This window comes from Oncorhynchus nerka, unplaced genomic scaffold, assembly GCF_034236695.1.
Source record: "Oncorhynchus nerka isolate Pitt River unplaced genomic scaffold, Oner_Uvic_2.0 unplaced_scaffold_1646, whole genome shotgun sequence".
NCBI lineage: Eukaryota > Metazoa > Chordata > Actinopteri > Salmoniformes > Salmonidae > Oncorhynchus > Oncorhynchus nerka.
In genome coordinates, this window is record NW_027039672.1 from 35,185 (window position 1) to 86,162 (window position 50,978).

A 50,978-nucleotide genomic window follows, 5' to 3' on the forward strand; every position below is an offset into this window, starting at 1 on the left:
TTAAACGAAATGTCCTTTTCAATTAGTCGGAAGTGAGAAGGTGTCATCTATATAAAGGCACAACGGGTGAGACTTTAAACAAAATGTCCTTTTCAATTAGTCGGAAGTGAGAAGGTGTCATCCATATAAAGGCACAACGGATGAGTCTTTCTACTGGAGAACCATTTGGGGTTTAAGGATCATTTATGTATGAGTGAAGCTTTTAGCGAGAGGTTTAAAGCTTTAATATTTCATTATTTTTAGCCCACCCCCATAACTCATATTCATTATATAAATAGGCACGTTTAATTTAATCTGTAAGAGTATTATTTCTTGTTTGATTTTATAACTACAGTTAGAAACTTGATTAAAGAACATGTGCATTAGTCTAGTAGTGACACGTTAGTGATTTAAGATAAGTAGCCTAGTGGTTAGAGGCAGGTAGCTTAGTGGTTAGAGGCAGGTAGCCTAGTGGTTAGAGGCAGGTAGCCTAGTGGTTAGAGGCAGGTAGCTTAGTGGTTAGAGGCAGGTAGCTTAGTGGTTAGAGGCAGGTAGCTTAGTGGTTAGAGGCAGGTAGCCTAGTGGTTAGAGGCAGGTAGCCTAGTGGTTAGAGGCAGGTAGCCTAGTGGTTAGAGGCAGGTAGCTTAGTGGTTAGAGGCAGGTAGCTTAGTGGTTAGAGGCAGGTAGCCTAGTGGTTAGAGGCAGGTCGCCTAGTGGTTAGAGGCAGGTAGCTTAGTGCTTAGAGGCAGGTAGCTTAGTGGTTAGAGGCAGGTAGCCTAGTGGTTAGAGGCAGGTAGCCTAGTGGTTAGAGGCAGGTAGCCTAGTGGTTAGAGGCAGGTAGCCTAGTGGTTAGAGGCAGGTAGCTTAGTGGTTAGAGGCAGGTAGCTTAGTGGTTAGAGGCAGGTAGCCTAGTGGTTAGAGGCAGGTAGCCTAGTGGTTAGAGGCAGGTCGCCTAGTGGTTAGAGGCAGGTAGCTTAGTGGTTAGAGGCAGGTAGCCTAGTGGTTAGAGGCAGGTAGCTTAGTGGTTAGAGGCAGGTAGCTTAGTGGTTAGAGGCAGGTAGCCTAGTGGTTAGAGGCAGGTAGCCTAGTGGTTAGAGGCAGGTAGCCTAGTGGTTAGAGCGTTGGACTTGTAACCGAAAGGTTGCTGGATCAAATCCCCGAGCCGAGGAGGTAAATATCTGTTGTTCTGCCCCTGAACAAGGCAGTTAACCCACTGTTCCTAGGCCCTCATTGAAAATAAGAATTTGTTCTTAACGGACTTTCCGAGTTAAATAAAATAAAAATACAATTTTAAAAAGTGATTCTGAATAGGCAACCAGTACTAAATGTGTCCATGTTCAATAGTAATTCAAAAAGTTTAATGTAGGAAATGAAAAAGGATCAGGAACAACTCAGTAGTGATCAGTAGTGACACTACACAGGTAAATGGCAGTAGTGATCAGTAGTGACACTACACAGGTAAATGGCAGTAGTGATCAGTACTGACACTACACAGGTAAATGGCAGTAGTGATCAGTACTGACACTACACAGGTAAATGGCAGTAGTGATCAGTACTGACACTACACAGGTAAATGGCAGTAGTGATCAGTACTGACACTACACAGGTAAATGGCAGTAGTGATCAGTACTGACACTACACAGGTAAATGGCAGAAGGGATACAGTAGAAATATAGAGGCATTTGGTTGTAATTCGATAGTGAACACGCCAGAATTGAGTAGGAAATATCAAGTGCTCACAAGTAGTGAAACGTCCCAATTTATCACTAATTACTACATAAATCAATACTGGTTTACTATACATCTCAATAGCAATCAAGTAGTAGTAATTTAGTAGTACTGTAGTAGTAATGTATTAGTAATTTAGTAGTACTGTAGTAGTAATGTAGTAGTGATTTAGTAGTACTGTAGTAGTAATGTAGTAATAATTTAGTAGTACTGTAGTAGTAATGTAGTAGTAATTTAGTAGTACTGTAGTAGTAATGTAGTAGTAATTTAGTAGTAATGTAGTAATAATTTAGTAGTACTGTAGTAGTAATGTAGTAGTAATTTAGTAGTACTGTAGTAGTAATGTAGTAGTAATTTAGTAGTAATGTAGTAGTAATTTAGTAGTAATGTAGTAGTAATTTAGTAGTACTTTCTCATGAGGGGAAGCAGAGGGACATAAATACACTCGTGTCTTGATTGATCAGATTTAATTTGACAGACATTTAAGTGATATTGAAACGTGATGAAGTAGATAACAATATAAATGACGTCTTCACTTGAAGGCTCCAGAGAAACTACCCTTCCTTTGTCTGTAGTGGGGAAAAACAATGACTGATCAGTTCAAATCTGTCCTGCTAGGTCACACATGTCTGTTCTCTGACACGACTGTCAATCTCCCTCACCTGTCCTTCCTTCCACGCCCCCTGTCGTTGATCCGGTTCTCCCTGCTCCCCTGTTTCCTGGCTCCATGGCTAGGCCTGTCCTCCTCATCCAGAAGCTCTTTAGGGAACAGACTCCGCTGGTCAAAGGCAGCCTTCACCACTGCAGGAGGGCACAGAGACAGAATTTTTATTTAATTTTACCTTTATTTTACTAGGCAAGTCAGTTAAGAACAAATTCTTATTTTCAATGACGGACTAGGAACAATGGGTTAACTGCCTGTTCAGGGGCAGAACAACAGATTTTGTACCTTGTCAGCTCGGGGGTTTGAACTTGCAACCTTCCGGTTACTAGTCCAACACTCTAACCACTAGGCTACCCTGCCGCCCCTCCACTCTAACCACTAGGCTACCCTGCCGCCCCAATAACATCCTGAAGGTAGTCTTCTGACACAAAACAACAGACCTGTATTATCTCAAAACTATATATTATCTTAAAACGACTTATTAGTCAAACTTTGTACTGATATTTTTGTATATTCCTTTTCACACCAATAAGGGGCGTACCCTCAGTGTTGGCAGGTAGGGGTGTGAATATTGGGCTGGTTTTGGCGCTATGGTTGAAGTAGCGGTGAGGGTGTATGACGAACTCTGGTCTGGACAGCTCTCTGACAGACTGTACTTCTCCGATACGCAGCCCACTGAACGTACCTACAGAGGGGGTGGAAAACACACTGATGACTGTGGAGAAATATGTATGCGCACACACACACACACACACAAATCTGACTTCAGATGAGAGGAGAATAGAAGGCATGAGAATACAGGAAGGGAACCCATTATCTGAGTCTGGACTTACCAACATCAGTATTCAATGGTGTCTCCCTATGGCCAGGTCGGCTGTCACTCACCCTCAGGCCCTGCCTCTCCCTGTAGCTTCGCCCCAAAATACTACTCGGAGGAGGACAGTCACCGGGAGTACTACACACACACACACATCATGCACACACACACACACATTATGCACACACACACATCAGGCACACACACACACACACACACACATCAGGCACACACACACACACATCATGTAGACACGCACACACACATCAGGCACACACACACACACATCAGACACACACATTATGCACACACACATCAGACACACACACACACACACACATATTATGCACACACACACATCAGGCACACACACATCAGGCACACACACACACACACACACATACATCATGCAGACACGCACACACATCAGGCACACACACACACACACACATCAGGCACGCACACACACACACACATCATGCAACACACACACACACACACACACACACACACACACACATTATGCACACACACACATCAGGCACACACACACACACACACACACACACATTATGCACACACACACACCAGGCACGCACACACACACACATCATGCAACACACACACACATCATGCAGACACACACACACACACATTATGCACACACACACATCAGGCACACACACATCAGGCACACACACACACACACACACACAAACACACACACACACACATACATCATGCAGACACGCACACACATCATGTAGACACACACACATCAGGCACACACACACACACACACACACACACATCATGCAAACACACACACACATCATGTAGACACACACACATCAGGCACACACACACACACATCAGGCACACACACACACACATCAGGCACACACACACACACATATCATGCAAACACGTACACACATCATGTAGACACACACACACATCATGTAGACATTACATGACATCACGGTGAATTACTAAATGAAAGACAGTATGTCATGTGTTGTTGTATGGTGAATATCTAGTTAGCTACAACCACTCATCTCCCGTGGGTTTTCTAGCTGTGTACAGTATGTTCAGTCTATTTGTCTCCTGTGTACAGTATGTTCAGTCTATTTGTCTCCCGTGGGTTTTCTAGCTGTGTACAGTATGTTCAGTCTATTTGTCTCCTGTGTACAGTATGTTCAGTCCATTTGTCTCCCGTGGGTTGTATAGCTGTGTACAGTATGTTCAGTCTATTTGTCTCCCGTGGGTTGTATAGCTGTGTACAGTATGTTCAGTCCATTTATCTCCCGTGGGTTTTATAGCTGTGTACAGTACAGTCCTTTTCAGGACGAATTACCATCATAAAGTTCAGAATGTCTTGCTGTGACACAGTGGGAACTTACATTGACCCCAGCTCCTCTCTCTCCAGGCCTGTGTTGTCTCCAGCCTCCTCTGTCTCCACGACTGCCCTTCTCTCCTCCCGCATCTTGGGGGTTGGCTGTCAAACTCAGGGTCTGTACCACTGGGGCTCTGCGGTGACTCTGTCCCCTCTCTAGGCTCTCCTTCTCCCACTTGGACAGATCCAGGCCCATCCAGACACCAGTGCTCCTCCTAAAAGTGTGTGTGAGTGTGGTGGTGGTGGTGGTGGTGGGGGGGTAAACTATTTTTACAAACACACTTGTAAGGACAGTTTAGTCCGGGTTTCACTTCTGATTCATCAACTACACACCTCCCACATACTGTACACACACTCAGTCAGAGTGATAATCACTGTTTACCAGAGTGATGATCACTGCCTACCAGAGTGATGCCTACCAGAGTGATAATCACTGCCTAACAGAGTGATAATCACTGCCCACCAGAGAGATAATCACTGCCTACCTGAGTGATAAGCACTGTCTATCCGAGTGATAATCACTGTCTACCAGAGTGATAATCACTGTCTACCAGAGAGATAGCTACCAGAGTGATAATCACTGCCTTCCAGAGAGATAATCACTGTTTACCAGAGTGATAATCACAGCCTACCATAGTGATGCCTACCAGAGTGATAATCACTTTCTACCAGAGAGATAATCACTGCCTACCAGAGTGATATCACTGCCTAGCAGTGATGCCTACCAGAGTGATAATCACTGTCTACCAGAGAGATAATCACTGTCTACCAGAGTGATAATCACTGTCTACCAGAGAGATAATCACTGTCCACCAGAGTGATAATCACCGTCTACCAGAGTGATAATCACTGTCTACCAAAGTGATGCCTACCAGAGTGATAATCACTGCCTACCAAAGTGATGCCTACCAGAGTGATAATCACTGCCTACCAGAGTGATAATCACTGCCTACCAGAGTGATAATCGCTGCCTACCAAAGTGATGCCTACCAGAGTGATAATCACTGCCTACCAGAGTGATAATCACTGCCTACCAGAGTGATAATCACTGCCTAGCAGAGTGCATAGGGTTACTGGGTGTGTAAGTCAGTGGTGGTCGGTCCAGTTTTAAGGGAGGACAATATTTTTTTTCCATGAGCACGGCCTTGTTTCTATTACAGCATGTTGGATGACTCGCATTCATATTCCATTCACCCAGTTCACTGTAACAGCGATGGGTTTAGGCTGCTACATGATACTCAAATTTTCCCTATACTCATCATACGGTTGATATAACCTAACCAATGAATTAAAGTTCACAACGTCAAGAGACAAATTTGAGGCGACAAACAGTGACATTCAATACCGCCTTGCCTGCATCTAGCTGATATAGGGTGTAACCATGAGTCCAACAGTTTTAAATGAGAGTTTCTATAGGACAAATTCAGGTATGTTAAATCCCCGTTTTGTTCCGTTTGTTTCCATTTTAAGAAACGTTTTTCAACAGAAATGAATACACCCCTAATCACGCGTAAACACAGTTCACTTTCATATCAGCCACGTTGTATTCCTTCTATGTGCTCTCCTCCTCTCACATTGTCCTTTTGCTTGCAGACTTCAATGCACAAACAGTGCTGTTGAGGATACCGTAGACCATCTTTGCAAAATAGTGTGTTTTAATCAATTGTTTGGTGACGTGATTATATTTAGTATAGTTTTATCTAAAAAGGAAAACTTTTTAAATGTTTTACAATTAAAAATGTTATGAAATTCACTGAGGAGGATGGTCCTACCCTTCCTCTTCTGAGGAGCCTCCACTGACGTAGATGAGTACCTGTTACACACCTGTGGCTGAGCACACACAGAGACATAATCACAGACACACACCTGTCCGAACACGCCCACTGTGTCCCCAGGCAGGTAGCTGAGAGCTACGCTACAGTCTGCAGATGCTGAGAGGAGGAGGAGCCTGCCGCCATGGAGGCACGTCTCCAGGTGAGTTACACAGTCCATGTGTGGGCGGAGACTACCCAGCAATTCTGGAGCCTCATTGGTCACTCCGTCGCTGGGCAGGAGGCAGTATTCCTAATGGACAGGCAGACAAACAAACACACAGAACAGCACAACATATAATCACAGACCATTAAAGCAGCTAAAAGGGAAACATCTGGGCCTAGTCTCTCTCCCACCTGTATGCCCCAGGTCTTCAGGGTTCCCTCCATGTCAGCAGTGATCAAGTATCGACCACAGGCGGTCATGGTCATGATGATGGACCCTATGTCTTTATGAGCTGTGAACACAGCAACCAGACCGCTATGGACCGTGTTCCAGAACCGAACCAGACCAGAACCGCCACATGAGACCAGGTCCGCTCCACCTACAGACCAGAACAGGGCCAGTCCGTGACTAGAATAGCATAATAGAATCACGTGTCCTTTCACGGGAGTTTACCAAAGTACCATCGCTCACCAACGGTGGCAACGCCCTTACGTCCTGGCAGGAAGAAGAGTCTGGAGACGCCATCACTGCTCTCTGAATCCTGCTCGCCGTTCACATTAAACACTGAAGATATGGGGTCATTGAAAGGATGTTTGTGTTAAAGTGTTGTGCAGAGTGTGGGGGGGGGTTTAAGTAACAGTACTTGTAGTAGTTAGTTAGACAGGCGGTGTGTCCGTGTGGTTCTGACCCGTCTGAGGCCTGCTGCGTTCTCTCTCGGGATCTGGACAGAGCTTTCTCAGGGCGTTCTCTGTGCTGTTGTTCCACACCGTCAGCTCCCCGTCGTAACTTCCTGTCCACACAGAAAACAGGAACCAAACAGGATATGCACATTACGAAATCTCACACATCTCTTCTGCCAACGTTTCCAGAACCTTTCAAAAGCATTTTCTTGGAGGTGCAGTGTGCCATGTCATGAATAAATCAAATTAAATCTAAGTTTATTTGTCACGTGCGCCGAATACAACAGGTTCACCTTACAGTGAAATGCTTACTTACAGGCCCTAACCAACAGTGCAATCTTTAAGTAAAAAATAGACATTACACCCTCATAGGGCTTTATTAACAATACCACAACATAGAGTCTGTTCTGCCTGGGCCTGCTAACACTGATCTGAGTACAGCATTATACAACATGTCTCCTCTGTGTGAGGTGAGGATTCAGGAGGAGCTGATCTGAGTACAGCATTATACAACATGTCTCCTCTGTGTGAGGTGAGGATTCAGGAGGAGCTGATCTGAGCAGCATTATACAACATGTCTCCTCTGTGTGAGGTGAGGATTCAGGAGGAGCTGATCTGAGTACAGCATTATACAACATGTCTCCTCTGTGTGAGGTGAGGATTCAGGAGGAGCTGATCTGAGTACAGCATTATACAACATGTCTCCTCTGTGTGAGGTGAGGATTCAGGAGGAGCTGATCAGCAGGAGAGAGAAGGAGCATTAGGAGGAAGGAGAGAGGAGGATGAAGAGGAGGGAGAGATAAAGAGGAGGAAGATGAGGGAGAAAGAAGGAGGAGCAAGAACAGGGAGAGATAAGGAGGAGGAAGAGGAGGTGTGAGAGAAGGAGGAGGAAGAGCAGGGAGAGATGAGGAGGAAGAGGGGGAGGGAGAGAGGGAGGAGGAGGGAGAGAGGAGGAAGAGGAGGGAGAGAGAAGGAGGAGGAGGGAGAGAGAAGGAGGAGGAAGAGCAGGGAAAGATGAGGAGGAAGAGGAGGAGGGAGAGAGGAGGAAGAGAAGGGAGAGATGAGGAGGAGGAAGAGAGAAAGAAGAGTAAGAGTGTGAGAGCAGTCGGAGAAGGTTTAAATGTGTTGTCCGTTGAGGGAGCCAATTGCATTATTCATGCTGCCCAGGGGCCAGCTATATCCACTGACTGTTATCACCGCCTCTCTCAATTCAATTTCAATTAAAGGGCTTTATTGGCATGGGAAACACATGTTAACATTGCCATAGCAAGTGAACTAGATAATAAACAAAAGTGAAATAACCAATAAAAATGAAAAGTAAACATTACACTCACAAAGTTCCAAAATAATAAAGACATTACAAATGTCATATTATGTGCAAATAGCAAAACATATAAGCAGAAAAATGGGTTGTATTCGCAATGATGTTTGTTCTTCACTGGTTGCCCTTTTCTTGTGGCAACAGGTCACACATCTAGCTGCTGTGATGGCACACTGTGGTATTTCACCCAGTAGATATGGGAGTTTATTAAAATTGGGTTTGTTTTTAAATTCTTTGTGTATCTGTGTAATCTGAGGGAAATATGTGTATCTAATATGGTCATATATTTGGTAGGAGGTTAGGAAGTGCAGCTCAGTTTCATTTTGTGGGCAGTGTGCACATAGCCTGTCTTCTCTTGAGAGCCATTTCTGCCTACGGCGGCCTCTCTCAATAGCAAGGCTATGCTCACTGAATCTGTACATAGCCAAAGCTTCCTTAATTTTGGGTCAGTCACAGTGGTCAGGTATTCTGCCGCTGTGTTCTCTCTGTTTAGGACCAAATAACTGTTATGCAGATGAGTGAGGACCCAACAGCGATTCAACAGAAACAGTCTTGTAATGTCCAAACAGGGAAAACATAAATCCTCAATCGTTACAGGAGATGTCCAAACAGGGAAAACATAAATCCTCTATCTTTGCAGGAGAGTCCTCCTTCTAGTAGTAGAGGAGAATTGCAGGGCTAGCGGCAACAGACTGCAGGTCCCTCAGGGTAGGCGCGGGCCGTAGAGGACAAAGACACCTGCTCACACGTAGCATCTAATAAAGAGGCAGATTACGACAGGACGGGGCAAAGCAAACAAGAATCCGACAAGGACAGAAGCAGAAACAGAGAGAGAAATAGAGACTAAATCAGAGGGCAAAAGAGGGGACAGGTGTGAGAGAGTAAACGAGGTCGTTAGGAGAATGAGGAACAGCTGGGAGCAGGAACGGAACGATAGAGAGAGAGAGAGTAACCTAAAACGACCAGCAGGGGGAAACGAAGAGAAGAGAAAGCACAGGGACAAGACATAACATGACAGTACCCCCCCACTCACCGAGCGCCTCCTGGCGCACTCGAGGAGGAAACCTGGCGGCAACGGAGGAAATCACCGATCAGCGAACGGTCCAGCACGTCCCGAGATGGAACCCAACTCCTTTCCTCAGGACCGTACCGGAAAACGATGAAGAGGGAATCATTGTGCTATTATTATTCTTTAAATGAGACACGGGTAGAGAACTGTAAGAGTTAGAGCTATCAGGACCAAACAGGCCAGGAGAGTGACAACTTGGGGCAGACTGAGACACAGCAAGGCTAGGAGCAGGACCAGGAGAGATGCGGTGGCTGGGGACAGACTGAGACACAGCAAGGCCAGGGGTAGGGGCAGGAGGAGAGTTACCAGACCTAGTCTGCGCGCAGTCCGAACAAGCAGCCACGAACGACGCGTGTCACGCTCCTGAGTGGGCCACCAAAACGCTGGCGAATAGAAGCAAGCGTACCCCGAACGCCGGGGTGGCCGGCTAACTTGGCAGAGTGAGCCCACTGAAGAACGGCCAGACGAGTAGGAACGGGAACGAAAAGAAGGTTCCTAGGACAAGCGCGGAGACGGAGTGTGAGTGAGTGCTTGCTTTACCTGCCTCTCAATTCCCCAGACAGTCAACCCGACAACACGCCCCTCAGGGAGAATCCCCTCGGGGTCGGTGGAGGCTACTGAAGAACTGAAGAGACGGGATAAAGCATCAGGCTTGGTGTTCTTAGAGCCCGGACGATAAGAAATAACGAACTCAAACGAGCGAAAAACAGCGCCCAACGAGCCTGACGCGCATTAAGTCGTTTGGCAGAACGGATGTACTCAAGGTTCTTATGGTCAGTCCAAACGACAAAAGGAACGGTCGCCCCCTCCAACCACTGTCGCCATTCGCCTAGGGCTAAGCGGATGGCGAGCAGTTCGTGGTTTACCACATCATAGTTACGTTCCGACGGCGACAGGCGATGAGAAAAATACGCGCAAGGGTGGACCTTATCGTCAGAATGGGAGCGCTGGGACAGAATGGCTCCCACGCACACCTCTGACGCGTCAACCTCGACAATGAACTGTCTAGAGACGTCAGGTGTAACAAGGATAGGAGCGGATGTAAAACGCTTCTGAGGAGATCAATACTACAATCATACGACCGGTGAGGAGGAAGGGAGGTGGCCCTGGACCGACTGAAGACCGTGCGCAGATCATGATATTCCTCCGGCACCCTGTCAAATCACCAGGCTCCTCCTGAGAAGAGGGGGCAGAAGAAACAGGAGGGATAGCAGACATTAAACATTTCACATGACAAGAGACGTTCCAGGAGAGGATAGAATTACTAGACCAATTAATAGAAGGATTATGACACACTAGCCAGGGATGGCCCAAAACAACAGGCGTAAAGGTGAACGAAAAATCAAAAAAGAAATGGTTTTGCTATGATTACCAGAGACAGTGAGGGTTAAAGGTAGCGTTTCACGCTGAATCCTGGGGAGAGGACTACCATCCAAGGCTTAACATGGCCGTGGGCTCCCTAACTGTCTGAGAGGAATGTCATGTTCGAGCCCAGGCTTCGTCCATAAAACAGCCCTCCGCCCCAGAGTCTATCAAGGCACTGCAGGAAGCTGCCGAACCGGTCCAGCGTAGATGGACCGACAAGGTAGTACAGGATCTTGAAGGAGGGACCTGAGTAGTAGCGCTCACCAGTAGCCCTCCGCTACTGATGAGCTCTGGCCTTTTACTGGACATGAAATGACAAATGACCAGCGGAACCGCAATAGAGACAGAGGCGGTTGGTAATTCTCCGTTCCCTCTCCTTAGTCGAGATGCGAATACCCCCAGCTGCATGGGCTCAGCACCTGAGCCAGTGGAGGAAGATGGTAGTGATGCGGGAGAGGGAGGAAACGGATAACGCGAGCTCTCTTCCACGAGCTCGGTGACGAAGATCTACCCGTCGTTCTATACGAATAGCGAGTTCAATCAAGAATCCACGCTGGAAGGAACCTCCGGAGAGAATCTCATCCTTTACCTGCGTGAGACCCTCCAGAAAACGAGCGAGCAACGCCGGCTCGTTCCAGTCACTGGAGGCAGCAAGAGTGCTAAACTCTATAGAGTAGTCCGTTATGGATCGATTCCCTTGACATAGGGAAGACAAGGCCCTGGAAGCTTCTTTCCCAAAACTGAACGATCAAAACCCGTATCATCTCCTCCTTAAAGTTCTGATACTGGTTAGTACACTCAGCCCTTGCCTCCCAGATTGCCGTGCCCCACTCACGAGCCCGTCCAGTAAGGAGAGATATGACGTAGGCGATACGAGCTGTACCCCTGGAGTACGTGTTGGGCTGGAGAGAGAACACAATATCACACTGGGTGAGGAACGAGCGGCATTCAGTGGGCTCCCAGAGTAACACGGTGGGTTATTAATTCTGGGCTCCGGAGACTCGGAAGCCCTGGAAGTAGCCGGTGGATCGAGGCGGAGATTGTGAATATGTTTCGAGAGGTCGGAGACTTGGGCGGCCAGGGTCTCAACGGCATGTCGAGCAGCAGACAATTCCTGCTCGTGTCTGCCTAGCATCGCTCCCTGGATCTCGACGGCTGAGTAGAGAGGATCCGGGTCGCTGGGTCCATTCTTGGTCGGATTCTTCTGTTATGCAGATGAGTGAGGACCCAACAGCGATTCAACAGAAACAGTCTTTTAATGTCCAAACAGGGAAAACATAAATCCTCAATCGTTACAGGAGATGTCCAAACAGGGAAAACATAAATCCTCTATCTTTGCAGGAGAGTCCTCCTTCTAGTAGTAGAGGAGAATTGCAGGGCTAGCGGCAACAGACTGCAGGTCCCTCAGGGTAGGCGCGGGCCGTAGAGGACAAAGACACCTGCTCACACGTAGCATCTAATAAAGAGGCAGATTACGACAGGACGGGGCAAAGCAAACAAGAATCCGACAAGGACAGAAGCAGAAACAGAGAGAGAAATAGAGACTAAATCAGAGGGCAAAAGAGGGGACAGGTGTGAGAGAGTAAACGAGGTCGTTAGGAGAATGAGGAACAGCTGGGAGCAGGAACGGAACGATAGAGAGAGAGAGAGTAACCTAAAACGACCAGCAGGGGGAAACAAAGAGAAGAGAAAGCACAGGGACAAGACATAACATGACAATAACATTCCAGTTTGCTCAGTTTTTTTGTTAATTCTTTCCTATTTGTCAAATAATTATCTTTTTGTTTTCTCATGATTTGGTTAGATCTAATTGTTGGGTCTCTCTCTCGCTCTCTCAATTCAATTCAATTCAAGGTATTTATTGGCATGGGAAACGTGTTAACATTGCCAAAGCAAGTGAGGTAGATAATATATAAAGTGAATATATAAAGTGAAATAAACAATAAAAATTAACAGTAAACATTACACATACAGAAGTTTCAAAACAATAAAGACATTACAAATGTCATATTATATATATACAGTGTTTTAACAATGTACAAATGGTTAAAGGACACAAGATAAAATAAATAAGCATAAATATGGGTTGTATTTACAATGGTGTTTGTTCTTCACTGGTTGCCCTTTTCTCGTGGCAACAGGTCACAAATATTGCTGCTGTGATGGATGGCACACTGTGGTATTTCACCCAGTAGATATGGGAGTTTATTAAAATTGGGTTTGTTTTTAAATTCTTTGTGTATCTGTGTAATCTGAGGGAAATATGTGTATCTAATATGGTCATATATTTGGTAGGAGGTTAGGAAGTGCAGCTCAGTTTCATTTTGTGGGCAGTGTGCACATAGCCTGTCTTCTCTTGAGAGCCATTTCTGCCTACGGCGGCCTCTCTCAATAGCAAGGCTATGCTCACTGAATCTGTACATAGCCAAAGCTTCCTTAATTTTGGGTCAGTCACAGTGGTCAGGTATTCTGCCGCTGTGTTCTCTCTGTTTAGGACCAAATAACATTCCAGTTTGCTCAGTTTTTTTGTTAATTCTTTCCTATTTGTCAAATAATTATCTTTTTGTTTTCTCATGATTTGGTTAGATCTAATTGTTGGGTCTCTCTCTCGCTCTCTCAATTCAATTCAATTCAAGGTATTTATTGGCATGGGAAACGTGTTAACATTGCCAAAGCAAGTGAGGTAGATAATATATAAAGTGAATATATAAAGTGAAATAAACAATAAAAATTAACAGTAAACATTACACATACAGAAGTTTCAAAACAATAAAGACATTACAAATGTCATATTATATATATACAGTGTTTTAACAATGTACAAATGGTTAAAGGACACAAGATAAAATAAATAAGCATAAATATGGGTTGTATTTACAATGGTGTTTGTTCTTCACTGGTTGCCCTTTTCTCGTGGCAACAGGTCACAAATATTGCTGCTGTGATGGATGGCACACTGTGGAATTTCACCCAGTAGATATGGGAGTTTATCAAAATTGGATTTGTTTTCGAATTCTTTGTGGATCTGTGTAATCTGAGGGAAATATGTCTCTCTAATATGGTCATACATTGGGCAGGAGGTTAGGAAGTGCAGCTCAGTTTCCACCTTATTTTGTGGGCAGTGAGCACATAGCCTGTCTTCTCTTGAGAGCCATGTCTGCCTATGGCGGCCTTTCTCAATAGCAAGGCTATGCTCACTGAGTCTGTACATAGTCAAAGCTTTCCTTAATTGTGGGTCAGTCAAGTGGTCAGGTATTCTGCCGCTGTGTACTCACTGTGTAGAGCCAAATAGCATTCTAGTTTGCTCTGTTTTTTTGTTAATTATATCCAATGTGTCAAGTAGTTATCTTTTTGTTTTCTCATGATTTGGTTGGGTCTAATTGTGCTGCTGTCCTGGGGCTCTGTTTGACAGAACTAGTCAACCCTATGCCCATCACATCTACATGAAGACTACAGACAGAACTAGTCAACCCCATGCCCATCACATCTACATGAAGACTACAGAAATAGCTAGTCAACCCCATGTCCATCACATCTACATGAAGACTACAGACAGAACTAGTCAACCCCATGCCCATCACATCTACATGAAGACTAAAGACAGAACTAGTCAACCCCATGCCCATCACATCTACATGAAGACTACAGACATATCTAGTCAACCCCATGCCCATCACATCTACATGAAGACTACAGACAGAACTAGTCAACCCCATGCCCATCACATCTTCATGAAGACTAAAGACAGAACTAGTCAACCCCATGCCCATCACATCTACATGAAGACTAAAGACAGAACTAGTCAACCCAATGCCCATCACATCTACATGAAGACTAAAGACAGAACTAGTCAACCCCATGCCCATCACATCTACATGAAGACTACAGACAGAACTAGTCAACCCCATGCCCATCACATCTACATGAAGACTACAGACATAACTAGTCAACCCCATGCCCATCACATCTACATGAAGACTAAAGAGAACTAGTCAACCCCATGCCCATCACATCTACATGAAGACTACAGACATAACTAGTCAACCCCATGCCCATCACATCTACATGAAGACTAAAGACAGAACTAGTCAACCCCATGCCCATCACATCTACATGAAGACTAAAGACAGAACTAGTCAACCCCATGCCCATCACATCTACATGAAGACTAAAGACAGAACTAGTCAACCCCATGCCCATCACATCTACATGAAGACTAAAGACAGAACTAGTCAACCATAGAAAATACTTTGTAACACAAAACACTACGGAGGTTTAGGACTTACTGTTCCAGTATTGTCAAGGTACTTATTATGTGGAGGAAAAACGTTTCAGTGGAATTACCTTGACTTATTATGTCCTTAACCTCTTTTAGGTAAATGAGATGAGAAGATAGTGAATATAAGAGGAAGAAGAGAGAGACCTGCCTGCTTTTGGGGTGAAATAAGGGGATGGGAGGTAGAGGAACTGGGGCTGCTGTGTCAGGCTGTGATTGTCAGACAGCAGAGAGCGGCCAAGCAGAGCGCTGCACAGAGTGAATATTGATGAGGTGGGTACAGTCCCCCAACAGTTAAATGTTCTCCTGCATTCTGATTCTCATGCACACATACGCAAATGCCCACACACACACACACACACACAGAGACGTGAGCACACATGCACATGAGGACACACGCAAGCGCACACACACACACACCATACTTCAGGCCTAAGAGGCAGACTACTCAGGTCCATTTCCCTCTCTGTCACACAGGGAGAGCTAATAAACATACTTTAATCTGGGCATTAGGATAATCCAGGGAGAGAGAGGGAGGGGTGGAGGGAAGGAGGGAAGGAGGGGAGGGAGGGAGAGAAGGAGGGAGGAGGGAGAGAAGGAGGGAGGAAGGGTGGAAGGAAGGAGGGAGGGGAGGGAGAGAAGGAGGGAGGGGTGGAGGGAAGGAGGAAGGAGGAGGGAGGGAGAGAGGAGGAGGGAGGAGGGAGGGAGAGAAAGAGGAGAGGTGGAGGGAAGGAGGGAGGGGTGGGGGAAGGAGGGAGAGAGAGAGAAGGAGGGACGGAGAGAGAGAGAAAGAGGGAGGGGTGGGGGAAGGAGGGAGGGAGGGAGAGAAAGAGGGAGGGGAGGGAGGGGTGGGGGAAGGAGGGAGGGAGGGGGAGAGAAGGAGGGACAGAGAGAGAGAGAGAAAGAGGGAGGGGGGGGGGGAAGGAGGGAGGGAGGGAGGGAGGGAGGGGGAGGGAGGGGTGGAGGGAGGGAGGGAGGGAGGTGGAGGGGTGGAGGGAAGGAGGGAGGGGGGGAAGGAGGGAGGGGGAGAGAAGGAGGGACGGAGAGAGAGAAAGAGGGAGGGGTGGAGGGAAGGAGGGAGGGAGGGAGGGAGGGAGGGAGGGAGGGAGGGAGGGAGGGAGGGAGGGGAGGGAGGGAGGGAGGGAGGGAGGAGGAGGAGGGAGGGAGGGAGGGAAACAGAGTGAAAAGAGAAAGGACGGGGAAAAGGAGACTTAGATAAAGAGCACATTTAGAAACGGTTAGGTGGAGAAAGAATACAGAGTGGGTGAGAGTGCGGCAGAGAGAGAGAGAAAGTGGGAGAGAGCAATAGAAAGAGAGAGAAAGTGGCAAGGAGAGGGCGACATCGAGAGAAAGTGGGGAGAGAGCAATAGAAAGAGAGAGAAAGTGGGAAGGAGAGAGTGACAGAGAGAGAGAGAAAGTGGGAAGGAGAGAGTGACAGAGAGAGAGAGAAGTGGGAAGGAGAGAGTGACAGAGAGAGAGAGAGAAAGTGGGAAGGAGAGAGGAGGCAGAGAGAAAGTGGGGAGAGAGCAATAGAAGAGAGAGAAAGTGGGAAGGAGAGGCATCAGAGAGAGAGAGAAAGTGGGAAGGAGAGATTGACACAGAGAGAGAGAAAGTGGGAGAGAGCAATAGAAAGAGAGAGAAAGTGGGAAGAGAGAGCGACAGAGAGAGAGAAAGTGGGAAGGAGAGAGTGACAGAGAGAGAAAGTGGGAGAGAGCAATAGAAAGAGAGAGAAAGTGGGAAGGAGAGAGCGACAGAGAGAGAGAGAGATAAAGTGGGAAGGAGAGGCGATAGAAGAGAGAGAGAAAGTGGGAAGGAGAGAGCAATAGAAACAGAGAGAAAGTGGGAAGAGAGAGACAGAGAGAGAGAAAGTGGGAAGGAGAGAGCGATAGAAAGAGAGAGAAAGTGGGAAGGAGAGAGTGACAGAAAGAGAGAAAGTGGGAAGGAGAGAGCGACAGAGAGAAAGTGGGGGAGAGCAATAGAAACAGAGAGAAAGTGGGAAGGAGAGAGTGACAGAGAGAGAGAGAAAGTGGGAAGGAGAGAGCGACAGAGAGAGAGAAAGTGGGGAGAGAGCAATAGAAAGAGAGAGAAAGTGGGAAGGAGAGAGCGATAGAAAGAGAGAGAAAGTGGGAAGGAGCAAGTGACAGAAAGAGAGAGAAAGTGGGAAGGAGAGAGCGACAGAGAGGAAGGAGAGAGCGACAGAGAGGAAGGAGAGAGCGACAGAGAGAGCGATAAAGTGGGAAGGAGAGAGCGACTGAGAGAGGAAGGAGAGAAAGCGACAAGGAGAGCAGGGAAGGAGAGAGAGCGACAGAGAGAGCAGGAAGGAGAGAGCGACAGAGAGAGCAGAAAGGAGAGAGCGACAGATAGAGATAGAAAGTGGGAAGAAGAGAGCGACAGAGAGAGAGAAAGTGGGAAGGAGAGAGCAACAGAAAGTGGGAAGGAGAGAGACAGAGAGGGAAAGGAAGGATAGCGAAGAGAGAGAAAGTGGGAAGGAAGAGACGACAGAGCGAGAGAAAGTGGGAAGGAGAGAGTGAGAAAGAGAGAGAGTGGGAAGAGAGATTGACAGAAAGAGAGAGAGATGGGAAGGAGAGAGTGACAGAAAGAGAGAGAAAGTGGGAAGGAGAGAGTGACAGAAAGAGAGAGAAAGTGGACAGAGAGCGACAGAAAGAGAGAGAAAGTGGGAAGGAGAGAGAGACAGAGAGACAGAGCGAGAGAAAGTGGGAAGGAGAGAGTGACAGAAAGAGAGAGAAAGTGGGAAGGAGAGATTGACAGAAAGAGGGAGAGAAAGTGGGAAGGGGAGGAGAGAGACAGAGAGAGTGGGAACAGAAGTGACAGAAAGAGAGAGAAAGGGAAGGAGAGAGTGACAGAAAGAGAGAGAAAGTGGGAAGGAGAGAGTGACAGAGAGAAAGTGGGAAGGATAGAGCACAGAAAAGAAGAGAAAGTGGGAAGGAGAGAGTGACAGAAAGAGAGAGAAAGTGGGAAGGAGAGAGAGACAGAGAGCGACAGAGCGAGAAGAAATGGGGAGAGAGTGACAGAGAGAAAGTGGGAAGGAGAGAGAGACAGAGAGAGAGAGAAAGTGGGAAGGAGAGAGTGACAGAAAGAAAGAGAAAGTGGGAAGGAGAGAGTGACAGAAAGAAGAGAAAGTGGGAAGGAGAGAGTGACAGAAAGAGAGAAAGTGGGAAGGAGAGAGAGACAGAGAAGCGACAGAGCGAGAGAAAGTGGGAAGGAGTGAGGACAGAGACAGAGAAAGTGGGAAGGGAGAGAGACAGAAAAGAGAGAGAAAGTGGGAAGGAGAGAGTGACAGAAAGAGAGAAAGTGGGAAGGAGAGAGTGACAGAAAGAGAGAGAAAGTGGGAAGGAGAGAGTGACAGAAAGAAGAGAGAAAGTGGGAAGGAGAGAGTGACAGAAGAGAGAGAAAGTGGGAAGGAGAGAGTGACAGAGAGAGAGAGAAAGTGGGAAGGAGAGAGTGACAGAGAGAGAGAGAAAGTGGGGAAGGAGAGAGCGACAGAGAGAGAGAAAGTGGGAAGGCAATAGAAAGAGAGATAAAGTGGGAAGGAGAGAGCGATAGAAGAGAGAGAAAGTGGGAAGGAGAGCAGTGACAGAAAGAGAGATAAAGTGGGAAGGAGAAGGACAGAGAGAAAGTAGACAGAGAGAAAGTGAGGAAGAGAGAGAAAGTGGGAAGAGAGAGACAGAGAGAGAGAGAAAGTGGGAAGGAGAGAGCGACAGAGAGAAAGTGGAGAGAGCGACAGAGAGAGGAAGGAGAGGCGACAGAGAGAGAGAAAGTGGGAAGGAGAGAGCGACAGAAAGAGGAAGGACAGAGCGAGAGAGAGAAAGTGGGAAGGAAGCAATAGAGAGAGAGAAAGTGGGAAGGAGGAGAGACAGAGAGAGAGAAAGTGGGAAGGAGAGAGAGACAGAGAGAGAGAGAAAACAGGAGGAAGAGCAATAGAAAGAGAAAGAAAGTGGGAAGGAGAAGGCGACAGAGAGAGAGGAAATGGGAAGGGAGAGAGCGACAAAAAGAGAGATAAAGTGGGAAGGAGAGAGCAATAGAAAGAGCAGAAAGAGGGAAGGAGAGAGTGACAGAGAGAGAGAGAAAATGGGAAGGAGAGAGCGACAGAGAGAGAGAGAAAGTGGGAAGGAGAGAGACAGAGAGAGAGAGAAAGAGGGAAGGAGAGAGTGACAGAGAGAAGAGAAAATGGGAAGCAATAGAAAGTGGGAAGGAGAGACAGAGAGAGAGAGAAAGTGGGAAGAAGCGACAGAGAGAGAGAAAGTGGGAAGGAGAGAGCTACAGAGAGAGAAAGTGGGAAGGAAGACGACAGATGGGAAGGAGAGAGCAACAGAAAGATAGATAAAGTGGGAAGGAGAAGCGACAGAGAGAGAGAAAGTGGGAAGGAGAGCGACAGAGAGAGAGAGAAAATGGGGAGAACAAGAGAAAGAGAGAGAAAGTGGGACAGAGAGAGCGACAGAGAGAGAGAGAAAGTGGGGAGAGAGCAATAGAAAGAGAGAGTGGGAAGGAGAGGCGACAGAGAGAGAGAGAAAGTGGGAAGGAGAGAGTGACAGAGAGAGAGAAAGTGGGAAGAGCGACAGAGAGAGAGAGAGAAAGTGGGGAGAGAGCAATAGAAGAGAGATAAAGTGGGAAGGAGAGAAGAAAGAGGAGAAAGTGGGAAGGAGAGGTGACAGAAAGAGAGAGAAAGTGGGAAGGAGAGAGCGACAGAGAGAGAAAGTGGGAAGGAGAGAGCGACAGAGAGAGAGAGAAAGTGGGAAGGAGAGAGCGACAGAGAGAAAGAAAGTGGGAAGGAGAGAGCGACAGAGAGAGGAAGGAGAGAGCGACAGAGAGAGAAAGTGGGAAGGAGAGAGCGACAGAAAGAGGAAGGAGAGAGCGACAGAGAGAAAGTGGGAAGGAGAGAGCAAGAGAGAGAGAGAGAAAGTGGGAAGGAGAGAGACAGAGAGAGAGAAAGTGGGAAGGAGAGAGACAGAGCAAGAAAGAGAAAGAAAGTGGGAAGGAGAGAGACAGAGAGAGAGAGAAAGTGGGAAGGAGAGAGCGACAGAGAGAGAAAGAAAGTGGGAAGGAGAGCAACAAAAAGAGAGATAAAGTGGGAAGAGAGAGCAATAGAAAGAGAGAGAAAGTGGGAAGGAGAGAGTGACAGAGGGAAAATGGAAGGAGAGAGCGAACAGAGAGAGAGAGAAAGTGGGAAGGAGAGAGGCAGAGAGAGAGAGAGAAAGAGAGGAAGGAGAGAGTGACAGAGAGAGAGAGAAAATGGGGCGAGAGCAATAGAAAGTGGGAAGGAGAGAGCGACAGAGAGAGAGAGAAAGTGGGAAGGAGAGAGTGACAGAGAGAGAGAGAAAGTGGGAAGGAGAGAGCTACAGAGAGAGAGAAAGTGGGAAGGAGAGAGCGACAGAGAGAGAGAGAAAGTGGGAAGAGAGAGCAAGAGAAAGATAGATAAAGTGGGAAGGAGAGAGCGACAGAGAAGAGAGAGAAAGTGGGAAGGAGAGAGAGACAGAGAGAGAGAGAAAATGGGGAGAGAGCAATAGAAGAGAGAGGGGAAGGAGAACAGAGAGAGAGAGAAAGTGGGAAGGAGAGAGCGACAGAGAGAGAGAGAAAGTGGGGAGAGAGCAATAGAAAGAGAGAGAAAGTGGGAAGGAGAGAGGACAGAGAGAGAGAGAAAGTGGGAAGGAGAGAGCAATAGAAAGAGAGAGAAAGTGGGAAGGAGAGAGACAGAGAGAGAGAGAAAGTGGGAAGGAGAGAGCGACAGAGAGAAAGTGGGGGGAGAGCAATAGAAACAGAGGAAAGTGGGAAGGGAGAGAGTGACAGAGAGAGAGAGAAAGTGGGAAGGAGAGAGCAACAGAAAGATAGATAAAGTGGGAAGGAGAGAGCGACAGAGAGAGAGAGAAAGTGGGAAGGAGAGAGAGACAGAGAGAGAGAGAAAATGGGGAGAGAGCAATAGAAAGAGAGAGAAAGTGGGAAGGAGAGAGCGACAGAGAGAGAGAGAAAGTGGGAAGGAGAGCACAGAGAGAGAGAAAGGGAAGGAGAGAGCGACAGAGAGAGAGAGAAAGTGGGAAGGAGAGAGCGACAGAAAGAGAGAGAGAAAGTGGGAAGAGAGAGCAATAGAAAGACAGAGAAAGTGGGAAGGAGAGAGAGACAGAGAGAGAGAGAAAGTGGGAAGGAGAGAGAGACAGAGAGAAAGTGGGGGGGAACAAAGAAACAGAGTGAAAGGGGAAGGAGAGGGTGACAGAGAGAGAGAGAAAGTGGGAAAGAGAGCGACAGAGAGAAATGGGAGGAGAGAGCGACAGAAAGAGAGCGAAAGTGAGAAGACAGAGAGACAGAGAGAGAGAGAAATGGGAAGGAGAGTGACAGAAAGAGAGAGAAAGTGGGAAGGAGAGAGCAATGAAAGAGAGAGAAAGTGGGAAGGAGAGAGAGACAGAGAGAGAGAGAAATGGGAAGGAGAGAGCGACAGAGAGAAAGTGGGGGAGAGCAATAGAAAGAGAGAGAAAGTGGGAAGGAGAGAGAGACACAGAGAGAGAGAGAAAGTGGGAAGGGGAGAGCGACAGAGAGAAAGTGGGGGGAGAGCAATAGAAAGAGAGAGAAAGTGGGAAGGAGAGAGAGACAGAGAGAGAGAAAGTGGGAAGGAGAGAGCGACAGAGAGAGAGAGAAAGTGGGGAGGAGAGAGTGACAGAAAGAGAGAGAAAGTGGGAAGGAGAGAGCGACAGAGAGAAAGTGGGGGAGAGCAATAGAAACAGAGTGAAAGTGGGAAGGAGAGAGTGACAGAGAGAGAGAGAGAAAGTGGGGAAAGAGAGTGACAGAGAGAGAAAGTGGAAAGGAGAGAGCGACAGAAAGAGAGAGAAAGTGAGAAGGAGAGAGCGACAGAGAGAGAGAGAAAGTGGGAAGGAGAGAGTGACAGAAAAGAGAGAGAAATGTGAAGGAGAGAGCGACAGAGAGAGAGAGAAAGTGAGGAGAGAGACAGAGAGAGAGAGAAAGGGAAGGAGAGAGCGACAGAGAGAGAAAGTAGGAAGGAGAGAACGACACAGAGAAAGAAAGTGGGAAGGAGAGAGTGAGAAAGTGGAAAGGAGAGAGCGACAGAGAGAACAAGTGGGAAGGAGAGAGAGAGAAAGTGGGAAGGAGAGAGCGACAGATAGTGAGAAAGTGGAAAGGAGAGCGCGACAGAAGGAGAAAGTGAGAAGGAGCTAAATAGTTTTTGAAAGTATCTTGTGACTTCTATTCTCACTAGTCTGTTTTTCTCCCATTTCTTTTTATCTGCCCAAAGTGTTCTCTTATGTCCTATTATTTTCCTCTAAATGTTCCCTGTTCTCTCCCTCTCTCTTGTTTTCCTTCGCCTTGTACTCATCACTGCAGTGAATCTTTCACACAGAGTAGCCATTGTGCAAAGATTAGTGTAGTCTGTGCTGTACCCTCTCAACGGGAACAATGCCACAATATCTCAGAACTATAGCTCTTACAACTGCACTAGTTTAGCTTTGGATAAGAGCGTCTGCTAAATGACTTAAATGTAAATGTAAATGTGAAGACACGTCTATCTATACGGTACACAGGAGAGATCCAATTCTGTTTCATAACAGACCAACTCTTCAGCCCTCCACACAGGAGAGGCCTCTCTATAGAGATGTGTGTATTCATAAGAGTAAAAAAGTAGGGGTTTTAGGGCAGAACCCATTCTATAGGTCTAAGTAGGGTTTAGAGCAGAACCCATTCTATAGGTCTAAGTAGGGTTTAGAGCAAAACCCATTCTATAGGTCTAAGTAGGGTTTAGAGCAGAACCCATTCTATAGGTCTAAGTAGGGTTTAGAGCAAAACCCATTCTATAGGTCTAAGTAGGGGTTTAGAGCAGAACCCATTCTATAAGTCTAAGTAGGGTTTAGAGCAGAACCCATTCTATAGGTCTAAGTTGGGGTTTAGAGCAGAACCCATTCCATAGGTCTAAGTAGGGGTTTAGAGCAGAACCCATTCTATAGGTCTAAGTAGGGTTTAGAGCAGAACCCATTCTATATGTCTAAGTTGGGGTTTAGAGCAGAACCCATTCTATATGTCAAAGTAGGGTTTAGAGCAGAACCCATTATATAGGTCTAAGTAGGGTTTAGAGCAGAACCCATTCTATAGGTCTAAGTTGGGGTTTAGAGCAGAACCCATTCTATATGTCTAAGTAGGGTTTAGAGCAAAACCCATTATATAGGTCTAAGTAGGGTTTAGAGCAGAACCCATTCTATAGGTCTAAGTTGGGGTTTAGAGCAGAACCCATTATATATGTCTAAGTAGGGGTTTAGAGCAGAACTCATTATATAGCTCTAAGTAGGGGTTTAGAACAGAACCCATTCTATAGGTCTAAGTAGGGTTTAGAGCAGAACCCATTCTATAGCTCTAGGTTTAGAGCAGAACCCATTCTATAGGTCTAAGTAGGGTTTAGAGCAGAACCCATTCTATAGGTCTAAGTAGGGGTTTAGAGTAGAACCCATTCTATAGGTCTAAGTAGGGTTTAGAGCAGAACCCATTCTATAGGTCTAAGTAGGGTTTAGAGCAGAACCCATTCTATAGGTCTAAGTAGGGTTTAGAGCAGAACCCATTCTATAGCTCTAGGTTTAGAGCAGAACCCATTCTATAGGTCTAAGTAGGGTTTAGAGCAGAACCCATTCTATAGGTCTAAGTAGGGTTTAGAGCAGAACCCATTCTATAGCTCTAGGTTTAGAGCAGAACCCATTCTATAGGTCTAAGTAGGGTTTAGAGCAGAACCCATTCTATAGGTCTAAGTAGGGTTTAGAGCAGAACCCATTCTATAGCTCTAGGTTTAGAGCAGAACCCATTCTATAGGTCTAAGTAGGGTTTACAGCAGAACCCATTATATAGTGCTAAGTAGGGTTTAGAGCAGAACCCATTCTATAGGTCTAAGTAGGGTTTAGAGCAGAACCCATTCTATAGTGCTAAGTAGGGGTTTAGAGCAGAACCCATTCTATAGGTCTAAGTAGGGTTTAGAGCAAAACCCATTCTAAAGGTCTAAGTAGGGGTTTAGAGCAGAACCCATTCTATAGGTCTAAGTAGGGTTTAGAGCAGAACCCATTATATAGCTCTAAGTAGGGTTTAGAGCAGAACCCATGCTATAGGTCTCAGTAGGGTTTAGAGCAGAACCCATTATATAGGTCTAAGTAGGGTTTAGAGCAGAACCCATTCTATAGGTCTAAGTAGGGTTTAGAGCAGAACCCATTATATAGGTCTAAGTAGGGGTTTAGAGCAGAACCCATTCTATAGGTCTAAGTAGGGTTTAGAGCAGAACCCATTCTATAGCTCTAAGTAGGGGTTTAGAGCAGAACCCATTCTATAGGTCTAAGTAGGGGTTTAGAGCAGAACCCATTCTACAGGTCTAAGTAGGGTTTAGAGCAGAATCCTCCAGATAAGAACCAGCATCTCAAAGCTCCCGGTAAATCCTGAACGGATGTTAATGGAGGATTAGTGCAGTTAACATTAAGATTGATCTCCAAATCATTCTGGCGGGGTATTCTCTGAGGGTAAGCATTAGTGCTTAATGGTAGTCATGTTGCGCAGTCAGAGTTGAGCCTGAGTTCAGGCCTCCGCTGGGTGTGCCTGTGGGCCTGACAGGAAGATAACACACACACGCAGCAGAGAGAGCGTGGGAGCTCCTGCCTGATAACACACACACACACACACACACACACACACACACACACACACACACACACACACACACACACAGCAGAGAGAGCGTGGGAGCCCTGCCTGATAACACACACACACACACACACACACACACACACACACAGCAGAGAGCGTGGGAGCTCCGTGCCTGATAACACACACACACACACACACACACACACACACACACAGCAGAGAGAGCTCCGTGCCTTTGATAACTCCACCATCCACTTAAATTAACAGATATTATTTTACTTCAGTGGATTTCTTCTCTATTTCTCTCCTCCTGTTGCTTGAGTGGACAATCTTTCATTCTAACACACAGAGACACATAGTGTACACACAAATATACACACACACACACATACCTGTGACAAGGGTTTGAGGGGCAGGAATGCGGCACAGGACGTCGTCGTTATGCTGAACTCTCCCTTCCACTCAGAGGGCTGAACAAAGAACTGGGAGAACGAGGGCAGTCTGAACACTGTTAACATCCTGCAGAGAGCAGGGGGAGGTGATGGAGAGAGGGGGAACGGAGAGAGAGAGGGGGGTGACGGAGAGAGAGAGAGGGAGGTGATTTGAGAGAGAGGGGGGTGACAGGGGGAGAGAGAGAGAGGGGAGGTGATGGAGAGAGAGAGAGTGGGGGGTGATGGAGAGAGAGAGAGGGGGGGTGATGGAGAGAGAGAGGGGGGGGGTGATGGAGAGAGAGAGGGGGTGACGGAGAGAGGAGGGGGTTGATGGAGAGAGAGAGGGGGTGATGGAGAGAGAGAGGGGGTGATGGAGAGAGAGAGAGGGGGGTGGGTGATGGAGAGAGAGAGGGGGGTGACTGGAGAGAGAGGGGGGTGATGGAGAGAGAGAGGGGGGGTGATGGAGAGAGGGAGAGGGGGTGACGGAGAGAGAGGGGGGGTGATGGAAAGAGAGAGAGAGGGGTGATGGAGAGAGAGAGGGGGGGTGACGGAGAGAGAGAGGGGGTTGATGGAGAGAGAGGGGGGTGATGGAGCGAGAGAGGGGTGATGGAGAGAGAGAGGGGGGTGGGTGATGAGAGAGAGAGGGGGTAACGGAGAGAGAGGGGGGTGATGGTAAGAGAGAGAGAGGGGGTGATGGGAGAGAGAGGGGGTGATGGAGAGAGGGGAGAGGGGGTGACTGGAGAGAGGGGGGTGATGGAAAGAGAGAGAGGGGGGTGATGGAGAGAGAGAGAGGGGGTGATGGAGAGAGAGGGGGGTGATGGAGAGAGAGGGGGTGATGGAGAGAGGGGGGGGTGACGGAGAGAGAGAGAGGGGGTGATGGAGAGAGAGAGAGAGAGAGAGGGGTGATGGAGAGAGAGAGGGGGAGTTGATGGAGAGAGAGAGGGGGAGGCGGAGAGAGAGAAGGGGTGATGGAGAGAGAGAGAGAGAGAGAGAGAGGAGAGGGTGATGGAGAGAGAGAGAGAGAGAGAGAGAGAGAGAGAGAGGGGGGGTGACAGAGAGAGAGGGGGGGTGATGGAGAGAGAGGGGGGTTGATGTAGAGAGAAAGGGGGTGACGGAGAGAGAGAGAGGGTCATGGAGCGAGAGAGAGGGGTGATGGAGCGAGAAGGGGGTGACAGAGAGAGAGGGGGGGTGACAGAGAGAGGGGGGTGATGGAGAGAGAGAGAGAGAGAGAGAGAGAGAGGGGGTGATGGAGAGAGAGAGAGAGGGGGGGTGACAGAGAGAGAGGGGGTGACGGAGAGAGAAAGGTGATGGAGAGAGAAGGGGGTGACGAGAGAGAGAGAGGGGTGATGGAGCTTGAGAGAGAGGGGTGATGGAGCGCGAGAGGGGGGTGACAGAGAGAGAGAGAGAGAGAGAGGGGGTGACAGAGAGAGAGAGAGGGGGTGATGGAGAGAGAGAGAGAGAGAGAGGGGGTGACAGAGAGAGAGGGGGGTGATGGAGAGAGAGAGGGGGTTGATGTAGAGAGAAAGGGGTGACGGAGAGAGAGAGAGGGGTCATGGAGCGAGAGAGAGGGGGTGATGGAGCGAGAAGGGGGTGACAGAGAGAGAGAGAGAGAGAGAGGGGGTGACAGAGAGAGGTGATGGAGATGGAGAGAGAGAGAGAGAGAGAGAGAGGGGGGTGACAGAGAGAGAGGGGGGGGTGATGAGAGAGAGAGGGGGTTGATGTAGAGAGAAAGGGGTGATTTGAGAGAGAGAGAGGGGTCATGGAGCGAGAGAGAGGGGGTGATGGAGCGAGAAGGGGGTGACAGAGAGAGAGGGGGGGTGACAGAGAGAGGGGGTGATGGAGAGAGAGAGAGAGAGGGGGTGATGGAGAGAGAGAGAGGTGGGGGGGGTGACAGAGAGAGAGGGGGTGACGGAGAGAGAAAGGGGGGGTGATGGAGCGAGAGAGAGGTGATGGAGCTGAGAGGGGGTGACAGAGAGAGAGAGAGAGGGGGGTGACAGAGAGAGAGGGGGGTGACGAGAGAGTGAGGGGGGTGATGGAGCGAGAGGGGGTGACAGAGAGAGAGAGAGAGAGGGGGTGACGGAGAGAGAGAGGGGGAAGTGATGGAGAGAGAGAGAGAGAGGGGGGGAGTGATGGAGAGAGAGAGAGGGGGTGACAGAGGAGAGAGAGAGAAAGAGAGAGAGAGGGGGGTGATGGAGAGAGAGAGAGGGGGAGTGACAGAGTGAGAGAGAGAAAGAGAAAGAGAGAGGGGGTGATGGAGAGAGAGGGAGAGAGAGGGGGTGATGGAGGGGGAGATAGAGAAAGAGAGAGAGAGAGAGAGAGAGAGAGGGAGGGGGGGTGATGGAGAGAGAGAGAGGGGGAGTGACAGAGTGAGAGAGAAAGAGAAAGAGAGAGGGGGGTGATGGAGAGAGAGAGAGAGGGTGATGGAGGAGATAGAGAAAGAGAGAGAGAGAGAGAGAGAGAGAGAGAGAGAGAGAGAGAGGGAGAGAGGGGAGTGATGGAGAGAGAGAGGGGGAGGGTGATGGAGAGAGAGGGGGGTGACGGAGAGAGAGAGAGAGAGAGGGGGTGATGGAAAGAGAGGGGGTGACGGAGAGAGAGGGGGGTGATGGAGAGAGAGGGGGGTGACGAGAGAGAGAGAGGGGGTGATGGAGAGAGAGGGGGTGACAGAGTGAGAGAGAGAGAAAGAGAGAGAGAGGGGGGTGATGGAGGAGGGGGAGTGACAGAGTGAGAGAGAGAAAGAGAAAGAGAGAGAGGGGGGGTGATGGAGAGAGAGGGAGAGAGAGAGAGAGAGAGAGAGAGAGGAGAGAGGGGGAGTGATGGAGAGAGAGAGGGGAGGGTAACGGAGAGAGAGAGAGAGAGGAGAGGGGGTGATGGAGAGAGAGAGGGGGGTTGTGATGGAGAGAGAGGGGGGTGATGGAGAGAGTGAGAGCGAGAGATAGAGAGAGAGAGGGGGAGATGAGAGGAGAGAGAGAGAGAGGAGAGGGTGGGGTGATGGAGAGAGAGAGGGGGTGATGGGAGAGAGTGAGAGCGAGAGATAGAGAGTGAGAGCGAGTGAGGGGGGTTGTGATGGAGAGAGAGAGGGGGTGATGGAGAGAGAGAGAGGGGGGGGGGTTGTGATGGAGAGAGAGGGGGTGATGGAGAGAGAGAGGGGGTTGTGATGGAGAGAGAGATGGGGGTGATGGAGAGAGATAGAGAGAGAGATAGAGAGAGAGAGGGGGAGGGTGAGAGAGAGACAGAGAGAGAGAGGGGGAGGGTAACGGAGAGAGATAGAGAGAGATAGAGAGAGAGAGAGGGGGAGGGTAACGGAGAGAGATAGAGAGAGAGATAGAGAGAGAGAGGGGAGGGTAACGGAGAGAGAGAGAGAGAGACAGAGAGAGAGGGGGAGGGTAACGGAGAGAGATAGAGAGACAGAGAGAGAGAGGGGGAGGGTAACGGAGAGAGATAGAGAGATAGATAGAGAGAGAGAGGGGGAGGGTAACGGAGAGAGAGAGAGACAGAGAGAGAGAGGGTGGAGGGTAAACGGAGGAGAGAGAGAGACAGAGAGAGGGGGAGGGTAACGGAGAGAGATAGAGAGAGAAATAGAGAGAGAGAGGGGGAGGGTAACGGAGAGAGAGAGAGAGAGAGAGAGAGAGGGGGAGGGTAACGGAGAGAGAGAGAGAGAGAGAGAGAGAGAGAGAGAGAGAGAGAGAGAGACAGAGAGAGACTGATGTATAACTGGGATAACCGCAGACGTTCTGTACATTACCTTGGAAAGAACTACAAAGGGACCCTGCTCCGCATCATCCATTACTCACAGAACGTTAGTGTTTATACCTTACATATCACACTGTTATAACTACTGTTCCTGGGTCTGTCGTTAACACTCTGTTATAACTACTGTTCCTTGGTCTGTCGTTAACACTGTTATAACTACTGTTCCTGGGTCTGTCGTTAACACTCTGTTATAACTACTGTTCCTGGGTCATCGCCGCACACTCTGTTATAACTACTGTTCCTGGGTCTGTCGTTAACACTCTGTTATAACTACTGTTCCTGGGTCTGTCGTTAACACTCTGTTATAACTACTGTTCCTGGGTCTTTCGTTAACACTCTGTTATAACTACTGTTCCTGGGTCTGTCGTTAACACTCTGTTTAACTACTGTTCCTGGGTCTGTCGTTAACACTCTGTTATAACTACTGTTCCTGGTCTGTCGTTAACACTCTGTTATAACTACTGTTCCTGGGTCTTTCGTTAACACTCTGTTATAACTACTGTTCCTGGGTCTGTCGTTAACACTCTGTTATAACTACTGTTCCTGGAGAGAGAGCGGAGAAGCTCTGGACCGTGGACCGTCGCAGGAGGTTCCGGACCGTGGACCGTCGCAGGAGGTTCCCGGAATGTTGTGCAAGTGTGTTCTGCTCAACATTCGATCCGGCTAGTAGTCTGGTGAAACATGTACCGGCTCCACACATCTGGACTCAGTGCGCCTCCCCAGTCCGGCACGCCCTGTGTATTCTCCCAGCACTCGCCCGGAAGTGCGTGTCACCAGTCCGGTGCCACCTGTACCGGATCTACGCACTAGGCCTCCAGTGCGCATTCACGGTACAGAGCTTCCGGCAACAGTTCCCAGTCCAGAGCTTCTGGCAACAGTTCCCAGTCTAGAGCTTCTGGCAACGGTTCCCAGTCCAGAGCTTCCGGCAACAGTTCCCAGTCCAGAGCTTCCGGCGATGGTCGGAACCTCCTGCGATGGTCCACGTTCGAACCTCCTGCGACGGTCCACGGTCCAGAGCTTCCAGGAAAGGCGGCCAGTCCTGAGCAGGAGCCTTCCTCTGCGCCGGTGGCCAGTCCAGGCACAGCCCGGCACCATGGGGTCTGGGGGGAGGGGGCTACGACCCGCACCGGAGCCCCCACCTAACCCCTCCCATTTTGTTTCAGGTTGTTTCCGCACCTTGGGGGTACTGTCACGCCCTGACCATAGAGAGAGACCTTGTTTCTCTATGGTGTAGTAGGCTCAGGCGTGACTAGGGTATTCTAGTTTATAATTTCTATGCTGTGTTCTAGTTTATATTTTCTATGTTGGTGTTTTGTATGATTCCCAATTAGAGGCAGCTGGTAATCGTTCTCTCTAATTGGGGATCATATTTAAGTTAAAGCTATTTTTCCCACCTGTGTTTGTTGGATATTGTTTTGTGTTTGTGCCTGTGCACCACGTAGTCACGTTTCATTGTTTGTTTATTGATTTATTGTTTTTTTGCTTTAAGTTTCACTTTGAATTAAATATATGGAACTCAACATCCGCTGTGCCTTGGTCCCGTTCTTACGGCAACCGTGACAGACTGACTGACAGACATGACTGTTGAATGTCAGAAATTAGGTCTTAGAGGGACACACCCTCTCCCAGCCCATGACCAGCACGGTTCTCTTCAGCACTAGAACCTGGGAGATGTCCACAGCCTGGTCCCGGCCCGCATTCAGCCTGGTGACAGTGACCGTTAAAGTCCCAGATCTAGAACCACACAGTTAGAACCACACAGTTAGAACCAAGAAATACAGATCTAGAACCTAGAACAGACACCCCATCAAATTGACACCAACAGGTTAACATCCAACACCAGGAGTCAAGGGGACAGAGACATTTACCACTGAGACAGACACCTGACAAACATAAAGAGACAGAGACATTTACCACTGAGACAGACACCTGACAAACATAAAGAGACAGACACCAACTCTAGACTAACAGAAGGACAGACACCAACTCTAGACTAACAGAAGGACAGACACCAACTCTAGACTAACAGAAGGACAGACACCAACTCTAGACTAACAGAAGGACAGACACCAACTCTAGACTAACAGAAGGACAGACACCAACTCTAGACTAACAGAAGGACAGAGACCAACTCTAGACTAACAGAAGGACAGACACCAACTCCAGACTAACAGAAGGACAGACACCAACTCTAGACTAACAGAAGGACAGACACCAACTCTAGACTAACAGAAGGGCAGACACCAACTCTAGACTAACAGAAGAACAGACACCAACTCTAGACTAACAGAAGGACAGACACCAACTCTAGACTAACAGAAGGACAGACACCAACTCTAGACTAACAGAAGGACAGACACCAACTCTAGACTAACAGAAAGACAGACACCAACTCTAGACTAACAGAAAGACAGACACCAAGTCTAGACTAACAGAAGAACAGACACCAAGTCTAGACTAACAGAAGGACAGACACCAACTCTAGACTAACAGAAGGACAGACACCAAGTCTAGACTAACAGAAGGACAGACACCAACTCTAGACTAACAGAAGGACAGACACCAACTCAAATGTAGACAGACAGACACGGACGGACGGACAGACAGATAAACCACACTCCCCGGGGGTTCTAACAAACACAGAAACACAGTCGGTAGTCAGCAGACCAGAAAACTCCTGGACAACAGAAATACTAGCAGAGAAGATGAAACACGTTTCACAGAGAGTCAAGTGTCAGATAGCCTACGCTCAACACTGCTTCAGATAGCCTCCGCTCAACACTGCTTCAGATAGCCTCGGACACAACACAGATAGCCTCAGCCCAACACTGTTTCAGATAGCCTCAGCCCAACACTGCTTCAACTGCCACCGACCCAACACTGCTTCAGCTGCAGCCCAACACTGATGATAGCCTCAGCCCAACACTGCTTCACTGCCACCGTCACAGTGTCAGCTGCCACCGCCCAACACTGCTTCAACTGCCACCGCCAACACTGCTTCAGCTGCCTCCGCCCAACACTGCTTTAGCTGCCTCCGCCTAACACTGCTTCAGATAGCCTCCAGCCCAACACTGCTTTAGCTGCCTCCGCCTAACACTGCTTCAGCTAGCCTCCGCCCAACACTGCTTCAGCTGCCTCCGCATATCACTGCTTCAGATAGCCTCTGCCCAACACTGCTTCAGATAGCCTCCACCCAACACTACTTCAGATAGCCTCCGCCCAACACTACTTCAGATAGCCTCCGCCCAACACTGCTTCAGATAGCCTCCGCCAACACTACTTCAGATAGCCTCAGCCCAACACTACTTCAGATAGCCTCCGCCCAACACTACTTCAGATAGCCTCCGCCCAACACTACTTCAGATAGCCTCCGCCCAACACTGCTTCAGATAGCCTCCGCCCAACACTACTTCAGATAGCCTCCGCCCCAACACTACTTCAGATAGCCTCCGCCCAACACTGCTTCAGATAGCCTCCGCCCAACACTGCTTCAGATAGCCTCCGCCCAACACTGCTTCAGATAGCCTCCGCCCAACACTACTTCAGATAGCCTCCGCCCAACACTACTTCAGATAGCCTCCGCCCAACACTACTTCAGATAGCCTCCGCTTCAACACTACTTCAGATAGCCTCCGCCCAACACTGCTTCAGATAGCCTCCGCCCAACACTACTTCAGATAGCCTCCGCCCAACACTACTTCAGATAGCCTCCGCCCAACACTGCTTCAGATAGCCTCCGCCCAACACTGCTTCAGATAGCCTCCGCCCAACACTGCTTCAGATAGCCTCCGCCCAACACTACTTCAGATAGCCTCCGCCCAACACTACTTCAGATAGCCTCCGCCCAACACTGCTTCAGATAGCCTCCGCCCAACACTGCTTCAGATAGCCTCCGCCTAAAACTTCCACACGTCAGGGTCACACTGACTGGACTCAATCAACAAACAGTCTCATAACACAATTCTACTGTAATCTATTCTATTTCACCCAATTCTTCGATTTCAAAACAACAATATATTTAAGGTTCCTTCTATTGAAGATGGTATTATTATTGGATGTCATAAGGTGAACGCACCAATTTGTAAGTCGCTCTGGATAAGAGCGTCTGCTAAATGACTTAAATGTAAATGTAAATGTTATTGAACATGTGTAATATCTACACTACCGTTCAACAGTTTGGGGTCACTTAGAAATGTCCTCGTTTTTTTTAAAGAAAAGCGCATTTTGGTCCATTAAAATAACATCAAATTGATCAGAAATACAGTGTAGACATTGTTAATGTTGTAAATGACTATTGTAGATGGAAACGGCAGATTTTTATGTAATATCTACATAGGCGTACAGAGGCTCATTATCAGCAACCATCACTCATGTGTTCCAATGGCACGTTGTGTTAGTTAACATGCTGTGTTCCAATGGCACATTGTGTTAGTTAACATGCTGTGTTCCAATGGCACATTGTGTTAGTTAACATGCTGTGTTCCAATGGCACATTGTGTTAGTTAACATGCTGTGTTCCAATGGCACATTGTTAGTTAACATGCTGTGTTCCAATGGCACATTGTGTTAGTTAACATGCTGTGTTCCAATGGCACATTGTGTTAGTTAACATGCTGTGTTCCAATGGCACATTGTGTTAGTTAACATGCTGTGTTCCAATGGCACATTGTGTTAGTTAACATGCTGTGTTCCAATGGCACATTGTGTTAGTTAACATGCTGTGTTCCAATGGCACATTGTGTTAGTTAACATGCTGTGTTTCAATGGAACACGTTGTGTTAGTTAACATGCTGTGTTCCAATGGCACATTGTGTTAGTTAACATGCTGTGTTTCAATGGCACATTGTGTTAGTTAACATGCTGTGTTCAATGGCACATTGTGTTACGTTAACATGCTGTGTTTCAATGGCACATTGTGTTAGTTAACATGCTGTGTTCCAATGGCACATTGTGTTAGTTAACATGCTGTGTTCCAATGGCACATTGTGTTAGTTAACATGCTGTGTTCCAATGGCACATTGTGTTAGTTAACATGCTGTGTTCCAATGGCACATTGTGTTAGTTAACATGCTGTGTTCCAATGGGCACATTGTGTTAGTTAACATGCTGTGCTTCTTCCAATGGCACATTGTGTTGGGCTTTAACATGCTGTGTTCCAATGGCACGTTGTGTTAGTTAACATGCTGTGTTCCAATGGCACCATTGTGTTAGTTAACATGCTGTGTTCCAATGGCACATTGTGTTAGTTAACATGCTGTGTTCCAATGGCACATTGTGTTAGTTAACATGCTGTGCTTGCAGTTTATTAAATAGTACTCCCTTCAGGCAAAACACTAGTCTCAACGTCAACAGTGAAGAGGTGACTCCTGGATGATGGGCTTCTAGGCAGAACACCAGTCTCAACGTCAACAGTGAAGAGGTGACTCCTGGATGATGGGCTTCTAGGCAGAACACCAGTCTCAACGTCAACAGTGAAGAGGTGACTCCTGGATGATGGGCTTCTAGGCAGAACACCAGTCTCAACGTCAACAGTGAAGAGGTGACTCCTGGATGATGGGCTTCTAGGCAAAACACTAGTCTCAACGTCAACAGTGAAGAGGTGACTCCTGGATGATGGGCTTCTAGGCAGAACACCAGTCTCAACGTCAACAGTGAAGAGGTGACTCCTGGATTATGGGCTTCTAGGCAGAGTTGCAAAGAAAAAGCCATATCTCAGACTGGCCAAGAAAAGATTAAGATGGGCAAAGAACACAGACACTGGACAGAGGAACTCTGACTAGAAGGCCAGCATCCCGAGTCGCCTCTTCACTGTTGACGTTGAGACTTGTGTTTTGCGGGTACAGTACTATGTATTGAAGCCGCCAGTTGAGGACTTGTGAGGCATCAGTTGTCATCTGTGCTAACATAATTGCAAAAGGGTTTTCTAATGATCAATTAACCTTTAAAATTATAAACTTGGATTAGCTAACACAACGTGCCATTGGAACACAGGAGTGATGGTTGCTGATCATGGGCCTCTGTACGCCTATGTAGATATTCCATTAAAAATCTGCCGTTTCCAGCTACAATAGTCATTTACAACATTAACAATGTCTACACAGCATTTTGATCAATTTGATGTTATTTTAATGGACCAAAAAAATGTGCTTTTCTTTCAAAAACAAGGAAATGTCTAAGTGACCTCAAACTTTTGAACGGTAGTGTGTATGTACAGTATGTATCTGTGGATGTAACTATGGTTATTAGTTACACATACATATTCTACACAATGACCCCTGCAGATTGGAATGGAACAGTATTCACATCTTAGTGTTTATCTATTTCATGCTTATGGCGACTGCCTACGTCAATTAATGTAACGAGTGACCTTGACTACTCCGTCTGTGCCGGCGGTGAACAAGCGTGTCTGTGTCCCATCCAGCGCCATGGTGGAGATCTCAGCATCACCATGACAACGGTGGAACTGCTTGACCTTCTGACCTGTGTCCACCAGCCAACAGATCACTGAGGAGCCAGAGTCACTGCTGATCACCTGAGAGACAGAGAGAGGGGGGCGGCAGGGGGAGAGAGAGGGGGGGGCGAGGGGAGAGAGAGAGAGGGGGAGACAGGGAGAGAGAGGGGTGGAGAGAGAGGGGGCGGGGGGGAGAGAGAGGGGGTGAGGAGAGAAAAAGCATTATCGTGGTCCCTGTCTAGATGTAGGTGTGTGTACCTGTCTGAACAGCCTGTTATAGAGGACACAGGTGACAGAGTTCTCATGGCTGGTGACTCTCCTCCCCTCCTCTCTTGGCTTCCATGAGGAGGAGCAGACTGTTGAAGGAGAGGAGGAGGCGTGAGCGCTCCTCACTGAGGAACAGAAGAGTGTGACACTCCTCCTGTGTCTTGGGGAAGATGCCGGCGATACGCTGAATACACAGCTGACTAGCCACATCCCACAACCTCAGCACCTGAGAGAGAGAGAGACGGTTGTCTTAACGTCTTCAACACGCATGTAGAAATAAGTCTCATCTTCATCATTTAGATGAAGTCACATTTCATCTAATGCACGTCTTTGACACATAACAACGTCCCAATCCTACACACAGTCTCCAATTCTCTTCTCCTCCTCTCTCACCTTGTCCTTGGAGAAGCTGATCAGCTGTTTCTTGCCCACTATGAAGCGTACGGCTGTAACACTGCTCATGTGACCTCGGAGTACACCCACTGGTTTAGAGATCACATAGGGGTTCCACAGCAGCACCTTGTTGTCTATACCTGCGGTGGCTGCAACCAATCAGAGAGAAGGATGTTTAGTACCTGCATTGGATACAACCAATGAGAAGTAAGGATAGATGTTATAACTTGGTAGGACTTGTGAGTGCCTATCAAATTCATCCCAGAGTGATGGTCCAGGTCATTGGTTCCTTTCTCCGTGTGGAAGGCGGTGACTCTGAGGGGCTCGCCCTCTTTCTCCCTCCAGCCAATCACCATGCTACTCTGGGGGCTGGTGCTGCACGACAACAACGCCTCCAGAGAGCCCAGGAAACGCACTGCAGGAAACAGGAAGTACAGGTGTAAGATGAGGTGTTTTATGAGTAGAAACAGGTGAGTAAAGTGAAAAGGAGAGGGGTGAGGAGAGAGAGAGATAGAAAGAGGATGAAGGTGAGGAGAGAGGGAGAGGAGGAAGATAAACAGTGGATAACCAGCTAGATATATTGACTAAGCTGCCCTACATACAGAGAGCTTTTGTTACAGCTGACATACACACAGAGTCAGTTTTACTGTCAGGCCCAGTGTGTCATCTCAGGGACAGGATGGGCGACGAGAGTGTAAAATGAGCATCATCAAAAATAACACGAGTTCAGTTGGAGTTTGTTCTCTGTTGACTGTGAGAAGTCATGCGGCATCCATCTATCCCTCTCTCATCTCTCCCTTCCTCTCTCTCTCCCTCTTTTCCAAATGTCCTCTCTCTCTCTCTCTCTCTGTGTCTCTCTCTCTCTCTGTCTTTCTGTCTCTCTCGCTCTCTCTTTCTGTCTCTCTCTTTCTTTCTGTCTCTCTCTGTCTGTCTGTCTGTCTGTCTGTCTGTCTGTCTGTCTGTCTGTCTGTCTGTCTGTCTGTCTCTCTCTCTCTGTCTCTCTCTCTCTGTCTTTGTCTCTCTCTCTCTCTGTGTCTGTCTGTCTCTCTCTCTGTCTCTCTCTCTCTCTGTCTTTCTGTCTCTCTCTCTCTCTTTCTGTCTCTCTCTTTCTTTCTGTCTCTCTCTGTCTGTCTGTCTGTCTGTCTGTCTGTCTGTCTGTCTGTCTGTCTGTCTGTCTGTCTGTCTGTCTGTCTCTCTCTCTCTGTCTCTCTCTCTGTCTTTGTCTCTCTCTCTCTCTGTCTGTCTGTCTCTCTCTCTGTCTCTCTCTCTCTGTCTTTGTCTCTCTCTCTCTGTCTTTGTCTCTCTCTCTCTCTGTGTCTCTCTCTCTGTGTCTCTCTCTCTCAATTCAGTTCAATTCAATTCAATTCAAGGTCTTTATTGGCATGGGAAACGTGTTAACATTGCCAAAGCAAGTGAGGTAGAAAATATATAAAGTGAGTATATAAAGTGAAATAAACAATAAAAATTAACTGTAAACATTACACATACAGAAGTTTCAAAACAATAAAGACATTATATATCAAATCAAATCAAATCAAATGTTATTTGTCACATACACATGGTTAGCAGATGTTAATGCGAGTGTAGCGAAATGCTTGTGCTTCTAGTTCCGACAATGCAGTAATAACCAACAAGTAATCTAACTAACAATTCCAAAACTACTGTCTTATACACAGTGTAAGGGGATAAAGAATATGTACATAAGGATATATGAATGAGTGATGGTACAGAGCAGCATAGGCAAGATACAGTAGATGGTATCGAGTACAGTATATACATATGAGATGAGTATGTAAACAAAGTGGCATAGTTAAAGTGGCCAGTGATACATGTATTACATAAGGATGCAGTCGATGATATAGAGTACAGTATATGCGTATGCATATGAGATGAATAATGTAGGGTAAGTAACATTATATAAGGTAGCATTGTTTAAAGTGGCTAGTGATATATTTACATCATTTCCCATCAATTCCCATTATTAAAGTGGCGGGAGTTGAGTCAATGTCAGTGTCAGTGTGTTGGCAGCAGCCACTCAATGTTAGTGGTGGCTGTTTAACAGTATGATGGCCTTGAGATAGAAGCTGTTTTTCAGTCTCTCGGTCCCAGCATTGATGCACCTGTACTGACCTTGCCTTCTGGATGATAGCGGGGTGAACAGGCAGTGGCTCGGGTGGTTGATGTCCTTGATGATCTTTATGGCCTTCCTTTAACATCGGGTGGTGTAGGTGTCCTGGAGGGCAGGTAGTTTGCCCCGGTGATGCGTTGTGCAGACCCTCACTACCCTCTGGAGAGCCTTACGGTTGAGGGCGGAGCAGTTGCCGTACCAGGCGGTGATACAGCCCGCCAGGATGCTCTCGATTGTGCATCTGTAGAAGTTTGTGAGTGCTTTTGGTGACAAGCCAAATTTCTTCAGCCTCCTGAGGTTGAAGAGGCGCTGCTGCGCCTTCTTCACGATGCTGTCTGTGTGAGTGGACCAATTCAGTTTGTCTGTGATGTGTATGCCGAGGAACTTAAAACTTTCTACCCTCTCCACTACTGTTCCATCGATGTGGATAGGGGGTGTTCCTCTGCTGTTTCCTGAAGTCCACAATCATCTCCTTAGTTTTGTTGACGTTGAGTGTGAGGTTATTTTCCTGACACCACACTCTGAGTGCCCTCACCTCCTCCCTGTAGGCCGTCTCGTCGTTGTTGGTAATCAAGCCTACCACTGTTGTGTCGTCCGCAAACTTGATGATTGAGTTGGAGGCGTGCGTGGCCACGCAGTCGTGGGTGAACAGGGAGTACAGGAGAGGGCTCAGAACGCACCCTTGTGGGGCCCCAGTGTTGAGTATCAGCGGGGAGGAGATGTTGTTGCCTACCCTCACAACCTGGGGCGGCCCATCAGGAAGTCCAGTACCCAGTTGCACAGGTCGGGGTCGAGACCCAGGGTCTCGAGCTCGATGACGAGCTTGGAGGGTACTATGGTGTTGAATGCCGAGCTGTAGTCGATGAACAGCATTCTCACATAGGTATTCCTCTTGTCCAGATGGGTTAGGGCAGTGTGCAGTGTGGTTGAGATTGCATCGTCTGTGGACCTATTTGGGCGGTAAGCAAATTGGAGTGGGTCTAGGGTGTCAGGTAGGGTGGAGGTGATATGGTCCTTGACTAGTCTCTCAAAGCACTTCATGATGACGGAAGTGAGTGCTACGGGGCGGTAGTCATTTAGCTCAGTTACCTTAGCTTTCTTGGGAACAGGAACAATGGTGGACCTCTTGAAGCATGTGGGAACAGCAGACTGGTATAGGGATTGATTGAATATGTCCGTAAACACACTGGCCAGCTGGTCTGCGCATGCTCTGAGGGCGCGGCTGGGGATGCCGTCTGGGCCTGCAGCCTTGCGAGGGTTAACACGTTTAAATGTCTTACTCACCTCGGCTGCAGTGAAGGAGAGTCCGCATGTTTTCGTTGCAGGCCGTGTCAGTGGCACTGTATTGTCCTCAAAGCGGGCAAAAAGTTATTTAGTCTGCCTGGGAGCAAGACATCCTGGTCCGTGACTGGGCTGGATTTCTTCTTGTAGTCCGTGATTGACTGTAGACCCTGCCACATGTCTCTTGTGTCTGAGCCGTTGAATTGAGATTCTTCTTTGTCTCTGTACTGACGCTTAGCTTGTTTGATAGCCTTGCGGAGGAATAGCTGCACTGTTTGTATTCGGTCATGTTACCAGTCACCTTGCCCTGATTAAAAGCAGTGGTTCGCGCTTTCAGTTTCACGCGAATGCTGCCATCAATCCACGGTTTCTGGTTAGGGAATGTTTTAATCGTTGCTATGGGAACGACATCTTCAACGCACGTTCTAATGAACTCGCACACCGAATCAGCGTATTCGTCAATATTGTTATCTGACGCAATACGAAACATATCCCAGTCCACGTGATGGAAGCAGTCTTGGAGTGTGGAGTCAGCTTGGTCGGACCAGCGTTGGACAGACCTCAGCGTGGGAGCCTCTTGTTTTAGTTTCTGTCTGTAGGCAGGGATCAACAAAATTGAGTCGTGGTCAGCTTTTCCGAAAGGGGGGCGGGGCAGGGCCTTATATGCGTCGCGGAAGTTAGAGTAACAATGATCCAAGGTTTTTCCACCCCTGGTTGCGCAATCGATATGCTGATAAAATTTGGGGAGTCTTGTTTTCAGATTAGCCTTGTTAAAATCCCCAGCTACAATGAATGCAGCCTCCGGATAAATGGATTCCAGTTTGCAAAGAGTCAAATAAAGTTTGTTCATTGCCATCGATGTGTCTGCTTGGGGGGGATATATAGGGCTGTGATTATAATCGAAGAGAATTCTCTTCGTAGATAATGCGGTCTACATTTGATTGTGAGGAATTCTAAATCAGGTGAACAGAAGGATTTGAGTTCCTGTATGTTTCTTTCATCACACCATGTCTCGTTAGCCATAAGGCATACGCCCACACCCCTCTTCTTACCAGAAAGATGTTTGTTTCTGTCGGCGCGATGCGTGGAGAAACCCGCTGGCTGCACCGCCTCCGATAGCGTCTCTCCAGTGAGCCATGTTTCCCAGAAGCAAAGAACGTTACAGTCTCTGATGTCCCTCTGGAATGCTACCCTTGCTCGGATTTCATCAACCTTGTTGTCAAGAGACTGGACATTGGCGAGAAGAATGCTAGGGAGTGGTGCACGATGTGCCCTTGTCCGGAGTCTGACCAGAAGACCGCCTCGTTTCCCTCTTTTTGAGTCGTTTTTGGGTCGCTGCATGGGATCCGTGCTTTTACACCTGCATTGTTTGCTGTTTGGGGTTTTAGGCTGGGTTTCTGTACAGCACTTTGAGATATCAGCTGATGTACGAAGGGCTATATAAATAAATTTGATTTGATTTGATTTGATTTTGATTCCGTTGTCCTGTTTGAAAGGCAGAACACAGGATCCGCGTCACGAAAAACATATTCTTGGTCGTACTGATGGTGAGTTGACGCTGATCTTATATTCAGTAGTTCTTCTCGACTGTATGTAATGAAACCTAAGATGACCTGGGGCACTAATGTAAGAAATAACACGTAAAAAAACAAAAAACTGCATAGTTTCATAGGAACGGAGCGAGGCGGCCATCTCTGTCGGCGCCGGAAGTATTAGATATACAGTGTTTTAACAATGTACAAATGGTAAAGGACACAAGATAAAATAAATAAGCATAAATATGGGTTGTATTTACAATGGTGTGTGTTCTTCACTGGTTGCCTTTTCTCGTGGCAACAGGTCACAAATCTTGCTGCTGTGATGGCACACTTTGGAATTTCACTCAGTAGATATGGGAGTTTATCAAAATTGGATTTGTTTTCAAATTCTTTGTGGATCTGTGTAATCTGAGGGAAATATGTCTCTCTAATATGGTCATACATTGGGCAGGAGGTTAGGAAGTGCAGCTCAGTTTCCACCTCATTTTGTGGGCAGTGAGCACATAGCCTGTCTTCTCTTGAGAGCCATGTCTGCCTACAGCGGCCTTTCTCAATAGCAAGGCTATGCTCACTGAGTCTGTACATAGTCAAAGCTTTCCTTAATTTTGGGTCAGTCACAGTGGTCAGGTATTCTGCCGCTGTGTACTCTATGTGTAGGGCCAATTAGCATTCTAGTTTGCTCTGGTTTTTTTGTTAATTCTTTCCAATGTGTCAAGTAATTATCTTTTGTTTTCTCATGATTTGGTTGGGTCTAATTGTGCTGCTGTCCTGGGGCTCTGTAGGGTGTGTTTGTGAACAGAGCACCAGGACCAGCTTGTTTAGGGGACTCTTCTCCAGGTTCATCTCTCTGTAGGTGATGGCTTTGTTGTGGAAGGTATGGGAATCGCTTCCTTTTAGGTGGTTATAGAATTTAACGTCTCTTTTCTGGATTTTGATCATTAGTGGGTATCGGCCTAATTCTGCTCTGCATGCATTATTTGGTGTTCTACGTTGTATACGGAGGATATTTTTGCAGAATTCTGCGTGCAGTCTCAATTTGGTGTTTTTCCCATTTTGTGAAGTCTTGGTTGGTGAGCGGACCCCAGACCTCACAACCATAAAGGGCAATGGGCTCTATGACTGATTCAAGTATTTTTTGCCAAATCCTAATTGGTATGTTGAAATTTATGTTTCTTTTGATGGCATAGAATGCCCTTCTTGCCTTGTCTCTCAGATCGTTCACAGCTTTGTGGAAGTTACTTGTGGCGCTGATGTTTAGGCCAAGGTATGTATAGTTTTTTGTGTGCTCTAGGGCAATGGTGACTGGACCTTTTTTGGAACACCATTATTTTGGTCTTACTGAGATTTACTGTCAGGGCCCAGGTCTGACAGAATCTGTGCATAAGATCTAGGTGCTACTGTAGGCCCTCCTTGGTTGGTGACAGAAGCACCAGATCATCAGCAAACAGCAGACATTTGACTTCGGATTCTAGTAGGGTGAGGCCGGGTGCTGCAGACTTTTCTAGTGCCCGCGCCAATTCGTTGATATATATGTTGAAGAGGGTGGGGCTTAAGCTGCATCTCTGTCTAACCCCACGACCCTGTGGGAAGAAATGTGTGTTTTTGCCAATTTTAACCGCACACTTGTTGTTTGTGTACATGGATTTTATAATGTCGTATGTTTTACCCCCAACACCACTTTCCATCAGTTTGTTTAGCAGACCCTCATGCCAGATTGAGTCGAAGGCTTTTTTGAAATCAACAAAGCATGAGAAGACTTTGCCTTTGTTTTGGTTTGTTTGGTTGTCAATTAGGGTGTGCAGGGTGAATACATGGTCTGTTGTACGGTAATTTGGTAAAAAGCCAATTTGACATTTGCTCAGTACATTGTTTTCATTGAGGAAATGTACAAGTCTGCTGTTAATGATAATGCAGAGGATTTTCCCAAGGTTACTGTTGACGCATATTCCACGGTAGTTATTGGGGTCAAATTTGTCTCCACTTTTGTGGATTGGGGTGATCAGTCCTTCGTTCCAAATATTGGGGAAGATGCCAGAGCTAAGGATGATGTTAAAGAGTTTTAGTATAGCCAATTAGAATTTGTTGTCTGTATATTTGATCATTTCATTGAGGATACCATCAACACCACAGGCCTTTTTGGGTTGGAGGGTTTTTATTTTGTCCTGTAACTCATTCAATGTAATTGGAGAATCCAGTGGGTTCTGGTAGTCTTTAATAGTTGATTCTAAGATTTGTATTTGATCATGTATATGTTTTTGCTCTTTATTCTTTGTTATAGAGCCAAAAGATTGGAGAAGTGGTTTACCCATACATCTCCATTTTGGATAGATAATTCTTCGTGTTGTTGTTTGTTTAGTGTTTTCCAATTTTCCCAGAAGTGGTTAGAGTCTATGGATTCTTCAATTACATTGAGCTGATTTCTGACATGCTGTTCCTTCTTTTCCGTAGTGTATTTCTGTATTGTTTTAGTGATTCACCATAGTGAAGGTGTAGACTCAGGTTTTCCGGGTCTCTATGTTTTTGGTTGGACAGGTTTCTCCATTTCTTTCTTCGATTTTTGCATTCTTCATCAAACCATTTGTCATTGTTGTTAATTTTCTTCGGTTTTCTATTTGAGATTTTTAGATTTGATAGGGAAGCTGGGAGGTCAAATATACTGTTAAGATTTTCTACTGCCAAGTTTACACCTTCACTATTACAGTGGAACGTTTTACCCAGGAAATTGTCTAAAGGGATTGAATTTGTTGTTGCCTAATTGTTTTTTGGTAGTTTTCCAAACTGCATTCCTTCCATCTATAACATTTCTTAACGTTACTCAGTTCCTTTGGCATTGATGCCTCATGATTGAGTATTGCTCTGTTTAAGTAGACTGTGATTTTGCTGTGGTCTGATAGGGGTGTCAGTGGGCTGACTGTGACCGCTCTGAGAGACTCTGGGTTGAGGTCAGTGATAAAGTAGTCTACAGTACTACTGCCAAGAGATGAGCTATATGTGTACCTACCATAGGAGTCCCCTCGAAGCCTACCATTGACTATGTACATACCCAGCGTGCGAAAGAGCTGCAGGAGTTGTGACCCGTTTTTGTTGGTTATGTTGTCGTAGTTGTGCCTAGGGGGGCATATGTGGGAGGGAATGCTGTCACCTGCAGGCAGGTGTTTGTCCCCCTGTGTGCTGAGGGTGTCAGGCCACAGACTAGTACATGTCCCTGGGCCTGGAAATGATTGATTTCCCCCTCCAGGATGGAGAAGCTGTCTTCATTAAAATATGGGGATTCTAGTGGGGGGATATAGGTAGCACACAGAAGGACATTTTTCTCTGTTAGGATAATTTCCTTTTGAATTTCTAGCCAAATGTAGAATGTTCCTGTTTTGATTAATTTAATGGAGTGAGTTAGGTCTGCTCTATACCAAATTAGCATACCCCCTCAGTCCCTTCCCTGTTTCACACCTGGTAGTTTGTGGTGGATGGGACTACCAGCTCTCTGGTGGATGGGACTACCAGCTCTCTGTAACCTAGAGGGCAACCAGTGGGTCCGTCTCCTCTATACCAGGTTTCTTGCAGGATGACAATGTCTGTATTACCGATTTCTTTGGTGAAGTCTGGGTTTCTGCTCTTTAGGCCAAAGGCAGATGACCTCAGGCCTTGGATATTCCAGGATGATATAGTGAAGGCTTTTTGTTCCAGAGTGTCCAATGTTGTTGGTCGTGGTTTGGCCTCAGGCCAGTAAGTGTGAGCAGAGCCTGCTGAGCATCTGGTACATGCCATTGGCTTGGGCGAGTGTGAGAGTGGGGGCTGGGACTGTTTTCCCGCTCACTACCTGGGCGTATGTGTGGCTTCCATGTTGAGGCCCTCTTTGCGGGGGTGGGGTGCATGGGGTGGGCAGGAGTGGCATAGGTCTGATCTGAGGGGGCCTAAATGGGGTGTGGGCATGGTTGACGAGGGGGGGTGTTGATTGGTTGGGGTGGGGGTGTGGATGTGTCTGGGTGTGCTGTGGTCTGGATGTAATTCCTCTTGGCGTGGGTCCTCGTGGGTCCTGCAGGTCTGGGAGGGTGTCTCGCTGGTCTGGGTGGGGTGTCTACTGATCTGTTGCTCCTCTGTGAAGTGTTGGGGATACATTTGAGAGCGATGTCCTTTAGAGTTCGGGCAAAGGTGGGAACTGCTGCCTTGTAGAGGTGGACCTGGTCATAGAGGCTGTTCAAGTCCAGGGTGGAGTGGTGGGCCGGGAAAACATTTGGTTTTGAGGCACAGTCACGGGAAATACTTGCGTTTACCCGCTGTATTGTGGCAGGGTGGAGATAACCACTTGTGCGTTGGGGAAAGTAGAAGAAGCCTTTTCAATCACTCCCTTCAGTGCTGTGGCCACCCTTTCCTGCTGTGCTCTCAGGTCGTTTGTGCCTGTGTGTATTATTATGTGGCTGGGTGAGCCTAGTTGGTCCTCAGACAGAAGGTCGAGGGCGCGCTGGGTGTTTGGACACCAGAGTTTAGACTCGCTGTGTTTGGGAAAAAGTTTTTTTCTTCTATATATTTCCCATTTGAGTCCATAAGTAGTACAATCTGTGTCTTGTGTTTGTCCTCAATGGGTGTGGGGTGGTTGTCAGAAGAGCTATCAGGGTGGCTGACAGGGGGGTGCTCAGAGGGGGTGAGAGCCGCTGGGCTTGGGGTTCTTCATTTGTCTGTTCTGCTGTGATGTCGACTCTATGGTCAGGGTCTGGTGTGGACTGTTCTGCTGTGGTGTCGAGACTTTTGTCGGGTGCTGAGGTGGGCTGTTCTGCTGGCTTCTCTGTGGGGGTGGCCACCTCTCTAGTGGGTTGTTCTCTGTCACACGCCGTCCCCCTCAACCTCTCCTTCGTCCCCCTCCCCTCTCCTCCACCCCCTCAACCTCTCCTCCACCAGCAGTCTGATCCTCTCCTCTAGTGCTCTGTTCTTCTCCTGATCCTGCTCTTTCTCCTGTTGAAGTTGTCTCACCACTGTCCAGAGTGCAGATATGTCTCTCTCCACCTCAGGCATTCCGGGTCTCTCTGTCTCTCTCTGTTTGTCTCTCTTGAGTCTCTTGTCTCTCTCTGTCTCTCTCTCTGTCTCTCTGTCTCTCTCTCTGTCTCTCTCTGTCTCTCTCTGTCTCTCTCTCTGTCTCTCTTGAGTTTCTTGTCTCTCTGTCTCTCTCTCTGTCTCTCTCTGTCTCTCTCTCTGTCTCTCTCTGTCTCTCTCTGTCTCTCTCTCTGTCTCTCTCTGTCTCTCTCTGTCTCTCTCTCCGTCTCTCTCTGTCTCTCTCTCTGTCTCTCTTGAGTCTCTTGTCTTTCTCTGTCTCTCTTTCTGTCTCTCTCTCTCTGTCTCTCTCTGTCTCTCTCTCTGTCTCTCTCTGTCTCTCTCTCTGTCTCTCTCTCTGTCTCTCTCTCTCTGTCTCTCTCTGTCTCTCTCTCCGTCTCTCTCTGTCTCTCTCTCTGTCTCTCTTGAGTCTCTTGTCTCTCTCTGTCTCTCTTTCTGTCTCTCTCTCTGTCTCTCTCTGTCTCTCTCTGTGTCTCTCTCTGTCTCTCTCTCTGTCTCTCTCTGTCTCTCTCTGTGTCTCTCTCTCTGTCTCTCTTGAGTCTCTTGTCTCTCTCTGTCTCTCAGCCTCTGTCTCTCTCTCGTGGTTTGGGGGTATGATAAACCCTAATGTCTAATCATGAAACAGCCACTGTTTCTGAACTTCAGAAGAACACCACTTTGCACCCCAGAGACACACACACACAGATATAAATATACACACACACATAGACACGCATGCACAGATGCACACAGGAACACACACACACTGTCTGTAAAATGTCAATTAGCTAATCCTTTTTATGTTCCTCTGTCATCTCCTTTGTTCCCTTTCGTTGTTATTTATTGTTTGTTGTTGTGGTAACACTTTACTTGACACCAAGCATCATAACACTTTATACACGGTCATAACCATGCCATAATATGTCACAACACTTTAACACGGTCATAACCATGTCATAATATGTCATAACACTTTAACACAGTCATAATATGTCATAATATGTCATAACCATGCCATAATATGTCACAACACTTTAACACGGTCATAACCATGCCATAATATGTCATAACCATGCCATAATATGTCATAATATGTCATAACACTTTAACACGGTCATAACCATGCCATAATATGTCATAACACTTTAACACGGTCATAACCATGCCATAATATGTGATAACACTTTAACACGGTCATAACCATGCCATAATATGTCATAATATGTCATAACACTTTAACACGGTCATAACCATGCCATAATATGTCATAATATGTCACAACACTTTAACACGGTCATAACCATGCCATAATATGTCATAATATGTCACAACACTTTAACACGGTCATAACCATGTCATAATATGTCATAACACTTTAACACGGTCATAATATGTCATAATATGTCATAACACTTTAACACGGTCATAACCATGTCATAATATGTCATAACCATGCCATAATATGTCATAATATGTCACAACACTTTAACACGGTCATAACCATGTCATAATATGTCATAACACTTTAACACAGTCATAACCATGTCATAATATGTCATAACCATGCCATAATATGTCATAATATGTCACAACACTTTAACACGGTCATAACCATGCCGTAATATGTCATAACACTTTATACACGGTCATAGTATGTCATAACACTCTATAACACAGTCACAACCATGTCATAGTATGTCATAACACTCTATAACACAGTCACAACCATGTCATAATCTGTCATAACACAGTCACAACCATGTCATAGTATGTCATAACACTCTATAACACAGTCACAACCATGTCATAATCTGTCATAACACTCTATAACACAATCACAACCATGTCATAGTATGTCATAACACTCTATAACACAGTCACAACCATGTCATAATCTGTCATAACACAGTCACAACCATGTCATAGTATGTCATAACACTCTATAACACAGTCACAACCATGTCATAGTATGTCATAACACTCTATAACACAGTCACAACCATGTCATAGTATGTCATAACACTCTATAACACAGTCACAACCATGTCATAGTATGTCATAACACTCTATAACACAGTCACAACCATGTCATAGTATGTCATAACACTCTATAACACAGTCACAACCATGTCATAGTATGTCATAACACTCTATACACGGTCACAACCATACAAGCATTCCACTAATGGCATCTGCTAAACATGTATATGTGACCAACAAAATTTGATCTGATTTCATAACACGATCATAGCGCAGTCATGGCACGGTCATAACGCAGTCATGGCACGGTCATAACGCAGTCATGGCACGGTCATAGCGCAGTCATGGCACGGTCATAACGCAGTCATGGCACGGTCATAGCGCAGTCATGGCACGGTCATAACGCAGTCATGGCACGGTCATAACATGGTCATAACGCGGTCATAACGCAGTCATAACGCGGTCATAAAACTGTCATAACACGGTCATAACACGGTCATAACACGGTCATAACACGGTCATAACGCGGTCATAACGCGGTCATAACGCAGTCATAACGCGGTCATAAAACTGTCATAACGCAGTCATAACGCGGTCATAAAACTGTCATAACACGGTCATAACACGGTCATAACACGGTCATAACGCGGTCATAACACGGTCATAACGCGGTCATAACGCGGTCATAAAACTGTCATAACACGGTCATAACGCTGTCATGGCACGGTCATAAAACTGTCATAACGCTGTCATAACGCGGTCATGGCACGGTCATAACGCGGTCATAACACGGTCATAAAACTGTCATAACGGGGTCATAAAACTGTCATAACACGGTCATAAAACTGTCATAACAAGGTCATAAAATTGTCATAACGCGGTCATAACGCTGTCATAACGCGGTCATAACACGGTCATAAAACTGTCATAACACGGTCATAACGCGGTCATGGCACGGTCATAAAACTGTCATAACACGGTCATAACGCGGTCATGGCACGGTCATAACACGGTCATAAAACTGTCATAACCACGGTCATAACGCGGTCATGGCACGGTCATAACGCGGTCATAAAACTGTCATAACACGGTCATAACACGGTCAGAACACGGTCATAACGCTGTCATAACACGGTCATAAAACTGTCATAACACGGTCATAACGCAGTCATAACGCGGTCATGGCACGGTCATAACGCTGTCATAACGCGGTCATAACGCGGTCATGGCACGGTCATAACGCTGTCATAACGCGGTCATAACGCGGTCATGGCACGGTCATAACACGGTCATAACACGGTCATAACACGGTCATAACGCGGTCATAACACGGTCATAACGCGGTCATAACGCTGTCATAACACGGTCATAACACGGTCATAAAACTGTCATAATGCGGTCATAACACGGTCATAAAACTGTCATAACGTGGTCATAAAACTGTCATAACACGGTCATAACACGGTCATAACGCGGTCATAACGCGGTCATGGCACGGTCATAACGCTGTCATAACGCGGTCATAACACGGTCATAACGCTGTCATAACGCGGTCATGGCACGGTCATAACGCGGTCATAAAACTGTCATAACACGGTCATAACACGGTCATAACACGGTCATAACACGGTCATAACGCGGTCATAACGCGGTCATAACGCTGTCATAACGCGGTCATAACACGGTCATGGCACGGTCATAACACGGTCATAACACGGTCATAACACGGTCATAAAACTGTCATAACACGGTCATAACACGGTCATAACACGGTCATAACGCGGTCATAACGCGGTCATAACACGGTCATGACACGGTCATAACGCGGTCATAACACGGTCATGGCAAATTGACCATATTAAATTATCATTGTAATTGTGCACACGTTGATGTCCGACATGCACCTACCCCAATGCTCTGTTGCTGATGTCTGGGATGAATGCAGGAGCAGATTTCAGGAGCAGGACAAGACACCCTCTTTGTGACTGATGACTGATATAAGGGCATGTACGTGATAGGACTATCTGGCTGATATGATTATGATGTCATAATGCTTCTTGACAGTGTCATAAAGTGTATTTTCTTAGTCCAAGTAAAGTGACACAGGATGGTCATAATGCTTCATAAAGTGTATTTTCTTAGTCCAAGTAAAGTGACACAGGATGGTCATAATGCTTCATAAAGTGTATTTTCTTAGTCCAAGTAAAGTGACACAGGATGGTCATAATGCTTCATAAAAGTGTATTTTCTTAGTCCAAGTAAAGTGACACAGGATGGTCATAATGCTTCATAAAGTGTATTTCTTCAAGTTATTTAAAATATGATTTAAAAAAACATGACTATTTTTTTTATTTTACCTTTATTTAACCAGGCATGTCAGTTAAGAACAAATTCTTATTTACAATGACGGCCTAGGAACAGTGGGTTAACTGCCTGTTCGGGGCAGAGCGACAGATTTGTACCTTGTCAGCTCGGGGTTTGAACTTGCAACCTTCCGGTTCCTAGTCCAACGCTCTAACCACTAGGCTAGTTGGGCCCAAGCTATACCAAGCTATAAGCATTGAAATTAAAGCAACAACAAAGGATTTAAGTAACAAAAGGTCAACCGAAAGGTAAACTTCTTGGCAGGGAAAAACTCATTTGAAAAAATGTGGGTTTTGACACTCTGATGTAGGTGTCATAACCAGCCATAAAATATAGCAATAGATGTCAGAACAGGTGTATATGGGTCATGACAGTTATGTCAGCTGTTATGACATGTTGACGTGTTATGACATGGTTATGACGAGTTATGACATGGATTATGTCAGCTATTATGATGTGTTATGACATCTTATG

The 50,978-nt window shown here is 47.0% G+C and overlaps 1 pseudogene; it reads right to left on the bottom strand.

Annotated features, from left to right (window-relative positions):
• Window positions 1–2,365: 2,365 nt before the first annotated feature.
• LOC115127179 (WD repeat-containing protein 49-like) lies at window positions 2,366–36,606 on the bottom strand (annotated as a pseudogene).
• Window positions 36,607–50,978: the final 14,372 nt, after the last annotated feature.